Consider the following 60932-nt stretch of genomic DNA (forward strand, 5'->3'; position numbering starts at 1 on the left):
TTTTTTAAATATATATATATTATACCATTATCTTAATATCATAAATGATGTCTTAACAATATTACATTGTTTTAATAATGTTATTATTGATGTTTTCTTAGTAAAAAAAAATTATTTTTAAGAATATTATATTGTTAATACCAAAATTAATAATGTTAGTAAATAACACAATGATATTTTATTTCCAAGGAAAGGAAGAGATTTTGTGCTGTCTGAACTACAAATTCTTGGTGCTGTTCTTTTTAAAGCTATACTGATTAAAGGGTTATCAGAAAAGAAAATCTATCCATTGGATGATTTAGTTCAGGAGACTAGATTGGAAGTTGTTACAAAAAGCAAACTCTGACTCTCATCTCCAGTAATTTTAAAAATAGATAAATCCATTTGAAGAAAGATCAAAAAAAGCGTATGATCATAAAATCACATCCCCTGAGTTTTTTTCTTTGAGCTCGTGGCTCGAACTTTTTGCAGGAAATTTGCAGAAAAAGGTTAATCAAAAAGGAAGAAGTTGACGGCATAATAAAATCTGTCAAAACTGTTTGATATAAGTGCAAATGCTCTATTCTTTTCTGTAAAGAATCAAAAATTCTGGGATATGAAAGAAAGGTTCACATCAACTGTACATGTGAAAAACCAGCAAGGACTCCCTTGATGGAGTTAGAATTTATCCAAGCTCAGAAAACAAAAGAGGGGGAGAGAGCTCAAATTGTGATAGAATCGAAAGATTATGAAGAGGTTATAAGGATACAAAAGGCAATAGAGCGAAGTAGTAAGAAAGAACAGAAGGTCAAATAAAAGGAGATGTTAAATTGGAGCCATTTAAAAAGAAGATGTGAGTTTTTGGAAAAATGTAACAACAGGGAAGGGTATTCTAATAGTGACTTAAAATGTTCTAATTGCATAGAAAATATTGATGTATTAAACAAAAGTAAGGATTTTAAAGTAAAGTGAAATTTTATGAAGATTCAAAATACAGCTTATGCTGCAATTAGATAATAAGTTTCTAACACTGCTACTGCTGCTGCAATTGCTTCAGGGTATTTGAAGAATTTGGTGGAGCCTGAAGCTGTTCCAGAATTAGCTCTTTTTTTATTGCTGGACAAAAAAAAAGTGCATAAAGCCAAAGATAAGGTTATCACAGTGTCAGTTTCTTGGTGAGAATAGATTTGAGTCTAAAGATGTTTCTTGTATTCTCTTCGATGGAAGAAGTGACAAAACCAATGTATTTGCATTTAATGAGGAAACTAAAAAATTTTATCTTTAAGTTAAAAAGGAAAATCACAACACTTTGACTGATGAGTACAGTAAATATCTTCATCATTTAACCAAAGAAGAAATACCTAAAAAATCAAAGATTAAATCTGCTGAACATATTGCAAATGAAATATTTCACTGGTCTACTTTGAACGGTGTTAAAGATACATTAAAGTTCTTTGGTTGTAATAGCACAACTACAAATACAGGTCATAATGGAGGTCTTCTCCATTGTTTAGAGGTTAAATTGTAAAGTTTAGATGACTAATATGTTTACTTCACACAAATGAACTTTGCCTTTGACATTTAATAGAAGAACTTGATAGTAAGACAACCTCAAAGACAGGGTTTTCTGGACTTCTGGGAAGTTGCTTCCCAAGGTGACTGAAATGGAAAGAAATTACAATTTCAAGCCAATATCCGGAGGTCCTGGCTTAATTGAACTTTAAGAAGAAATAGTAAATGATGTATCTTCAGATCAGAAATATGCTTATAAAATATGCCAGACAGTAATTTCAAGAACTCTTACTGATAGTTTTGCAAAACAAAAATCAGGCACTATAGTCCATTTAAAGTGGCTCAACACAGGTTCTTCCTTACTTTTATTGTGGATATGCAAAAATGGATTAGAGGGAGATGAGCTAAAATCTTAGAATTAATTGTTAAGTTTCTTGTATCAGCTTACTTTCCTATGTGGTTCTAAATCAAAATGAAGCATAGTTGGATAGAAGGACCATGACACATCTTGAACCAACTCACTCTTATCAAACTTCAAGATAAAAATATACATAAGATTACTGAAAAATATGTGAGATCTTCAGCATGGTATTCTCATTCTGAAATGTTATTGCAAACATTACTTTGCAGCCAAAACAAGATTGAAAGGGAATTTGCTACTAACAAAATTCTGGAAATTTGAAAACATTAAAGTATGGGAAGCCTAGCTCCCAGAGAATACAAGATTCCTAATTTAAACTTGCATGCAACCACATTGACTGACCTTATAACATGGAAAGAAGCTTGTGAACCTGTCTTAACCTGTCAAATGAACAATAATGACCTTGAAAAACTCCTAGAGTGTCCTATGGTAAATCAGTATTTCTCTGTTTGCACAAAAGGAGTTGAAAGGGCAGCTAAGGAGGTAAAATTAATTTTCCATATACTTAATAATACAATTTAATTGATAAAAATTTAAGAGAGACTTACTGTCATGAAAAAAGTTTGCAAGCTATGCATCTCCCAAACAATTAGTTTTTTTTAGGTAACTGCAGCTTCTGAAACAGTTTCGGTTTTAAGAGGAGATGGTATTATCCAAGCAAAAGCAGAAAATAGAGCAATAATACCTCTTTTTAATAGCAAGAAGGATCTCTATTCATTTTAGGATTAATTTAGTCAATTTTAGTGCCAATAACAGATTAAATTAAGGAAAAACGAGTTTAATTTTTGTTTGTTAAATTTTATGACCTTTATATTATATTGTAGAATAAGCATTTTTGAAAACTAGCACCTATAAATGGGGTATGAAGTGGAACAGACTTACACTTAACTACAAATTTTCTGAAAAAGTTCATTATTGACATTAAATCTGGTGAAAAAAATCATTTTTTAAAACATCTGCATGGGACACTCCTACACATTTTAAATTTTGCTTCCCCATCCATATTTCAGTAAATATTTGAAAAATTTAAAGTATATTTTGGCAAATGTTGATTTTATTTTGATAACATTTTATATACCCATCCTTAATGTGTGTACCTAAAGGCAGAAAAAAAAAGCCTTGGGACCAACCTAATGTCGAAAAGTACAGGATACACTAATATACCGCTTCATATATTTAACATAATACCTTTGCTTACTTTTGATGTACACAGACCAATCGCCTGAGAAAAAAAAAAAACTTTGTTGAAAAAAACAAATCAACCAATTACTTTCATACCTTACCAAGTTGGGTTATTTGAAATACCACTTTGGGAAATAGAGACAAAAGGTGTCACCTCTGCTGCTGGACAGGCAGATCAACATTGTGACTTTCATTTACTAACCTTGCAAATGCCATTAGGATCAGAGAGACCTTCTACAATCAAATCAACAATTGCACCACTGTAGGTATCAACTAACTGATTGCACTGTGTAAAAACACAAACAACATCATGTTAAAATAACTGCTGCATAATTAAAAGTAGCAGATGTTGGGTTAAGTTTTAACTCCTTCCAATAAAGAAAAAAAAAAATGTTTAGATAAAGGCATTAAAAGAAATCAAGAATATTGAAAAACAAGTTTTTATTTAGTGTGCAGCTAGCTTGGACATACCTCTGATTGGACTGATGATGGCAGAAAACTGCAAGCTTCCTCTAAAAGTTGTGCAACTTCAGCCTTTGTTTCATTTCCTTTTAAGACACTTGCCAAATAACTCATGGCTAATGTGCACACCTCACATGATGCACTCTGCTTGACAGTCTTGGATTTCACTACAACTGTAACGATATGAGATATTTTCAACATGGTTATTATGTGATTAGTCAATGGTTTTATTTATTAGCATTTGTTTTGAGTTAGACAATTTCTTTCTTTTTTTTTTACACTGTTGCATGTAAAACAAAGCACATATAATACAGGAATATACAACTTTATATTTAACACAATACCTTCGCTTACTTTTGATGAACACAGACCAATCGCCTAAGAAAAAAAAAAAATTTGTCAAAAAGACAAATCAACCAATTACTTTCATACCTTACCAAGTTAAGAGCACAGGATACTTGAAATATCACTTTGGGAAGTAGGAAAAAAAAGGTGTCACCCCTGCTACTGGACAAGCAGATCAACATTGTGACTTTCATTTACTAACCTTGCAAATGGCACCAGGATCAGAGAGACCTTCTACAATCAAATCAACAATTGCACCACTGTAGGTATCAACTAACTGATTGCACTGTGTAAAAACACAAACAACATCACATTTAAATAACTGCTACCTAATTTAAAGTAGTAGATGTTTGGTTAAGTTTTAACTCCTTCCAATAAAGAAAAAAAAATGTTTAGATAAAGGCAATAAAAAAAATCAAGGATATTGAAAAACAAGTCTTTATTTAGTGTGCAGCTAGCTTGGACATACCTCTGATTGGACTGATGATGGCAGAAAACTGCAAGCTTCCTCTAAAAGTTGTGCAACTTCAGCCTTTGTTTCATTTCCTTTTAAGGCACTTGCCAAGTAACTCACAGCTAATGTGCACACCTCACATGATGCACCCTGCTTGACAGTTTTGGGTTTCATTTCAACTGTAACAACATGAGACAGTCATTATGTTATCAAATGAAGGTTTCATTTATTAGCAATGATTGTGAGTTAGACAATGCCTTTTTCTTACAAAGTTGCATATAATACACAACATATACAATACAAGAGTATACAAATTTAAACATTTAACATAACAAAATATGCAAGAATACCTTTTTGTGCTTTGATCATAACATCTGCAATCTAAAAAAAGTTAAATTAACTATAAATTGACATTCAATTGACAATCTGAGTAGATCAAGCTGTTGTGTCATATATTTTCAATAAGTAATGGAAATAAAGGTATTACAAATCACTCTTTCAATTATAATGACAAGGTATAAAAAGTAATAAAACTACAAGTTTAACAGTGGATGGAGGTGTTATATTTCAATATTTTTCATCGCAAACATACTTTAACCCCAGATTTTATGAGTTAATTATTTTTGCCACATAATACCTTCACCCACTTGCAGTAATTGCCACAATTGTAGTAATCAATTGTGCAATACTTTTGACACATCAACATATACAGATCACACAATTCTTCATGTTACACATAATTATAAGGTATTGTAGATTGCCTTTAGGAATAAAAAGATTCTTAATTATTTGTTGACTAATTAATAAAAAAGTAACAAAACTGAAAAGAGTAAAAATAGAAGTTAATAATATGCCATACTTTGTCATTCCTTAAAGTTGTCTTTGTAATGTGTAAGGTCAACCTCAATAAATTGCTCATAGACATATCTCTCACAAGAGGAATAAATGTTTTTTTGCAAAGATAAAGATGAGTGCAAAATTTTAATGGCTCTTGAGTATGGTTGTACAACCAAACAATAACACCAGGAGCAAGTTCATTAACCAATGAAACACACTGTTAAAACACAATATTTTATAAATCAATCAACATAATTAATAACAATTAGTAACAATAACAATTAATAACAACAACTATCTCAATAAGAATAACCTTTTAAAATCTTCATTACTTACAACATTACGGCAAATATCAGTTTTACCAAGATGGTTACATAAAAACACCAAAATTTTAATTATTTCACTTTTTGTTTCATTTGTTTCAAGGTTCTTGTGCAGTGTGCCAACATATGACTGGCAATCTTCACAGAGAGTATTTCCCTAAATCAAAAAAAAAAAAAAAAAAATTTTTTTCAAATTATCTTTTTTGCCTTTGTTTAAATCTTTAGAAGTTCTTTAAAAACCTCTTTTAGATTCCCATTTTATGCTAGAAAAATTAGCCAAAAGTATTTCTATCTCATAGTTCTGCCCATTGACAGAAGAATTAGCTATTTAAAAGAGTAAAGAATGTGAAAAAAGTACATTGCTTTTGGCATCAACAGAAGGTATATCATTAGTGCACATTCCATATTGGCTGCAAGATAATTGAACATCTGATGTAGCTTTTCTTACAAACTCAATAAGCTTAGCAGTATATACACCTGCAATGAAATTGCACTAAAAGATAAAAAAAAATAAAAAAATGTCAATATGCTATATTCTTTACTTTAAACACAAGAACATCTTCTAAAATTATACTTACTGAATCTTTGGCTGAATCAGGAAACAGTACACATTGCTGCTTTAAATATGCCTCTGTCATTGATTCTGCTTCATTATTATTATTATCAACAAATGCATGGAACATATTCAAAGCTTGCTTACATTCTGCACACAAATCTTTTGCCTTAATTTTGTAAATAAAAAAGATCAACATAGTGCTTTACAACTTTTGGCTAATCTAGAATATTAAAACCATAGAAAATAAAATTAAAAAATGACTAGATTAAAGCTTTCTTCCAAAGATTGCTAAGATGAAATATTTAATTTTATAAATTTTAAGGAACAGAAATAGTTTATCTTAAAGGTTTCATACAATTTCTTCTTTCGGCCAAACATGATTTTCACAATAGTTGGTTGCTTGACATTTGATGGCAGTGACCTTGCTTTCACACCAATAAGATGGTCCTCTTAATGAACAATCATTCTCCACAGTAATGGCATATACTAGATTATGAAAATGATAAAAAAAATGTATAAAGAAAAAATTACAATTATTTTGGTTTCCATTCTTATTATTGTAAATAAGGTGCAGACAACTTGAATTAAGGTTTGATACTATTAATTTTTTCTGCAATCTTTTAAGCACTGAGAGAATGGCACATTAAAAATAATAAGGTTGAATTTATTTTGTTTGAGGAAAAGTCTTACTATTTATATATTATGGTATTGCCTCAAGATTACTCTCATTTAAAAAATTGCCACGAGCATCTAGTTCAACTTTGATAGACCAGATATTTTCTGCAAAAATACAGTGCACAGTGAACCCAGAGGTTTAGGATTATGGATATTATTTTCTAACTGCAAACATGTAATTTTGAAGCAAATTTCAGAAAATTTTATCTAACACTAGAATGCGACTGTTATATGTGAATAATAGTTACTATGTATGTGTACACACACACACACACACACACACACACACACACACACACACACACACACACACACACACACACACACACACACACACACACACACAAAATCAAACTCAGTAACTTTTACAGCCATAAAAATTTTCAACAAGTTTAGGGGTAACATTTATTCCACAAGAACTTAAAAATAGGAGTGATAAGATGTTTAGAAACTTTAGAATAGTTTTTAAGATAATAAAAATTAACTAGCAAGGAGTTTTTCTTTCACAAACAACAAAAGACATTTTTATTCTGTAATGTTTCACACTTTGTAAAGTTCTTGTCTAGAAGTTGTAATCAACTTTTTTTTCTTTTACTTTACCTTTCAATCTTTATCTACTATGAATGAATTAACAACCATGATGAATTATCAAACATTCAAAAGTGTGATTTTTTAACTGAAACATTTTTACCAAGTGCAATGCTTTCCATTTTAAAACTAAGTTTTAAGTTTTTCAGAAAAAAAAAGGTATTATTTACAAAAACTACTTGAAAATTAACTAAATTAATATATGACAAGACACAATTTTTTTTAGTTAACAAGAATAATCCATGTGGATATGGTACTGCTATTTTTTTGAAAACTCAAAAATGTTAAATTAAGTATGTAAAGTTTCAGTTTTTGAAAATAAGTTGTTTAATTGTTGCTACAAATAACTATTCTTCTGTAAATAATACTTTCTCAGTTTCTTTGTAAAATTTAGTGAAAAACTAAAATGTATGGATTTTTTCAATAAATACTTTTGAACTAGTGAATCAAAACTTTCAGCTTCAGTATCAATTTTCGCCAAAACTGAAACCAAAAATTCTGTTTCTGCAACATTCTGCTTGTTTGGTTTCAGTCTCAGTTCAAACAATTATCATAATGAACCAAAATTTTGATAAAGAGATTTTTTTTAAGTTTAGATATTAGATTGTTTTTCATTTATTGTGGGATTATGATGGTTTTCTAATTAAATTGGTGTTTTAATTTTTGGGGGGCATTATCAGTTTTTAATTATAAGTTGTAGTTATTTTAATTAAAACTATGTTACATAATTCATTCAATTTATTACTCTCGAACCATTCTTTAGGTGAACTTTAAATTTTAAAATGACTTCACATATTCTACTTTTTCATTCAATTATGTTGCATACTGATCATTTAAATACCATGTGTCATTATTGTGTCATTATGTGTCATAAGTCACTACAAAAACAAATCTTTTTTTTTTTCCAAATATTTAATCAAACAAATAAAAATGATAAATAAAGATAATAAGAATGGTGTTTATCAATATCATTCAATTTGACTGGCATCACTTTCCTGTATTATTTGAAGGCGATCAATAAAAGACAGAAACATTGGTCCAATAATGTCAGTAGTTAGTTGCTAGGCAACATCTGATATTTGAACATTTAAATTTTCAAGTGTGAAAGGTGGTATGGGTGCATAGACCAACTGTTTTAGATTGTCCCAGTACCAGAAATTGCAAGGCAATAAATCTGGTGAACACAGTGGCCAGAACTACAGGAATAAATGGCTAATAACATGATTATTTGTGAAGGTCTCTGTTAGAAATGGGCACACACTTCTCTTTACATGCAGTGGAGCGCCATCTTGTAGGTATATTGCTGATGTACATCTCCGAAGGGCTTTCATACATGAAACCACATTCTACATCAGATACTCAAGTACTGCAACATGGGCAGATAGCTGTCACCATAAATAGTCCTGGTTTCAATGAAAAATGGTGGAAAAATAATTGGGTAAGAAAAACCAATCCACATCCGCAACTTTAGTGAATTGAGTGACTTTTTGGCACAACTGTATGGATTTGTGTCACTACAAATGAAGGTGATCTTGGTATAAACAGTTCTGTTTAGATAGAAATACACCTCATCTATCCACAGAAATTTGTCTAAATTATCCATCAGGTTTTTCAAAAAATCATTTAGCGAATTCCTTCTATTTTGCACAACCTTTTAGTTCCTAATTGATAGTGCACTGATCTGCAAAATTTAGTAGCTCACATAAAAACCCCAACTAATAATAAAGATAAAATATGATTGATTCACCAGAAATATATATTTTTGCATATTACATAAGTTTAGTTTTTGTAGTGACTTATGACACTACAAAAACTAAACCTATGTAATATGCAAAAATATATATTTCTGGTGACATGACACATTGTATATGTAAAATAGCTATTTCATGCTATTTTAGCACCAATTTGGTTTTCAAGTTTCAGCCTGTTTTGGTTTCAGCTATGGCTTTAGTTACACTTAAATTTCATTTACAAAGTTTTCCAATTTTTTTTTTTTTTTAATGAACCAAAACTTTGGTACTTTTTATTTTCATTTTCAGTTCATAATTTTGAACACTGCTGTATATAAATAATTTCATTAATAATGAATAGAGCTAAATGTTAACCACACTAATGTTAGTTGATATAAGAGGTAACCAATAAGTTGCTTCTAATTTTTAGTTAATGTACAAGCTAATAAGAGTATTGCTCATGTCAGAAATAAATGTTTTACAAACAGTATCAAAAAAAGATAACTTTATAGTTTTAATGCACACCCTTACACTTAGCAGGGGAAGAATGAGAAACTTACAACTTCTTCTTCTTTGAAAAGATATTCATTTTCCAACAATCAATAAATTACTTGCAACTAGCAAAAGAACAATTAATTCTACCATATTAATGACTAAAGATTCTTTAAGTTGGTGATTAAATATTTTTTAAGGTTATTGGTTATAAAGCAGGACAGCAAACGATGAAGCTCAAGTAAATAATTGAGAGCAAAGCAAGTATTACACCATTATATGAGAGTGAGCCCATATTTTTCAATATGGACTCATATAATAGTGTAAAAATTGACGTTATGACAAAATCATTCCCAAAATTAGAGATCATAATATCTTATGTTTTTGATAAGAGAAACAAATCCGATTGGCTAGATATCGCTTTTCCAGTTAATTCCAGTTAATGCACAAAAAAGAAGTATTAGTATCAAAAAAATATAGTTTTTAAAAAATTGTAAATATTTTAAGAATAAGTCTATTGTTTGGCATTAATTACATCTTTCTCAATCCTTTATTCAAAATAAAATGAAGGATTTAAAATTTAAATTACTTATCAATGGATTTGTGCACAAATTACATATTTTAAAAAAACAAATCTATAGATTTAATGAATATATTGAAAGAGTGTGCCAATGATTTATTTAATTAATGAACAGAAGAAACCTGGAAGTTGTACAAAGAACAAGGATTGGTATTACTTCTACTAAAGCTGTAGATTTTTACCACATAAAAAAACTGATAAAAATGTTACAAACCAAATGTGATTTAAAATGCTAATGTATCATGCATTCATACATAAATGGAACAACAAAATGTTTTTTAAAACTTCTTTATTGTTGCCTCAGATTATAGATTATGGATTGAAAAAGCAGGACCACTTAGTAAACCGAGTAGTTCTGCTTTTTTAATCAGAGACTCTTCTTACAATAATAAGAACACTGGATTAGAATTAGATGTATGCTGTAATCCTGGTGAGAAGAGTTTACAAGTGGGTCACAAGGTTGTTTCTAACCACTTCTGTATACAAAGAAAACTTGTTAATTTTACATTTTCAGATTAGTATTTACATTAGTAAAAAACTAATTAAAGGATTCATAGGGAATTCTTTTTCAAATGAGTTATTTATATTTATTCTATCTCTCCCTTACAAGAAAAATTATTCTCAATTGAAACAATGCTTGTATTCTAAAACATAATCCATCATTTAATTAGTATAATAATGTATAAATATAATATTACCACTTAATTACAACCAGAAGACAAAAATATTAGTAAAAGCCATACTATAAAGTAGTAAAAACATCTTTTCAGTTTATTTAAAGAATAAAGTAAACAATATTTGGTTATATGCTTTAAGCTATAACTTTCATTCTATATTACATATGGAAAAAAATTGTTTATCATTAGTAAAGTATTGAATTAAGCTTTATTTTATGCAGAAAACAAAAGAACTAGTGTTTGTAATTTTCCAAATGCTCTTACTTTTCTTTTGATAGTGCTCAGTTTTTGGAGTTACTACAGCAACTTAGTTAATTTCATACAGCTCCAAGTTTGATTTAACACAAACAGAACATTCTAGATCTGGCCAGAATCTAAAATAATTACTATGGTTTCGAACAATCCAGGCATTTTTTGTAGTACAAATCAGAATTCAAAGTTGATGAAATCACAAATGGCCTAATCTTTATACTGCAAGTGCAAACATCCTCTAAGATGAGTGCTTTTTATGAACCTTTTTTTTTCAATATGTATTTGTACTTTGAGGGCACTTTTCCACAGATATTGAAACATAAAACTGATACCCTAGAATCTGTTTGAATCATTTAAGTAAATTTACTTATCTATTAGTTTGCAGCCACCATTATCTTACAATATTAAGGACCGATTCTCTCTTAGTTGACATATGATTACCACCACAGTCAAGTTTTCTGCTAATGCATATTCTGCTTGTATTGTTTTAAAATACTTTAATGCATTTTTATTCAACTTCATATAAACATACTTTAAATGTATTTGTCCAAAATGTTTTCTTAATTCAATCTCTGCATCTCAAGAATCACTTAATCAGGCTTGCTAAAACTTATAACAATTAATCATTGGAATGTTTACTTATAAAAAATGTAACTTAAAATCAATCAAATTAATCAATAATTTAAAAGATTTTTTCTTTCAAACTTATTAATATTCATAGTTTGAACAAGTATTTTAAAAGAATACTATGACAAACAAAATGTGTGATGTTGTAAAGTTTAACTGATATTCAAAACGTTAATAGCTCACCATATTACTTATAAAAAATAAAAAAAAGTGAAATCTAACTTTATGTATGATAAAAAAGCCATTCCTTAAGAAAATCTACATTGCAGTCATATTGCTTGACTTTTTATAAGACCAAAGCAACATCTTTTTTGTTTTTAATTTCAAAGTTATAAATATTTGAAAACCCACAATCTCTTTGTTTAATACTTTAGGTTTTTTCAAAATCACAGGATTCATAATTTTTTTTCTGCTGGTAAAAACCTTAAGGTACATAATACAAGTGCTTAACAAGATAAAATGTTTTTTGAACTGTTGAAGATGCTAGTTTCAAAAGTAAATGCTTGTATGTAAGTGTAAATGTAAAAATATTGTAAATGTAGTACATGTAGAAATATTGTATATATATACAATATACATTTAATACAAATAATATATGTAACATAATTTTTTATATATTAACTGTATTATATATATATTAAACTCAAGAGGTTTGAGAATTATTGTTTCGTTATTGTTGTGTTTTTTTTTTGTTGTTGTTGTTTTTTTGTTTTTTTCTTTCTTTTTAATAATCTTTACAACTTTCTCAGAAACATCTTATCCCGGCTTAGGTGCAATCAAAAAAAAGCTATAGCAATATAATCGTTTTCACAGATTAAGTAGTGGTTTAGAACTACATACATACCAATAGACGTTAGTGTCAGTACGATAGGCAACTTCATTTTCGCATCAAGATTGCTGTCAGAAAAGCGAAAGTTGCTGTTTGGAGCTGAATTCTAATTTATATTTTGAAAATCATATGACTGATGACATCATTGTTTAAAATCACATGACATGTTTTGAAATATATTTCATAAAAACAAAAATCAACTCAAGATTTCTCAGGTTACTTACTAATGCTTAACATGGCCTTAAAATATATAAACTATTAATTTTTGAATTTTAGAATAGATTGCAAGAACATTAATTTAGGCACTTTGGATTCAATTTTAATACTTTTTATTAAAATATTTCACTTATTCTTTGATTTGTTTATCTTTTGTTTTAGGGTTGATAAACATGATAATTTTGAAAACAAGGTGTGTAGTGGGTTGGAGAAAAAAGAAAAGAAATATTTTGTCAGAAGCACAAATTGCTTTTTAGAGAACGTCTTCATTAATTCGACAATGTTACACATATCTTAGAATGTCAGTTTATTCAGAAATTTAAAATGTCTTGAAAAGTTCTACCAGAACTTATCTTTTGAGGACCTTTAAAAAAAAGTTCGTATATAAAATATCTATTTAACGTATGATTCGCTAAAGACCGGTGATTGGGACATTCTTGAATATCTACATATGTCACCAATTAAAAAACTTATGAGTTGCTGTTTGACACCTTGGGTCGATTCTATAAACATATTTTATCGTAAGTTTATGCTGAAATCAAAACTTTTTAACATTTTTTTGTAAATTGAAAAAAAAAAAAATAGATCCTATCAAAAATTTACTCCAAACTTTTTACGATGGTTATCACTTTTTAGGGGAAAGGAGGGGGGGGGGGGGGATTAGAAAGCCAAGAAGATCAAACTGAAATGTGCAGCAGGTAAGGGTCTGCGTCTCGCAGTGGCGTATCTAGGGTATGGCAGGCAGGGCACGTGCCATGGGCGCCAACCTGAAAAGGGCGCAAAAGAGGCTTAGTTGCGATACAATAAGCGAGAATTATATAAAATAAATTAAGAAATAATATATTATATAAAATAAATATATTATATAAAACAAAGTTTGTGCCATCATTTATTAAAAAATTGTAATTAAGCACTTTATGTGGGGGAGGAGGGGCGCGAGATCGGTGTTTGCCCTAGGCGCTATTTACCCTAGGTACGCCACTGGCGTCTCGGAATCGTTTTCTCGAAATGAACCGGAACAAGTTGCGTGTTTGAAATCTTATATATACATTTACATATTTCAATAAAATTTCATAAAGTCGCAAAAATTTTTAATTTGTAATGTTTTATAATAATATAATATGTTTTTTAAACTATTTCCACAAACTATTTAACCCTTTAGCGCCCGTGTAGCAGATCTGCTACATAACTTCAGAAACCTTTTATGGCCATCCTGTCAACACAGTGATCTCAAAAACACCTTTTGTAGCATATTTACAACATATTTTTGTTGATCTGATTTAGCTAGGTTAATATAATTAGATAATCAAGACTTAAAAACACATCAAAATTGTCTTTTTAAAAATCGGATGATTGCTGTCAGACAAGGTATTTTCAAAGAGAGTTTTTTCCTGTTTTTTTACGAATATTAAAGCTTATTTGTTTATTTTATTTTAAATTAATAACACATGTAAGTTTTAGAAGTATTTAAGAGAGTTTCCTCTTTTTGAAACTATCACAAAATGCTATCTGAATTTATATGTATCACATATGCTACAATGACAAAATTGGGTTTGCTAGTGAAATTTTAAAATTTTATTTTTTAATTCATAATCTAGGCCCTAAAACAATTGTTTTTTGAAGTTTTTGGAGTTTTTTGAAAATTTTAAGCTCTGGTGGGCGCTAAAGGGTTAAATTTATTTTATTTATCAATAATTGAAGGTTATCATATTCTGGTTTACTTCTTCATTGTCACTTTATTCAGAACCACTTGACTGTATTGGTTCTATAAAGTTCTACCTCTTTTAACGATGAAAGAAGAGGTGGAGTTTTACCAATACAGTCATCACTTTTACACTATCAAATTCCGCAATATCGAAATGACATTAAATTTGCGGAAAATTATCTGCGTTAACTATCACAATCAAAAGCCATTATTTTTGTAATAAAAAAATAATTAAAAAAAAAAAAAATGTTCAACCGTCACACAGTGGAGTATTTCACTTGAAAAGTTGAACAAAGTTATTTTATGTTTATTATCGATGTAATATGTAGTAAAAAGAAGTTTAGGGTCATTATATTGTATTAAAAACGATTGGTCACACATGAAGTGTAAAAAATTTATATATTAAAACAAAAAATACATATTTTTATACATCTTACATACTTTACAAATATCTACAACTTTACAACTATTTAACATAATGACAAATAACTAAATTTATAATACTAAAAAGGATAATCACACTTGAAAGATGCATCTAAACCTATACTGGGTTTCTCAATCACTGAACTTAATCCTTAGGTTATATCTGTTGTTAATTATTATTTTTCGTTAAAGGATTAAATCCTATGGTTAATCCGCTACAAGGGGCTAATGATTTGACAACCAAACGTTTGAAATTAACAATCTAAATTTATTATTATAGCCCTACATTTAATCCAAAATAAAATAAAATATTTTTGTAAATGTCAATGCAATCATTTTCAATCAGAATCAATATCTGATATGTCGTCAATCGTCATCGCTTGTGAGTCTTCTAATGTTTCCGGCATCAAGAGTCCTATTGTCTCACTGGAGAACGGTTTTCTTTTTGTCTGGGGCCTTTTTCTCATACTGCTTAGCAAAGGATCCGAAGTTAGCAGAAGTCTGTTTAAAATATCTCTATTACAGTTTTCTCGCGAAGACTTCCTCGCATAATTCTGTCGATAAAGATGGAAATGTTTGTTTCTGGCTTCGGCTGCTTCTTCTGATAGCTGGCCAATAGGCAGTATAGCCTGTTCAATTATTGTGGTGCCATGTCTTAAAACTTTATGTATAGTTGGCGTCATTGGGTGCCATGCATATAAATCAACATAAAGTTTAGCCGTCTCATTTGCAAAATTTTCAAATTTTTTTACATTAATTTGATGCCCACTCGAAATTGCTTCCAAAATGACATTACATTTTTTTATAAGAGTTATATCAACCCCTGTGATGCGGGAAGCGGTTAAGGGATCGGCGAAAAATCTTCTTGATGTATTACCATCATTAGGAATATCAACCAACAGCCCTAATTCATCTTTAAAGGCATTTTGAATTTTTTTTGAGTTTTGTTTCCGCTACTATTTTTTTATCTTCTTCTGTTCTTGCTTGCCATTTTTTTATTGGTATTTTATACGACATATGCAGCAAGGATTCAAAAAATCTGATTCTTGCGTGCAGTATTGATAGCCCAAATTTCAGTGTTTCACGGCTTTCTGTCGTTTTGTTATTCAAGTCATTAAAATCTTTTGAAGTTTGCCCACACATATAGCATCTCATTGTTGATGTCGTATTTGTAGCAGCATTGCAAACTTTTCCATCAATCATAGTAAAAAGAAATACATGCTTTATTTGCAAATTACCACCAAAAGCGTTTATTATTTCACTTTTTCTCAAGCCTTTTATTTGGTTCTCTATGTATTCGATTTCATCATTCGTTACGTCTTTGCTCTCCCGAATAAAACGGATTCTTATTGGTCGGCAATACCTTGTAGATGATGGTGCTGGGTTTTGCCAAAGCACCTTCTTTTGGTTACCAATATGGCAAATGAGCCGTAGGGGCACAAAAGAACTTTGAAATATGTTAGCGTCGCTATCATCGCTGTTTTGAAATTTTTGTTTAAACGTTTGTTGTTGCGAGCCATCACAACCCCATTTCGAAATCAATTTTAAATTATTTCTTTCTTTTTCATTTAAATTTTCAATAATTTCATTCATATAACAACATAATCGCCTAGATCTTGTAATTTAATTTCTGAACAAGTTTCTGTAACTGTTATCGATGCTTCTGGTGGATAACATTCTTTTTTGGCTTTTTTTATAAGTGAATAACATGGATAGATATTCTTGTTGGCTGCATGAATAATTTCATATTGTTTTTTAGTCATATCAGCTTCCACAAAAATTGACAACGCTTCTGATGGTGTGTGCTTTTTAATGATATCTTCAGTAGTTGTGTCACTTTTTCTATATTGTTTGGCTTTTGTTGGTGTAAATAAAATTTCCTTTATAACGTTAGACGCGTCACTGTTCCCTGCAGCACGTTGACTCATTTGAGCAGCATACATCAACTGCTCACAAGGTATATGTTCCCTTAAAACCCTTGTTTTTCGCCTTCTCGTTGGTGAACTCGATTCACAAAATTCTTTTGACGGTCGGCCGGGTTTTGCTACCGTCCAAGTTGGTAGAGCTATGGTGGTATTGAGCGATTGTTTGTTATTTTTTAAAAAACGCTCTCTTATACGGCTAGCGTTTTCCCATTTTTGTTTAAATTGGAACTTAAAAGGTGAAAAAATGGTTTTTAGTGCACTTTCTTCCTTTGCAGGGCATTTAGTTATGTTTTTAAGGTGTTCTAATAAAAACACGAATTTGTCGTCAATTTTTTTCCTCGGAACTTTGCTCCAAGACTTCATAAAGTGATTGTCTAGTCATCTTTATTGTGATAGCTTGAGATTCTACAATAAAAATAAGAATTAAATTAAATAAAATTTTTAATCACGAAAAAAATGTATTTGCCTTATTGACTAAAAAAATTAAAAAAATCATAGGGAGCGTACATGTGCAACTTTTTTTTTTTAAAATGGTAAATAGAATATCTAAGGTTTACGTGAAGCACAAGCTCGTAGCTTAATAAGGCTTAATTGATATTCAAAGACACTTTTTAATATCGTGTATATAAAAAAAAACGTTAAATTTTTTACATCAAATATAATTGATGAGAAATATGACAGTAACATATAAAATAGAGAAAATAAATATACCAAAAGTATGAGCTTACCTTCTTTTTCAATATCCATTATGATTTTTAAAATTTGTCACTAACCACAAACTCAAAAAACGATTTGTAATAATGCTCGTCAACAGGAACGTTGAAAAACAATTGAATTCATTACCACAATTACTCGACTTTTAAAGCTGCCCCAATAAGGTGGGAGGGAGATGGGTAACCGAAATGACCATTTAGGAATGTAACCTTTATTAAGCTTTACCAATGCACCAACAAAAACAGATTTTGACAAAATTTTGAAAATTGACTTTTGATCAACTTTTTCGTATAAATACTCCACTGTGCGTCAACAGCTGACTAAAAATTGAATTGTTTAAAAAATATACAACACTGGCTAAAAGAATTTATCCACTCGACATTTGTTATAAATAGTAAAAACAATTCTATGAAAAGATTAACCATGAGGTGGTTTTTTAAAAGATAAAAATCCTATCAGTTTATTTTGCCCTTAAGTAAATCGTATGTTCTCCCAACATTCAACAAGTAAGTTCTCCCAACATTCAACATTCAAAAAATTTATGGCTCCTTATTTTTTTTTTTTTTTTATGTTAACAAAAGTTGGAAGAAAAAAAGTTGTTGAATCTAAACAAAAAGTATCAGCAAAAACTCTTTCAGTTTCGTATGTAAACTGAGTAAAAGTACCTTGCCCCGCTTTTCAAGTAAGGAAACTCAAATAGGTAAAAATACCAGCCCGCTAATAGACAACTGTTCTCGAAACGGGTATTTTTACCCGTTTAATGCCAATTATGTATTAATAAAATATTTTCAAGATTTATTGTTTACACTGTTGATTGATTCCCTGCTTTTTATATAAATTTATTTGTGGTATTAAGATTATATGAAGATTTCTTGTGATGGTGTGCACGCCATAATTTAAAAAATGATTCTAGTGACGTTCGTAAATTTAAAATGTTGGTATTTTGATGATGGCTAGAAAAACGCAAGTTTGTTGAAATTTCTTTGATTACGTAATACAATATTAAACTTTTGAACCTCTCTTAGATGTCATACAGTTATTTCTCTAATCTTCTAACATCATAAAATCTTCCTAAAAACCAGTAACAATATTAGTCTTGTTTAAAATCAATAACAAAGAAGATTTTTGTTATTTCTTAATTAAAAAGCGGTTTTACAAATTAATCTTGATTGATTCAAGCCTTTACAAGGCAAGATCAATATGGTCTTGTGTCGTTATGTCTTGTTTTGTTTTGCAAAGTTTTGCTAAAAAATGCTATAAGAATACAATACAAATATTTTTTTATTCAAAGCCCTTAAGAACTAATTTGCTGCAAAATATTTCATTCAGAAATCTGTTACCCCTCAGTTTTCACATATTTATAAAGATGTTTTTTAAATCTATGCTTATAGAAACTATAGTTGGGTTAACTGTGATGTCCATGCCTACACCACTTTTAGAATTTTTTATAGAAACACATTTTGAGATTTTACGCTAAATTTTTGGAGTAGTTTCTTATATACGTTACTCCGAAATTATAAATTTTTTATAGGATCAACCTTCTGTCGTAAGAGAATCTGGAAAAGTTACACCTTGAGAAAAAAACTTCCTTTTTAAAAATCTAAGAATATCTTTGAGAAAAAAGTATCAACGAATGTTAAGAATGATGAATTTTTTAAATGTATGACACAAAATGAGTTAAAAAGTTTATTTAATATGCATTGTTTGCTGTTAGAAAGAGTAAAGTAAACATCTGATAATTGAAGTATTCCTTGACTGTTTTTGTTAGTATGTATGTTTGTTGAGTTTCTTTAATTTACAATAATTCAGAAAATGTTCTTTCAGAATCCTCTGTAAGCTTTTGATTTCTTGCTTTAGCAACCACAAAAAAAAAAAAAAAAAGCAAAGATAAACAAGTAAATTAACAATAAATCACATGAGATAATCTTCTGAACCGCTCAGTACCAATTTTCGCTTTGATCACATCTTATTTCTCATCTTTGTTCTGATTATTTTATTTTTTATTAATTGAAGTAGGAATTTATCTGGCTTGTGACGAAAAATCAGGCCCTTTAAGCTGAAGATAGTTGGTTTTCTAATTTAGGTATTTTAATAGGGATTGCGGTAGGATTTAAGGAACCTGAACCTTAAGTTACCGTAATTTTTAGCGTAAGGAAAATTACCTTTAATTTTATATACCCACTGTCCCGTACTTTGTCCCCCAAAGCTTTTAAGTACTTAACAGTAGAATGAATTTTAAAAAAACAAAAACAATCTACAGAATCAGACGAACAAAAACTTCCATTTAGTTATAGCGTGTTCTAATAAGCCCTTCATCCCATAACAAACTTTGACGACAAACCTTAAAATAACAATTCAATAATATCTTGCTCATTCATTTGTCTTTTCATGTCTTTGAAACTGCAGTATATAAGTGTTTAGGAATATACTTAAAGTACAATTTATCACGAGAATTTTTTGAAAGCACCCCAAATAACACATGGACGTCGGCCCGATGTCTTGCCGACATGTTTTATATCAGCTTTAGATTGGTATCGTTTTACTTCCGACAAATAAAATGAATTAACTTGTGTTCCATCAGAAAACATAATCGGGTTGATGTCTGCGAACGCACCATAAAACGTCTTGTTCTGTGAATGTTTACAATTCGCAAGCTTAATGATACTAAGCGTGCGCAAATTAACGCATTACTTAAGTAATGCGTCCATTTGCGAAAACTTTATTAAAGTTTTCATTACAAATATTTTGAAATTTTCAGCTGAAGTAAACTTTATCTTTAGTAAACTTAGTATTTGAGACTTGAGTTCTCGATCAAAATTTATCTTTATAATAAATTGAAAGGCAAGTTTTTTTAACTGTTAAATTTATTTTGCAGACTTACTTTTTAATACCAAAAATAAAATAAAACTATTACTAGAAATTTATAGAGCGTGTATTTTATTTTATTACATATATATATATATATATATATATATATATATATATATATATATATATATATATATATATATATATATATATATATATATATATATATATATATATATATATATGCAGGCGCGGATCTAATGGGTGGCCATTGTGGCAATGGCCACATAGCTTAAATTTAACGGCAGCCAAGATAGTTTTCGGTTTTTTTTTCTTACGGAATATCCCTAAAAATTTAAATTTGTCTGCCGTAATTTACGGATTTTGGCTATAGAGATTCCTGCCATGGCCAAAACGGTTCTTATTATACGTTACCGATGTTTTATTCAATCAATAAATGCCGCGATAAAATATTAAAACATTGATCTTTTATCAAAATTTTAACCGTGAAAATAAAATTTGGCCACACAGTTACGAACTCCTGGATCCGCGCCTGTATATATGTATATATATATATATATAAAATACACGCTTTGTAAAATAAAGTATATATATAAAATAAAATATTATAACTATCATCTTTAAATAGAGGCCAGAGATGCAGCGGCTTAACTTATTCCTTTTTTTTTTTTTTTTTTCAATTCTCTGATCATTTCAATCTGCTTACTCTTTTTTTCTTATTATGGTTGGAAAGTAATACAGGATATTACAGGTCAAAGACAGGGCAAAACTGTTTCGTCATTCATAGAGCATATTCTCTTCAAATAGAATTATAAGGTTAGAATAAGATTATTTTATATCCATATCAAGTAAATTATGTTGACATTTTTAAAACTATTCTATGTTCAAATAAAAAATTTTGAACAAAATTTTCTTAAGCGTTTTTAACAATTTCATATAATGAACGCCAAGAGACAAAAAAGTTTGTATTCTTAATTCAGTAAAAGTTGGAATGCGGTATAATTCTAACCTATTACAATATGGCTGAAAAACTATTCTCTTTCTTAACCTGGTACTGATTTTTTAGGAAAAAATAAAAAACTCTATTTATAAAAATGAAGATTCTACTCACTGTAACTGTACAATAGTATCCTCTTTCATCCCAATAGTTTCTGTAAGTAAACTTTTTGTGCTAACGCTTGTTGAGATGAAGTTTAGACTTTGAAGTTCAGGTTTTTAATGATTAAAAGACCAAGTTTTTACAATTTTAACCTTATATAAGGTCGAACAAAATGTTGCAATATACCAATCCTCTTCAAAAAATAAAGTCACATACATCAATAGTGCTGCAATTTTTACAAAAGATAAAAATACTATAAAAATAACGCATTCCTTGATTTCAAATAACAACCGTGATTCTATCAGAGTAATTTAATTCCTTTTATTGAAGAATCTCTAGTGGAAAACGATCTTTGTTATGTTTTTTGCATTCAAGTAAAAAGCGAAATAATTAAAAGAAATTAAAAACTAGTTCTTTAAGATTTTTTTTTTTTATTGCTAATCTAAAAAATAAAAAAAAATAAAAAAAAAGGAAATGATAAGTTCAAAGATTCTAAATATGTTATCCTTCTTTCACAGTCTCCAAAAAAACGCAGTAACAAATGATGTGAGAAAGAGATATCTTCTTCAAATAAGTGTTTTTAACTTTTTAGGTTATTCATGAGTTAGCCAAGTTTCAGATCAACCACTTATCAATTCTGCAATACTGGAAATTAAATTTTTAATTAAAAATTCAAATAATTAGTCTAACCTAATAAGAAGCCGTTTAAGAAGAAGCCCTTTTTTAAATGCAAAAGTATAGGAGAGAACTTATTGTCACATTGTTGTTTATTTCTAATGAAAATTATTAAAATTTCCATTCGTCAAAACAAATCCAGTTATAGAAGCAAGTCCCTGAAGTAAGCTACGCGAATCATCTTCTGAATGCTGGATAACACAGGGCTGCGTTTGAAAAAAAAATTTCTGTTCCTGGAGGTTTCTTAGGTAATTTCTAATGAAATTGGCCTCCTAAACCCGAATATGACTTTTTTTTTTCTCAATCAGGTCAGGTTATTGAAATACTGCACACCTATTTTTTTTGGAGAAAAACATAATTTTCAAGAAATCTCCCACTTTCATCCTAGTAATGTAATACATTGTAATAATTATTTGTGAACTGAAAAAAGGCTCCTTTATTAACTTTAAACTTAAAAATATCTTGTGAAGTAATCGAATACTGTAAAGAAAAAATCTGTTTTCCGAGTGAAGAAGTCCTTGATGCCTTCCGTTTTTGAAGAGTTATTGGTTCGACACTAACAATAGTCAGCTAACATGTTTATGTCCCAACGTCCTTGATATTTGGTCTCCATCGTTTTTATATTCTGGTGGAATCTTTTACCCTGTTCCTCGCTGTAATCTCCACAATTTTCAGGAAAATAGTCAAGATGTGACTGGAGAAAATGCATTTTTATTGACATGCGTGCTCCCAGTTTTTCAAAGCCTTTCATAAGCTCATTGACATGTGAAAAATTTTCAGAGCTTCTTTTATTTCCCAGATATCCTTCAATTACTGTGCTGAACGTTCGCCATTCATCTCGTTCAATGCATACCATTTTGATATCAAAATCTTAGTCCTTTAACAGAGTTCAAACTTTGGGTCCGTAAAATATACCTGTATGTAGCTTGGCATCACTTATCTCTGGTAACTTTTGCAATAGATACTTAAAAGCTTGCCTTCTTTATTCAGTGATTTTGCAAAATTTTTCATCGGACCAAGTTTAATATGGAGAGAAAGAAGTAAAACCTTTTCTGAAGGGACTAGTGGTTCAGCTATCTCGTTGTAGCTGCCAATTGTGAATGCCTCCCGAGATGGCCAGTCTTTCTGCTTATAGTGAAGACTATCTGCCCTATTATCCCATAGGCATAAGAAGCAAGGGAATTTTATGTACCCCCCTTGAATTTTCTTTTCAGGTTGTGTGCAAGCAGAAAGCACATAACCTGAAAAAAAAAGATTTTTTCATAAAAAATCAAGTCTTAGTAAGTTAAAATATATTTCTATTTCTTTCTAAAAAATTACCCACAGGTGCTAAAGTATTTTTAAAAGAAAGTTTTATATTGACAAGAAAACTTAATAAGTATTTCACCTAAAGGTCACCACATATTAGCCAATTGTGGTCGATGTACTTGATTGCATCAATCAATATTTATCTGGCTTTAGGCTTTTGCTAGAGGAATCAATAAAGAGCCTCCATTTTCTTGGTTGGTATGGAATGCCAAGTGCCTCTGTTAAGCCTTTTACATCATTGCAATATGCCAACGAGCTAGAAGAATCAGCTTCAAAGAGTCTTCGAAACCTTTCCTACTCTGTTTCTATACCAATAGAAGGTAGTTTCTTTGGACAAGAGATTGCTCTTACTAAGATGGGAACCAAGAAGTTGTGCATTCTCTTTAGAAAGAACAAGAACTCTGGTCAATTCATTTAATTGACTTTGAGTGAGTGGTCTTGGCAAAGTCATGCGAGACGTTGGCTCATAAGCCACAGATATGTCAGTGTCTTCAACTTTTACACCTTCCATATCCTCTTCTTGTTCGCTTTTCTCAAGTGGAGAAAGAACTGGAACTCCTGGACCATGTGGTACTGGCTTAATGGCAGAAGGAATATCAGGATAGATCACCATGTGTTTGATTTTCTTATTGACACCTGAAAAAATTCACATATTTATTTTCAGATTTTTATCCCCTTTTCTATACAATTTAAAGAATTTTTTTGTTGAATTTCAGCACAACTTTTATAAAAAATTCAAACGTCATTAGACAATTAAAAAAACAAATATGTTTGGATTAGTTAAATAATGTTCTTATAAGAAATTATCTTACCTTGAAGATTGGTCATACAAAAATAGCAGTCTGTAGCATGGTCCTTGCGTTCTCTCCATACCATCGATACACCAAAAGACATACAGTTTGCTGTGCTCTTATTCCAGCGCCTTACGGCTACGACATATATGTGGGGCGAAACTTTTGTCTTGATTGCCAAGTCTTATTCTGAATTATGCAATGTAAAGGGATTTTACTAACGTAGTTATGGTGCATTGCTGATCACTAAAAGTTACCTTTCCACACACATAGCAGAATCTGTCGGAACTTTTTTTACATTTTCTATTCATTTTTATGAAATATATTTTATCTCATGTATTAACCTGTAAAAAAATTGACAATGATAAATAAAACTTTATAAATATACTTTGGATACTGTTTATAGATATATTAATACACAACTGTCACCTGGGAATTGCAATAAAATGGACACTCAGCTGTTATATGCGGTAAATGAGCCCTAAGTCTGTATCTTAAAAACTAGACCTGATTGACAAATTTGAATCCTCGATTCGGATTTAGAAGACAAATTTCATTGAGAATCACCTAAGAAAACCCTGGAAACATTTTTGACGCAGACCAGTGTAATTGATCATTAAGATTAACTGCACAATTAAAAATTTCTATAAATGTTCCCAGTTTTCTTGTTCGCCATTGAATGATTTTCAATCATTGATGTTTTATTGAATTTCCGAAGTTTTTTTAAACTTTATCATATAACTTATTATTTATACTTCCAAGCCTACGATTAAATTGTAGACTTGAGAAGGAATAGCATAAGCATTAAGAATAGTAAGAATAGTATTAAGAATAGTAAGAATAGTATTAAGAATAGTAAGAATAGCATTAAGAATAGTAAGAATAGCATTAAGAATAGTAAGAATAGTATTAAGAATAGTAAGAATAGCATTAAGAATAGTAAGAATAGTATTAAGAATAGTAAGAATAGCATTAAGAATAGTAAGAATAGCATTAAGAATAGTAAGAATAGCGTTATTAATTAATTTAACCAGTTGGTGAATAGCACTAAAAAAAAGGGGTATTACAAACCATATTAAAGTAAAAAAGTATATTTGAGGAACTTAGTAAGTGTTTATTCTTCCTAGATTTCAGCCACTAGATATTTTCTTTCCAATCTTGTTTCAAAATACTTGACAAAACATAAGCCTATTTCAAAGCAACAAGAACAAACGTGTTTTGTTTGAATCGAAGGTTATTTACCATTTATATTCAACATTTTAAGATTATAGTCGGGATAAGCAAAAGAACAACCAAGTAGAATATCAGGCAATTTCATTGAAATGCATGGGGCCCACAATTGAGTATTTGCTTAAAAATACGAGCTTGCAATGCTGGTGTACAAATGAAATAAAAAATTTAAGAACAATGAGATTGAATTTTTTAATGAAATCATTGAAATGAAAGGTTCAAATTTTAAGACCGTAAAAGTAAAAATAAAGTTAACTCAAGGAATAAATTATTATTTTTTGTGGCTTTCGATTCTTTTAATCCTAAATACTAATATCAAATCATGTTCAAATTGACGCCATGGTCATGAAATTGACTTCAAAATCAAATCATCTTCAAATTGACACAACTCTTTTATTATAAAAAAAAATTTTTTTGAGGTAATTGAAGTTTGATATTCTCTTAAATTTACAAAAGAGTGGTTAAAGAAAAATACTGTGACCCACAAAATTGACTATTAAAAAGTACACGGGTCCGACAATTAAAAATTGAACACCTTCCTCTTTTTACAATTGCATAAACGCATTTTCTTTTTAAATAGGCGTCCACACGTCTTCGCTTGAGGTAACTTAAAAATATATCAAGCGTATGTGTAATTAACTTGAATGCTGCTTTCAATTATTTCTGAGCGATTGATGCAGTACATTTAAATACATAAAAGTCGGAGGGGCCCATGTAGTTACAACTTTTGCACAATTTACACTATCAGCTTTTGGATGAATAAAAAAGAGATTCTAAGTTTAAAGGTTCCTGTCAGTCCGTTAGTTTTACTTGTAAATCAATATTACGAAGTGAGAATTATTAAAAAAACTCTTCAGTGATATTTAATAATTAATTTAAATACACCTCTAGCACATATCTTAAATAAACCGTTTTAATTAACAGACATTTCAAAAAACAAAATTTTGGAATAATTTTGAAATAAAACTTTCTTCATGATCAAACTTCTAATTAAACGTACTCAGTGACGATTATATTTTTTGTTAATAAAAAGTTGCGCTGTGTAAATAAGACTTTTAAACTAGAAAAAAAAAAAAAAAAAAATTACACAAGTTATTTTTTTTTTTTTTTCTTTAAAACACTTTTTTTTTTCTTTTTTTTTTTTTTTTTTTTTTTGTATTTAATGTTATAAATGTTCGAATTTTGATTTTTTACGCGTTTTTACGATAGATGAAAAAAAAAAAAAAAAAAATTGTGTGCCCCAAACTCTTAGTCTAAAAAGAAAAGTAATGGAGACGTAAATAGCATATCATTTTTATTAAGATCCGACAACCTCATTGTCATATTAGCTACTAGTAAGTCAAAAAAAGAGCATACATTATTCGATGTATTAAATAGCATTAAATATAGAAAATTATTTGCGTTAATCATTTTGTAGAACAGCGTTTCGTTCTTATTTGCTTTAATCGAGAAAAATCATATGCTTTTTATGAACTATGTTTTTATGTAAACGTTTTAATAAACCTTATGTTCTTATTCACGGAAAATAATGAAAATGTGAATCGCACAAACATGAGATGGATTCTAGAAGTAAGTGAATGTCTTAGGCATTTTTTTCAGACAATATTTTATTAGAATATGGAAGCTTAGTAAGAAGACGATAAATTGTAAGCATAGTTTAAATAGACAAGAACAATTCAAAAGATTCTATAAGTTTAAGAGTGGATTCGCTCAAAAACAACTAATCAACGAATGAGAGGGATTGTGAAACAATTGAATTAACTTAATAAATTCTGATGAAGCAAATTTAAACTCACAGAGGCTTTTGAACAAAAAAAAATGTTAGTAACTCAAACATTGACAACGAAATTTTTACGTTTGACGTAAGAATGTTCTGCTAAAGAAAAAAAGACGTTTTATTTTTTATCAAGCAGAAGGATGTTTAGAGTGACTCACAATTTTCTTGCTCAAAGTTGAAATTAAATTCAGCAAAAAAATTTAAAAAAATAAAAATAAAAACATCTAAATAATTCTTAACGTTTTAACAATCACTTTGCAGTCATCGCCCTTGCAATCGTTGTAAAAACGATGTTTTTCCCTTAAGTGAACTCTATTTCAATTTGAAAACATTAACGTGGGAGGAGCAACTTTTTTTACACCTATTACAAACTTTGAGTGTGTATATATGCGCATTTATCTATAGGCGTGGCAGTGAAGACTTCTAGAATATTATTGGCTTCTTAGACACATGTATATATTTACGCACAAGTGGGTCATATCAGTTAATTCGCTTTTCTATATCATGTTTTGAGGTAAACACACTTATAATAACAAAATTAATATAATAACCGTAACAATAAAACCGGGCTGGCTTTGGCGTAGATGTGCCAACCAAAATAATTTTAAACAAAATCAATAAAGAAAAGAAACTCAGTGTTAGAACCAAGTGTTACTTTGATACATAATAAAGTGATGAGGCTTTTTAATCTGAAAATGATCGTTCTTTTCTGTTAAAAAAAAAACAAAAAAACATTTACAAATAAATAAAAATCACCAAAAAAAACAGCTGTTCTCGACTTCTTGTTTACTAAAACATTTGCGTTCTTTTAAAGATTTAAAACTCCAGTGTCTTCCATCCAGTTAGACATTAAGCATTAAAGTTCAATTATAAAATTTGTATGAATGTTATCATCAAGCTTTACAAGATCACGTCCGCAATATGGTAAGATTCGATATCTAAAATGCACTGATAAAGTTTTCATTTAAATATATCATTTTAACTTATCTAATATCAACGTTAATGCCTGTTCGATTAAAGAAGTGATACTATTACATTTTTTCTGAAATAGTTGCAAGATTGTTATAAATGATCATAAAGACATTTCCATATCGACTTTTTTGTTTCGCAAAACTTGATCGAGCGATAAAGATTATAAGCGATAGTTTTTATCGCGTAGAATAACCTAACACTTATGCCTTACAGCTATTTCAGAACAAAAGCTTTAAGAACTACTTTTTTTTTTTCAGAAAACTTCTATAACAATATTTTGTAATTATATACACAAAACGATGTTTCATAAAAAAAATATCAATGGTAGAAAAATTGTTTTTTCTTTTTTTTTTTTTTTTTTCTTTTCTGCCCATTGGAAATAGATCGTTTTTCTTATGAACCGATGCTCACTTTAAATGCTCATCAGTGGCCTAAAACCGCTTTTATGTAAATTTAGATTCTTTAAGCCAATTACTTCTATTTGCATGAATTTTCCAACTGACTAGCTTCTTTATATATAATACATATTATACACAAACTTGTTTTCTATTTCCGCTGAGGTTTTTAATTTTCTTAAAACAAAGTTCATCATCTCGCATCAATCAAATACTTAGAAAAGTTGCTTAACTTAAACTTTTTGTTTCCATGAGGATTCTCAAAAAAAAAAAAAAAAGAAGAAGAAAGAGGCTAGGCTCTTGGCACACCATGAGTCATGTTATATTTTTTGTTTTGAGGCATTTTTAGCAAAGTTTCTTGGTTGGAAAAAGATTTTTTCATCTGTTTTTTTTTTTTTTTTTTTTCTGCAAACTTTTCTTCTTTTTGCATTTTTTGTTTATTCCAAGAAATTTGAATTTTGTTTTGCCTAAAAAAAATAAAATGGTTGTATTAAACTATTTTAAACAAATATCTTTTAAAAAAAACTACTTCACTCTAAATATTTATACATTTCTACCATCATTTAGCCTTCTTGGTTTATCGATCATCTTGATTCCCATCTTCTAACTAAAAGTTACTTAAGTATCAAATAGTCTGACTGTCATTTCTTAAAATTTTCTCAGTTGAAAAGAAGAATCGTATCTGTTAAGTATGACGTGTTGTTTACAAAAAAAACGGACTTTTTTGTATTTTTTAGTTTTGTTTTTTTTTTTGGTTGTTTTACATGCTACCTTCACAAAGACGTTTTCCTTTTTTTTTTTAAATATAATTAATATATAATAAAATTGTATAACAAAGTCTTGAAATCAAATCCATTCTCCACAAATTTATTCAGAACAGTTTTAGCTTTTGTGTATTAATTATTTATTGCTTCTTTGGTATTTCTTTTTCCTCAAATTTCTCTATAAATAAAATATGTATGTATACTTATACATACATATATACGGCCTAAACAAACATTGAAATCTGTACAAAAATAAAATATTATCGAATTATTTTTAAAATAAAGACTTCACGTTTCGCCCTTCAATTTGAATGACAGAGATTGTGTCATTATAGATAATGTCATTTTCAGTATGATTATAGTGATGTGGTTTGCACAACGAAAAGCGAGGAAAGGTAGAGCTTTGAAAATTTTCTTTGTTACATCCTGGTGATTTAAGCGAAGTTTACAGCGAAGAACTATTTTTTTTTTTTTTGTCTCAAAATTCCATTCTTTGTTATTATCTGCTTTTTTTTTTTTTTGTTTTAATCTTTTTTTTTTTTTTCGACATTTGTTGAAAATTTTGTGGTTAAATTTTCCTTAAAAGTCTCAAACTAATATATAAAATAAAAATTGTTTTATTTTATTTTATATTTTATCAATTTTATTATTATTATTATTTTTTTCAATATAGAAATATAGAAATATAGAAATATAGAAATATAGGAATATAGGAATATTGAAATGTAGAGGTGGAAATATGAAAGTATAAAATCACAGATTTATCGATTCGCAGGTTAATTAGAATATAGTATTAAAAACTATACCATGAATGAAAAAAAAAAAAATAATAATACTATTATTCACTTAAATTAAAATACTTAAGCGAACAAAAAGAAGCCAGCAAAATAAATCAGTATATTTAAAACAGCTCAAAACAAAATGAAGATGACATGCTTACAGAAACACCATTTGCCCCTATTTGATCATCAGCTTTCACTTTAAACAACTTTTTTTTAGGATTTCCAAAATCCCGACAGCAATACAATTCAACGATTAAAAAGCTTGAGTCGGAATGTGGTCCTTTACAACCATCTCTTAAGATATTGATCATTCGGGGCATAGCTATAATATCGTATTTATTGCTCGGAGCATTAGTTTTTCAAGCGCTAGAAAAAAATGACAATAATTCAAGGTACTGGAATGATTTAGTAATTAAAAGCAAAAACGATCTAGTGAAAGATTACAATATTTCACTCAATATACTAAATGCGCTAGAAGATCAAATTCAACAGATGATTTTAGAAAAAAGAAATTTACAACGTGAATGGGACTACTACCAATCGCTTTACTTTGCTTCAACAGTTACAACGACAATTGGTAAAAATTCATTTTTTATGTGAAAAACTATAAAGATAAAGTATAAAAATTCCCTTGCTATTAAGTAATGAAAATGACAACAGTATATATATATATATATAAATATATATATATATATATATATATATATATATATATATATATATATATATATATATATATATATATATATATATATATATATATATATATATATATATATATATATACACACATATATATATTCATTTTTTATCTATACGCAGGTTATGGTCACATAACTCCCCAAACTCAAGCAGGTAGAGTCTTCTTAATTTTATTTGCTCTTATTGGAATACCACTAAATATTCTAGCATTGGCATCAGTTGGCGAGCACATAACTGTTGCAATATATTTTTTTCTACGCTATTGCACTCGTAGATTTACAAAAAAGCACAAGTTGAAAAATATAAACATCAAAGTCATGATTGTATCTATTGCTTTAATGATCTTCATGTTGTTTCTTGGTGGAATCTTGTATTCGAGTACTGAAAGTTGGACTTATATTGATAGCATATACTATTGTTTTATTGCCATGTCAACAATAGGTTTTGGGGATCTTGTACCGAACCGAGGAAGAGCACCTGACTCTAAAGAAGAAAAAGCTATTTGGTTTTTAAGAGCACTATATTTATCAGTGGGTTTAAGTCTAGTGTCAACAGTGTTTACGGCACTCTCAAACGCAATGGAAGAGATTAATAGCATTCTTTCAAGTTCAAAATGTGGTAATTATAATTTAGTATAGCAGTATAAAAATTTCATTAATGCTGATTCTATATTTAATTCAATAGCATTGAAGTCCCATCATGGTTATGATGATTATTGTGATCATGTTGATCATCATAATAGCAATCATCATGATCATTATAATCAGGATTATGATTATGATCATATTATCATCATAACTATAATCATCACCATAACCATAACTATAATGATCATCGTGATCATGATCATAAACATAGTAATTGTTATCATCATCATCATCATCATCATCATCATCATCATCATCATCATCATCATCATCATCATCATCATCATCATCATCATCATCATTATCTTCATCATCATCGTCTTTATCATTTTATCAAAATCCTCCTCATTCCCTTCCTTCTCTTCTATTTCTTCATTCTCCTCCTTCTCTTCTATTTCCTCCTTCTCCTCTCTCTCTTTTTTCTTTTCCTTCTTCAGCTTCTCTTCCTTCTTTTCCTTCTCTTCCTTCTCTTCCTTCTCCAATTTCTCCATAAATAAAAGTTAATTTTTGTATTAACATCTGTGAACCTCTTTTAAAGCAAACTCATTGAATCTGAGCTTACTTTGTTGCCACCATCAAGATACGTCATACTTTAGAAATAGCTTCCAAAGGAGAAGATTTCATAAACGAGAAATGAGAACGTTTGAAAAAATCAGTCGGGCAACAAATACTGATGATGAGAGCAGTAAGTCTTATTTATCAGCTTTAAAAAAATTTGCAATTGCATTTATGCAAGTTTTTATTACAAAGTTAATTGGATGAATTTCGAAACGCGGTGTTAAATTTCTTACTTATTTAGTTAATTGGGATGAACTTTTAAAAGAACATAAACGGAAAGAATATTGGATGAAATCAGTAAATCAGAACGGATGTGCGAGTAATGGTTTTCGCAACTCAAGAACCCAATATCAAAGTTATAATAGTAATTCAGAAGTTAATAACTTGTCGCACTTCAGTGACACAAACTTATCATTAAATTATAAAAGATATTGTGACTTGCTACGAATACCACATCAATCTTCAAACAGTAGACAATCTAACTTAAGAGAAGCATTAGCAAACCAATCGAATACTAGACACAAGACTTTATTTCCGAACCAATCAAATCCATTTGATAATTTTCGCTCACAAAACTCGTTAAAGAACTTTAATAGTCCTCCTATTCTAAAGTACAGGTCTAACGGTGTCTTAACATCTAAACAGGACATTTTAAAGTCACGTAGCAACTGTGGAATGAACTTGATTAACTTAAACTCATCTCCAGAAGATTATGACATCATGATAAACCAATGTTGATGAAAACTTAAATTCATCTCCAGAAGATTATGTTATCATGATAAACCAATGTGGATGAAAAAGAATATTTAGAAATAAGCTTCTAAAGATATTCATCATAGTGGTACTCTATAGTGGCTAAACACATTATAACATCGTGCTATGCACGGATTAATGGTTTATGCTGAAACGAGTCTTAACATAAATAAACAAGAACCGCATAGACAAGAAAGATTGCTTGATTAAGTATCTTATTAATCGTATAGACGCATCTTTCCTTAAAAGATTGCAAATTACAAACAAACAAAAAATTCAGCAGAATCTGAGAGTATAAAAAATGGAAAAATATTTTTGGATTGGCTGCAACTCATCTTTTTATAACTTTTATTTTCTTCTATTTACGGCAGCATGACGAGTGCTTTACATCCAGATAATTCTACAATAAGCACACGTTGTTCCCAATCTCTTTAAAAAAGTGAGAACTAAGTTGCCGAAAAATAGTCTTTCTCAATTGCATTGTGCAATAAACTTATGATAATTTTTAAAACTTCAGATAAAAATGTTTGTCAGTATTTTATTGGATTCATCGAGATAATTTGCATAAAATTAGACATTTGCCTGAACAATATAAATTAGCCACCCAAAGTACATAGTTACTAATAATAAAACTCAAATAGTTATTGTTTAGCGGATTTTTTTTTTTTAGCTTATTTTCGCCGTAAATAGATAGGGAAATAATCTGTATTACATAGTAAATAGTCAGTAAATAGATCAGCAGTTAAGCTGCCATCCAAAACTTCATACATGCTATAGCGGAAAGAATTTTCGATTGCCGATAATCAATAAAATTTGAACAAGAACGGAAAAAATTTTTTCTCGTGATTTCAGTATTTAAAATTTGATTTTAAAATGTTCTATTCATATGAAACATGTGTTTATGACAGTTTTCAACCAACGACAGTTCATATGAAACATGTGTTTATTACTGTTTTCGACCAACGACAATTTCTCGTAAACAAGTTTTATTGCTAATAAAGAAAAAAAAACTTTTAAAGAAATAAAGGTATAAAAATAAACAATTTAATCTTATTAAATTTCAATATGAAAATATTTGCGGAAAAATAACTAAAGAATAATTTTGTCTGTGCAAACGAAGTAAAATTCGTTATTTGAAATTATTATCATGTAGAAAAACACTTTTAACTAAAGAGATCGAAGACGATATTCAACATTCAGAAGTTTAAAGAAAATAAAAGTACATAGCGGGTCATCAATTAGTAGATATTTCAATTCCGTACAAAAGCTTTGCAGGTGAGATAGCTGTATTAAAATATTGATAGGCTTGTATTTACAAATAGGATCTACACATCTATAGCAATAGCATGGTTATTATTGCAAAAACTTCAACAACAATAATAATGATACATAAAACAGCACCAAAAAAAAAAAAAAAAAAATTACAAAATGTTTTTTAAAAATACAATGACTGAAGATCAGAAAATAAGATAATAAATACAAGAAAAACTTTCAGCACATAAAACAGAACGTCAATAAAACAGAACGTCAATAAATAGTATAACTAATAACACACACAAAGATAAAAAAAAAATAATAATAAAATAAAATTTTTGATGCGATGTTAAAAGTTAAGTTTTATTTTTCAAATAAATAACGCAGCGGCCAGCATATTCAACACACGAACATAATTCATGCGTTCAATTTAACATTGTAAGTTTTAAAGGGTGCAAGGCACAAAATTATGAAAATTTTCTTATAAGATTTTAGCCTATACTATGATTAAAATTTTATTCATAATCATTATTATCATTTAAACATGATCATAATGGTAATCATGAAGATAACGATTATTATCATAACCATACTGTGATGATCATGATCATCATTATTACCATCGTGATTACAATGAGATGCTGATCATGATCATGATAAAAAATAAAAAACTCTGATGATCAACAACTTCAAACTGTTATAAAGCCCACGTCACTCTATTGTTTCTTTCAAATTGTTTTCCATCGATCGGGAAAGCGTCCTTCGATGTTAATGTCCGTTTTTCATTGCTTTTGTTTTTAGTTTTAACTGATGTCCCAAAATTTTGAGCATCGACTTTTTCAGATATTTCCATTCTGCGTTTCTCTTCTGCGCAGTGCGACCTTAGATGTATGAATCTTTTTGCCAACTTCTTATCCGAATATTTCATTTCAGAAAGCTCGTCCTTTATCCAAAAAAAAGCTTTATTTATTCCATCAATGCGATTCTTTAACGGAGCTTGCGTACCTTGTAAGAACAAACATGGTGATACTTTAACCGTTTCCATTTCTAGTGAGGAGCTCGATAGTTTAGTAAATGACATGTCCGAATCAATACCGCTATCTGAAGCTGATTTGTGTAGAGATTCTAGTGCTGGTAAAGATTTCCATTGAAAATCAGTATATATTTTGTTAAGACTGAGCATGGTGACCATGTGGAGTTGAAGTTTTTTTTAGTCGAAAACTTTTAATGAAAAAATAATTACGTCAGAGAGATAATTATTCATGATTTTCGTATGGGTTAGCTATTCCTATATACGATTTCTGCCTATTTTTTAAAAGAATTATCATTACTTTTAAGTGTTGACTCATTGCTGGTATTATTAAAATAAATATACTAAACTTAACAGTTTTACTAACATAAAAAAAGGGATTAAAATTAAAGTTGACAAAACCGTAATGTTTGTTTAAAAAATCCAGTTTATTGTTATAATTACCGTTGCAGTGCGTCAACATATTAACGAAGAAATAGCGATACAAGTTTTAGCGAACAATCTGCTAAAACTGATTTAATAATCATTAAGCGAATAAATGTTGTTAGCAAGTCTAGACAATTTAGGCTACTCTTAAATTTAAGTACAACTTTGTTTGATATCGTATAAAGTAAATTTGTTTGATATAGTTCTGATAATACCTTTTCTTCTTTTAACAAACTGCAAAATATAAAATGAGTATCCGCCACCCTTCTTTATAAAAATACTCTTAGAGTCAGTTTAGAGAGTTATCGTGCATTTTTTTGGTAATAATTTACAATTTATATAAAGCAAATTTTTTAGTATTTGAAATATCTTTTAAAGAATTTTTTTTTTTTTTTTTTTAATATTTTGGTAATATTTAACACAATACTAGAACAGATTTATGTCTTTATGAAACATGAAATAATCAAAAAGAATACAAATTACCAACCTCTAAATTACCAATCTCTAAAGAGTTTATGAAAGTTAACTCCAATTAAGAAGAGCGCTTGTTATATTTTAAATAAATCTTATTTGTTCAAGAATTGTTAAGTATTTCATATTGAACAAACATTTCCCCTGCTAGTCCGTTAAAATCAACACTCAAAAGTTTTCAATAAATATTTAGCTTTGCGACTGAGGGAGATGAAGTTTGAAGATAAAGGTTTCACGGTATCAATACAAAAACACATTTTTTTTTATAAATTCAGTGAATAGTTTTGTTTATTTAAAAATTATCCTTTTGTAGAGGCAATAAGAGAAAACAAGCTGTGGAGTAATATAAAAAGAAAAAGAGTTTAAAAAATTTTCCATTGTTATCATGTTGCTCACCGCGTGTCTAAAGAGGCGATAGGAACATCTATACCCATTTTTTTTTTTTTTTAAATTTCATTATTATTAATCTAGTCGTTTTTGTTATATTTCTTGTTTCATATTGATTTATGGCTTTATTTTGAAAATCATTGTTTATCGTAATCTATACATTCGAAAATTTTCTTTACTTTAAATTAGTTGATTTCACTGGTGCACACAAAGATGGGGATGGGGAGCGGAAGAGGAAGGGATGGTGGGGGAATTTAGTGATTTGGAAACCTTCGCTCAGCTCTAAAATAAATAGAAAAAAGAAATATGTTTTTTCTAATTTGATTTATTCATTCAACTTTATTTCATTTTATGTTACGAATCTATAATTATCATTTATGATATCTATGATCATTACATGGGTATGATTACTTTGTGTATCTACGGTTGTGATATGGAACTATGATTATTAAATGTAACAATGATTAATTTATGCATCTATGGTTATTACAAATAAATATCAACCTATTATGGTGGTATTTTACTTATATATATATTTAATTTTTTATAAAAATTGACACCGGAAGATTAAGTCCTGCATGTGCCACTGGTTGACTTATTAAAATAATTTTCTTTCTCCAATATAATTTGCTGGAGACAAAGATAAAGCCCTTTTAAAATATTTTATTGTTGGCTCGTTTAAAAAGGGTTTAGGTCGTATCTAGAAAGTGCTGACAGAATCGAGTCCTATGTTAAAATTATTTAGAAGCAGCCTTTGTGCTACTTTTTTAAAAAATTATACTCAAAATACATTTTTTAAATTTCACTCCATGTGTCATGACTGACAGGTTTTATTTCACTCGTTATAAAATTTTTTTAACAAATGAATGAAAACAGTTAAATCAATAAAAGTAATATAAGAGAGAGAGAGAGAGAAAAAAAAAAAAAAATTTCAAGTAAAGAGAACTAAGTGAAAAACGAAATTTTTACCCAACGCTCTCACTTATACGTTTGAAACTTGTTTGAGATTTAAAACACCGAAAACGTATGGTACAAAATTCTTTGAATATTATTTACATACAAGTAAATTATTTATATATATTCGTACTTTCAAAACATCGCATCGATAAAAATATAAACAAACGCAGATCACACACGTAACACAAAGAAAAGAGTTCTCTTGTAATAGCAAAACAATCAAACAGTTGTAATACGATTTAGTAATAATATACTCATTTTTTCTCTGCAGAACCTTCTATTAGATTATTTAATTTTAGTTTTAAGCTCTGATTTAATTTTTTCTCTTTTATTAGAAAAGGCAGGTTGACAAACGGCTTCCTGTAAGTAATTAAGGATATTTGACCGAGTTTAATTAGCGTTTTGATGACATTATCTGAAGAAGATTGATTTGGTTGGAAGAAAATTGGATTTATTTATCTTAAGTGGAAAAAAAAAAGTAATTTTATTGATGGCAACGATTACACAAGTTGATTATAAAGATAATATAAATTGATTGCTGAGATGACACACTTAAATGTCACATACGTCAAAACAATTCAAATGCGCACGCCAATTCCGCAGACATTGTTATTTTAAACTCGATATGTCATTTTGAACTCGATATCCTATTAGCGTTCACGTCATTTCAGTGTCGTCAGAGCAGAAAATAAATTTTAATACCGAAAGGTTGAACCTAGAAATCTTGGTTCCATCAAAAAAAAAAAAAAAAAAAAAAATAGCTTTATTAATATTTAATAAAAATTTATTAAAGATTTAAAAAGTTTAAAAATTTTTTTACAAGTTGCTGCAAGCTGCATTGAGCTACAAAAAAGTTCTGCTCAGGTGAATTGGTAGATCAAAAGAAGTGTTCGCTATAATACAAACAATTTTTCAATTGTAAGCCCTCATCATATATTGATTTATTCTATTTTGAGATTTGCTGTACAATTTTGGCGCGTAGTCAAAAGAAAAATGACTTTTAATAGTTGCAAATCCTGAGGTTTTCCGGTCTCTTTTTAAACTAGTTTTTCAGGTGCATACACTTGTAAATATTAATGCATTTATACACCAATCATTCACTAAAATGCATAAATATTTCAAAATTAACATGTTATAAATATTTGGAAATATACATCTAAATATAAATATATCTAAATATAAATAGATATAGATAAATATAAATATAATCTAAAACTTTAGAAATCAGCTACAAAAGATTTTATTGCTGGAAAACTTTAGGAAGATTTTATGAATTTAAATTAATAGGAAGCACCTCGTTTTATTGTTTACATCATCTATAAAACTATTTTATTTGCAACTTAATTAGGTATCACAAGTGCTTTATTATCTGTTGCAGAATCTGAAAATAAATCAACCGACAATTAAACGATTTACACACTTCTTTTAACTTAAAGCGTCTCCTTGAGTTTACTAATTTAATTATGTGTTCAACCTAGTTATTTATTTCATGAAAATATGTTTAAGAAAGACTTATTAAACAAGATAATATATTATTTCATCATTATGCGTAGAATTACGATCAATATGGCCTGATTAAAGTTGATTTTTCTAGTTTTACGTAGTTTGACGACAAAACGATGTTAATCCGAAGCCGAAGCGAATGAAAAGGGTGGCGATGAAAGATATTTTAATAACTTGAAAACAGGCCAGTACATCCTGCATGCAAAAGTTTTTAGCTTCCTATTGCTTCATAAAAAATTGTTTCAAGGAACTAAAAACAAACAAGTTTACTTATTGATTTAAAAAGAAGCTTAATTGCTGGCAAGTGTACTTCGTGAGAAAGTTTGTATAAAACAATATAATTTGACGACGATTCAAACAAACATAACTAAATAAATATACGCGATCGTATAAATAAAGGCTGAAATTGCAGTTAAGCTTTAAAGAGAAATCCATTATTTAAACAATCGCGTGAATGATGAACAGTCAAGTCGTAGGGGGGTTGAAAGATATCGTTGAGGAGCTAGAGCAATGGTATGATGAGCAAGAAGTTCAAAGAACTCCCTTTCAGTTTCCGACCACGTCAACTCGAGAGCAAACAACGTTAAAAAATAAAACTGATGACGAACTTGTATTCCAAATTAAAGAGCGTCAAACTGGTGTGCTTCAGAGGCTGGAACCCAATTTATCAAAAGCCAGCAATGGTCTTCATTTTCAAGCGTCCAAACATTCTCAGAGAAGGATTCATAATGAGGACGGACTGAAAATTAAAAACACTTTTGGAAACCATCCAGTGAATAAAACCGAAATTTCTTTTTTAAAGAAAAACATTTACAATCGTGTAAAGAAATTTACAGATTCAAACAGCGTTTTCTATGAACTGACTAACTGGTACCAAGCTAACAAAGAAAACGCCCCTGCTGTATATAAATTCACAGATGTAAATTTTAATTCGTCGAATTGTTCGAAGTGTTCCGCCACAATTGACATTACCGTTGATAAGTTCGGTCAATATGACCTAAACTCTTTGAAAATGAAAATAGACAAATGTTCAGCGGAATTTATTAAAGTGAGGGTGCCCAGCAATACGGACATTGATTTAAGCGATTGTGGTCCTCTGAAAAGTCCTACTATTACAGAATATTTCGTGTAAAATATACATTGACAGATAGGTGAAGATCACTGTTAGAACTTTTGATAGGAAAAAAATTGTTTTCTCCGATTTCATTTGCTGCAGTCTTAAGCAAGTTTAACAAGTTCTTTTCACACAACAAAATGCAGACTCTTTTTTTAATGAAAAAAAAAATGTTTTGAAATTATCAATATTTTTGAGGAACATTTTAACATCTTGAATAAAGGGATTTTTTTATCCTTTGGCTGTAGGTCTTTTTCAAGAGGCTATTAAACACTTTTTTTGTGGAGATTTGAAGCTATAAAGAAAATTTTTTAGCAAAAAGTGATTTAGCCTACAGGAATTTTTAACTTGTTAAAAATACGCTCATACAAAAAACGACAAAACAAATTCTGGATAAATGCGCTCATAGAAGTCATAAAAACGACAAAACAAATTCTGGATAAATGCGCTCATAGAAGTCATAAAAACGACAAAACAATTCCTAGATAAATGCGCTCATAGAAGTCATAAAAACGACAAAACAATTCCTAGATAAATGCGCTCATAGAAGTCATAAAAACGACAAAACAAATTCTGGATAAGTTTGCATTTCAAAAAGAAAAATTCAAGGATTTTTAAAGATGACGAGATAACTTATTTTATTTTTCTTAAATTCCCCCTTAATTCTATTTATTCATACTTTTTAAATTTAAAATACATCAAACATAGAAAAATTAGAACATGCTGTTTAACCGCATTTCTATGGCAAAACGAAACTAGAAACAGAAACAGTAAAGAATTATAAATTCAATAGCCAGTCAGTCTTTCATGACAAAACATAAGTACCTGCCGCAGTTTATTTCCAAAATTTTTTCTGATAATGGAAATGAACTCATTCATGACATATTTATTAAAATGGGGAATAAAGTTCCCATATAAACTCCACAACTTAAGGAATATCATTTTTTAATTACGATAAAATAAACTAAAAGGTGAGACAACTTTTGTTCTTGCGAATAAATAACACATGGTAAAGTAAATACGGCGCGCCATTTAGTATACAAGCATAAATAAGAATACCAACTTTATTGACGAATTTGACATAGGCATATTTATTAAGCAAGCTTTTTAAAGTTTAATTTCTTTAAAAAATAGATCAAACTTGTGATTTTCATTAGCTAAACTCCTTGACAATATCAACAAGCTCCGTGTAATTGATAAAAGCCGCCTCAACACTCCGACTACGCTGCACAAACTCAGTTATGCGCAGAGTTGCTCTAAATTATCATAGAATTTTAGACAACTTCCTTCTAAATTTCACATTTTTGTCAAAAATGCAATTAAACCAAAGTAATTTTTATATACTCGTTTTCTATCTGTCTACAATTAAAAATACTTATAGTGACCGTATATTATAATCCAGAAAATAAAAACATCTTTTTTCTATTGCCTACCAAATGTTTTACAAATTAACTTAGACAATTGAAATTTCAGAGAATTTTTTTCTCAACACAAAATTTCAGATTGAAAAACAGTTGAACTGAATTTATTCAAAAAAAAAAATCAGAAATTTTGTAAAGGCTGAAAATAATGGTGCAGAATATTGATTGAAATTGGGTAAAATTATCATCAAAATAATTTTATATAGCAACCAACAATGCTGTTATAAGCCGGGATGTAGAATTTTTTTTTTTTTTTTTGAAAATCCATGTTCTTGAGGTTAAAACCTTAAAAACAGGTTTTTAGGAAATAAATACAATTTATAAAAAAGAATCAAAAATCTGCTTCCTACATCCCATGCTAAATATCGATATGGATGTATATTCAAAATTCTATCAAAAAGGGCAAGTACTTAAGTCTGGGTTACTACCCCACAAAATGCTTGAACTGAGAAAAACTGTGTTTTGCTTTTAGAAACTTGCGAAAACATCCCTCCCCTTGAGAAAATTTTTTAATTATTAAAAAATTTAAAAACAAAACAAATAAAAAAAGTTAAATTTTTTTTTTGGATCAAAAAATATTATACGGCCACCTCAAGTACGTTGCAAAATAAATCCTTTTAAAAAAATTTTCAAATACGGACTAAAAGTGTCTTCAAACTTCATTTTCTCTAAATATGGTTATTTGGTGAGAAAACTAACTTTTTTAATTTAAAAGAGAAAACTAACTTTTTTAATTTAAAAAGAAGGAAAAACTTTGTAAGACGCGATTGTTTTTTACGCGCTTTTTAAAATTTTTATCTTTAAAGATAACAAACCTTGAACTTCTCATGCGAATGCCCTTAGCTTCTTGTTATTCTACAAAAGTTTATACCCTAACTTTATATAAAAAAAAAAAGCAAATTACCTTATCAAGCTCTATGATGTTATTTTAATATTCGTTATTTAGCATTGAATCTTTTTAAAATGTGTTATTTTAAATGTCAATTTTTAGGATACACATTGTCATTGATATGACAGAGAGCGAGGATGAAAATCTTTATAAGGCAAAAAATCGCTTTTAAGTAAATCAATTACCATGTATATTTCCATAAAGTTACATACAAATTAAAACAGACTAAATAGTAAGAATTAAACTTTTACACTCTATGAAATATAAAAAACAGCCGTGCAAAAAATATATGACGTACGCTGTTGTTACATTTTGCAATTTCTGAGCAGATAAATTGTACCTTTCAAGTAAATTACATTTATAGGCTACAACCTCCAAGAGCAACTGTATAACCCGGACATAGGATTGTTTGCAATCATGACATCTTTAATTGAAAAACAAAATCTTCAATTGTGATAAATGACAATCGGAAAATCATAATGTAGCCGAGGGAACTCAAGCGCCACAAAACCCTAAAATTTGAGTAATTTAAGAGAGAAGTTTAAAACAAAATATAAATAACAGAAACAGTTTTGTGTTTGTAAAAGGACAATGTGTTTTAAAGTAATTGTTCCAATTGCGTTAATATAATGCGATTTATTGACTAAATATTCTTAACAAAACAGGACTTTTTCTTCAGAGGAAATAGGTACTGTTAATATAACAACCATCTTATTTATTCATATAACAATTATCTTATTAGCTTAAGAAAGGAATCTAAAATGGATGAACTTTTTATAAATGAAACTACTATAGTTTAAACCAATTTATTTCTTTTGAAATATGTCCTTAAATAGATTAAAAGTTAAATTTATCAAAAATATGTGTGTTTTATGATTTACATGATTTTAATTTTATTATAGAACACATATAGGTCACTTTTTTGAAGTTTATATTATATTTGAGAAATACATAGTTTTTGAGAAGTACATTTCCAAAAATTCTTTAAGAAAGAGATGTACAGTCAGTATTATTATGCAGGATTGTGCAGAATTTATCTTGTAAAGTGTAGAGTAAAAATATTTTTTTTATCTAGAAACCATAATGTGGATGATGCACTTTTCAAAAAGATTTTTGAAAAGCACATCATACATCTCATGAAAAAAAAAGTGATAAGTTAAAAAACATGTACCTGCCAACGAAGGTGTTCTGTAATTCTTTTCATCCACGGATATCCTTGACTTGAAATAACTTCTTCGTAGAATTCTTCAGCAACATCACCATCTTCATCAATATATTGATTACTAAATGATAATAATAGAAGTTCTAATAAGTCTTTTAATTATCAATCCTTTAAATTACCTTTCCCTTTCAAAATAAACTTAATTAAAATAATCTATTCTATATATATATGGTGACCAAAAGCCATTTAAAATGAAATTCTGAGTTTTGTCCCTGCAGAGGGTTTGGAACAAACCACACCTGTGAACACATACATCATCTGGTTAAAATGTGCAGTAACCTCCAAAAAACACACCACTGGAAGAATTTTTTATATACTTATGCAGGCTTGTTCGCACTCTAATCTTGACTACGCATAAAATATTTCGCACGCCTGACCAAGTCTGCTTATGATAGGATAGTTAACACTGCCTTACAGCATGACAATCTTTGTTGTTCTGTTGTGGCAGGCAACCAACCAAACTATTACTTTCTGTGGAACATGCCCCACTTGAATATTCTGCCTTTTAAATAAACTTCTGAAAAGACACCAAATAACCTCAGTCTTTCTGGGAAAAAACTTTTTCATACTCTTTGATTCAATTATATTCAGCAGTTCTGCAGTTTGCTCATATTGATGCTGTATGGTCTTCTCCAACTGTAATTTTCAATGTTTCACTGCTGTCAAACTAAGTGCAACTCAAAAATCTCAATAAATATTAATTAGTATTTCTCTGTCTTCCTGTTTAGACAACATCAGTTTTCAAACCCTCTTAGATATCATTGTCACTTTCAAAAATTTTGGAAAGATGGTTATGAAGAAAACTGTGAGCTTAGTTGTGGTATTTGGAAAAATGTTTGTACACAATAGTTAAAATACACAGTGCTTATTTAAACGAAGATTAAATCAGCATTTACTTAAAAATGTTGGATTTCAAGTAATGATTATATGTGCAAAATGATTTATTGGATTCTTTCACTACTTCAATATTGCTCATACTTGTTTTGGCAAGATATCTGTTCAAAATACTGCATATTCTTCTTCAAATTCTTGGCATGGTTGCTTTGGCAGCTATAATGTTATGTATAAAGCATTCCTACATAAAAAATCTAATGGCATTAAATCTGTTGAACATAACAGTGCCTTTTTGCCTAATCCATCTGTTTAAGAAAGATTCATCCAGTATAGTTCTAACATTCAAAAGGAGAAATTTTGAAAACAAAATTTCTTATTCTTCCACATCTTCAAATAGCTCAAAAATTTATTTTAATTTAGAAGTGAACAAAGAAGTAGAACCCTATTAATACCAAATTTTGAATAAAAACATAAAATTCATTAAGTTTTCTGAAAAAAATGTTGTCTTTTTTTCAATTTTTTATTGATCCTTTTATTTTGGTAATTTATTTTTTCAATTTTAAAAATTGAAAAAAAAATAAAAAAATAAAAAAATAAAGAAAATAAAAAAAATATGACTTAACAAAAAAGACCAATAAAAAATGAAAAAAATGATAACTTGTCAGTCTGTTTTCATTTTTTTACAGGTCTTTTTTTTGTTATATCATTTTTTTTTTCTTTTTCATTTTCTCAATTTTCAAGATTAAAAAAAATTAAAAAAGAAAAAAAATGACATAACAGAAAATACCAATAAAAAATTGAAAAAAGTGAAAAAAAATGACAACTTGACAGCCTGTTTCTGTACTTCCCAACCCAGCGCCTTGACATTCTTTTATATCCGTCTTTATGTTAGATAAAAATATTTTAAGTTAAAAAAATATTTTATTGCCATTTCAATTATTTTTATTACTTTAATGCATTTGATAACTAATATCAAACAGTTTATATATTTAACGATGAATGAAACAAAACAGCATATAATTAAGAGGGAAAAACCAGATATAAACTTAGTTCAACTAATTTTGAAACTATTTATGGCCCATATTAATTAAATATAATTGCTAAGTTTTGAATTAAAGATTATCTGAAATAGAATTTGATTCAAGTCTTTGCAAATTAACAAAATTTAAAAACTATAGAGCTTTAGATGTTCCTCTAATTTATAAACAATTTTAGGAAGTAAACGATGCTTCCTCTTTTAAAAAAAAATTATATGATTAACTAGCTAGAAATAATTTTGAGTTTTGCAACCAAATGGAAAAAACCATTAACCAAAATATTTCTTACTTAAAATAATTTCCCATCAGCTTTAAAATTTGATTTGTGCTTTTTTAATAATATTTAGTTATCAAATAACACTTTTGTAACATTACCTTGGTTTATGAGTCACAAATGGGGTAGCAGCAATCTGTTTTTTTTCTACAATTTCGTCATCATATCCAAGGATCCATTTGACACCGCGCAACGCTTTTTTCAACCATCCCATTTCAACATCTATGTAATTATCACCTAAAATATACCAAGTCAATTTCTTTGTCATTTATTTAGAAGTAAGTATATTAAATTTGCAGAAATAAATGTTAAATTTGTTATCTATCAAACAATCTTTTATATGCACAAATAGTAACGTAGATTGCAGCAATAACTTTGTCTCGATTTTGCACAAGCTTGTAACAATGCTTTAACAAGATGTAAAAGATTTAAGATAAATTAAGGAGTAGAGTAAATAAAAGTTTTCTTTTAATCGAAAAGGTTTTACGACTAAAAGTTTATAGTAGGCTTTGTTTTTTTTTCTCCTGCTTTGAAACACTTTTAAGAATAATTTTGTTATTTAGTTGGTTTCTATATGTAAAATAATTTAGCTTCAGTAATCACTGATATTTAGAAATTCTAAGCTCAATGCTAATAAAAACCGGGGATTTCTATAAACGAACTTAATGGCAAGAAGAAATAAAGGCTTGAAACATGCTTTTAGAAAAGGCGTTCTGAACACATTTTTACTTCACTCGAAGTTAAATCGAATGATTCAATAGTTAAACAAGCTTCTGTTTAAGAACACCGAGAGAGAACTTTAGTTAAAACTAGAAAAAAGTTTAGAGATCTTAAAATGAATTAAATGCATTAAATAAAAAAGAACGACTATTCATTAGGCTAACAAGGTTAAAGTCAAAAGTGAACCCAAGAGTTTATGAGGTCCAAAAAAATCAAAACTAATGATAGATGTTTTCTTTTCAAGAGTTTATGAGGTCCAAAAAAATCAAAACTAATGATAAATGTTTTCTTTTCAGGAATTTTGTACATTGAAGCAGTCCTTTGTTAAAGCATGCAGAGGGAAAGGGGAAACATTCCATTATAAAGTTTAATTTTGTTTCAAAATGTTTTCACTTAATCAGATACTTATTCCTAGAATTCCAAAAACAAAAACTTATCAAAATAAAAACTTTTTTATAAAGAATTTTGATAATCATGGCTGAGAGAAGCTGAGAATTCAGTAACAGGTTTGTTAAAAAATGAAAAAAAAAAAAAATTAATAAGTGTTAACTAAATTTAACGAAATGTTTAAAATGAAAACGATATTTTGTGATGCCGTGATAAATTTCTGCATCCTATAACTATGGTTGACCGCGGTTCCGTTTTTCAAGCTTTGAGTTGCATTGACGCGGTATCTCTTCTTCTTTTCCAAAAACATTTTTTTTGCATATCTTTAACTTTTAAGATTAAGTTTATACATGCTACTTCTTTGATATTTTAACATTAAAAGCACTTGATATTTACGTTTTATAGAACTTTCATGTAGTGGAATAAAAAAGTTTCTCTAAAACTCATAAATGTAACTATTTTCAGGGTAACGAAGTCCACGAGAAAAAAGATTGAACAAAATGGGAAACTAATATTCTAACTGAAAAAATCAACAGAAAGAGTTATAAATGGAATTAAAGCAGTAAAAGTCATCTATTAGGGCATTTCGGAAAACTTAAAAACCGCCTTAATTAAATCGAATGACTGTCTTTTTGTTATTGTGACTTTTGTCACAATAAAAAATTGTTTTGATAATTACGCGTGATATATTTGTATCGTGACTGTTCGGCTAAATAGACATACAGCTAAGAAAAAATATTTGTTTTTTGGCTCAATTTTGATATTTTTTTTTTAAGAGGAGGGAAGGGGAGGGAGAGGAGAAGAGAGGAGAGGCTACACGCGAATTTCTTTTAAGGAAGTTTATTTTTGAAAGAAACTATTTAGAGACACGTGGTGATTATTTAGAAACAGCTCATTTGTGTTTAACGACTTTGAACCGTCAACGAGGGCTTTGTGTCGAGTCTGAGTAGGCATTTTCTTTTGTCGGACTATTTAGTATAAATATTTGGAACTGTTTAGGTGATAAAGGTTTGAATATTTTGTGCTACTTGTTATTATAAAACACAACATCAGTAATATATAGCACAAAAATAACCTTTTTTTTCTTCTGTCTAAAATGAATATCATTACAGCAATATCATTTCATAAGTTTAATTGTTTTAATTAATTTTGTGTTTAATTGTTCTTATTAATTTTGCGTGATTATTATATATTAGAACAATCGCGGGAATTAAAATTTTCCCCAAATCCTGCAAGTGAGAAACAGAAAATGATTTAGGTTTTCGAGGGGAAGACGAGATTTTAGGTTCAGTAAGCATTTTTAAAGTTCTTACAAACTTTTTTCAGTTTAAAAGTTCATTTAGACAATATTGAATGAGGGCCAAACGATGCAGAAGATTGTTTATCTATAATAATTATACGGACATATATATACAATAAAGATCTTGGGGAAAGGTAGAGGAGCTATACAACTAAAAAAAATACCTTTTAACTGCTTTAAGAAGATTGCAAACCTTCAGTTCCTTTGCAAGTGTTTAAGCCCTTGGTGACTAATAAACTTAAAGATGTTTTCCCAAACTTTATTTTGCGTGTATCTCCAAATAAAGTGCGATATCTCGTTTTCTTTTCTAAACAGAGTTAAGAATTATCATAAATCAAGATAAATAAGTTTATATGACACCAGCATAAATAAAAGATCATCTCAAAAAATCAAAAATCAAAAAAATCATCTTAACATTGGTGATATAGTTGTTAAGATTTAATTTGTCGGCTTTTCTGCCAAAAGAATTTTTTTTCTCTTAACTCATAAAGTTTAATACGCTGCTCAAAACACAAGTCAGAAACTTTTTAACAGAAGAGGTCTGGTGACGAAGAAAAATACAAACTCTGTAAAGCGATTTTTTCTATCAAAGTCAATGTCAATTCAAATTTCAATTCAAATATTCGCAGATGATTAGCGGAAGCGCATTCGAAAATAAACTGCGTGTTGACCGTAGTTATCAAAGAAAAAATGGAATCTGCGAATTCCGCGTACGACAAAAGAAAAACGTGCTTAAAAAAATTGTACAAATCTGCATTGGATCGTGTTTGTTTATTCGAAAGAATTGAGAGAAAGCATGACAAAATTATAACAGCAATTTCTAAAGAAATTGTGAAGGAAATTCGTTCGATAGATAACAGAGTAGTTACAGAATATGATATCAAGAAAACAGGAAACAACAGCTACGAACTATATGCTAATATGCATGTTGGGTACAATAATCCTTCATTATATATTTGTAAAAGCGGTAAAGTAGATGCAAAGATAATCATTGAAGCAGAGACCAAAGAAATTTTGAAAAGCTTATCATCAAAACAAGAAAAAGATGGGTTACATTACTTAAATGTAGACTCTGTTATTACCAACTTTCATGCGACACTACAAAAAGCCGTCCAACTGTACACGCAAAATATTGAATGGAAAAATCATAAGTGCAAGTTCGGCTTGCACTCAGTTGGTCTTTCAAATATTAATACAACATTCTTCTGCCTCGCAAACAATGATGATTCCAAAAAGATAAACTTTCTAATGAAATGGATTCCGACAATCACTATTCCAAATTTCTGCATTCCATTTGTCAAGCAATGGCTCGGATCAAACATACCTTGCTTAGCCGCTGTCAAAAATGTTCATGCAGCTGAAGATTCGTCGCTGGAATGGAGCATTTCTTACCATCACAAAGAAACCGAATTAATGAAAGTCTTCCCGATTAATTTTTGCTTAGAAGTATTCTATTCAGTGTTAATTATTATACAAAGCGATCCTGTTTTAAAAACTGTCTCACGTGGTATGATAAAAAACGTATTTTTCGAAGTGATATACAACATGCAAAGATGGATTACTTTGAATTATTCTGAAGAAAGTAAGCTGAGAGATAAAGATAAGATAGCAATAATAGAGTGCGTCTTCACAACGTTGCTCCAAAAGTTAGAGTGTTTTTTCCTACCAAACTTCTTTAATGTAGAATTAAACGTTTTACAGAATGAGCAACTTTCGAGAATTAAAGTTCGTTTAATTTTAGAAAGATTAAAAGTGATGATTAGAGGAAACTGCGAATGCTGCAGTTCGCCAAATAAAATTGCAGCTGCTTAAATTTCCTCGAATGAATATTTCTTTGGGTGAATATACACAGATTATATATATATATATATATATATATATATATATATATATATATATATATATATATATATATATATATATATATATATATATACACTTTACCTTGAACAATAAAATATCGCAGAACTGAAAGTTATCATTCTTCCTATACTCAGCCGAAATTTTTCGGACCCGTTTGAACTATGTAGCTAAATAGAAGTCAACAAGACTTTACCTTCATAATGTTCCATTTGAATGATCAATTGCCTGTTTATAAAACTGCATGCATGGGCAGTAGCAGAATTGTGCTGAAAAGTCCGAGTTTAAAGAAAGGATATAAAACATTGGGTATTATAGCACATGCTTCTTCTTTCAGCAGAGAAAATGAATGCAATTAATTAAATAAAATTTTAATTAATTTAATATGCATTTTAGAGGCATCCTGTTAGAGAGGCATATCTAAAAAAATTAATAGTACAGAAATGGGGAAAGATTGGTGCTGTTTAGTACTTGTGATATTTACGTTAGGTAAGGTTCAAGTTTAAAAATTCAAATCTCATTGGCTCCTGCTGAACATCCAGAAGGATAAAAAGACGTGGATTGTGAACGTTTTCTTTAAAGGAAAGAAAGCGGGTCAAACCTTTAAAAATTTTCAAATCGTTTTTGTTGAACAGAGAAAGGATTTTCTCCTAATAGAACTTTTTAGCGGTGAAATAGAAATGACTCGAGATAAAAAAATCAAATTTCTAAAGAAAAGTTAAATTTCTAAACGAGTATAAAGTTATGTACGCTTTTATTTTCAGTTATACATTTCAGATTACCATGAACAAAAAATTTAAAGTTAGGTTTTGCAACATCATTAAATATTAGCCATCATTGAATCTCAATTTTACAAAAAAAAAAAAAAAAAATTCTGATTCCTTTTTTTTATAGCTGCTTGTTTTACCGGTCAACAAGAGCCAAATGAGAGTTCATCATTAGTAAAGCTCCTTTCTAAAGGACCTAAGCGCTCAAAGTTTTCTCAAAGACAGGATACAGACATTGTCGATGATACTGTTGAGGAGGTCCCTATCAGCTTACCCGAAAAATTAAATATCGAGCACCATCATTTTATACCCGTGGAACCAAATTCGAATTTCATTCGGACTCGAGCTACATTATTTACAGAACCTTATGAAAAAGCAAAAAAACGAGAAAGGTTCGAAGCAAGCATTTTGGGAAACCCTCGACCAACAAAAACTTTATTTAATGGTGGATTGTCGATGAACAAACAGTCGTTTGAAATGCAAAAAGGCGACTTTCAAAATTCGATTCCATCAGAAATAGAAAGCCATACTAACCAACAAGACGAAAACTTAAAACACGTTCTTGAAATTGCAAGCAACATAAACAGAGATGACACTTTGATTAAGTCTACCGGGATGCTACCTGTAACTAAAGAGGCTCACGTAGATAAACAAACACATTTAAAAGACGTTGATATTTATGAAAACTACCATAAATTAGAACCTGAATTTTCTGACGAACTCGTCGTTGATGAACAACTTTCAAATAACAAAATTCCTTTAAAGCTTAAAAGAAAAAATAAGTTTATTCGAAAAGACGATGAACCGTACGATAGAAATTCTTTCTCTGCGCAAGAAGATTCGCTTTATTATCGGCAACCTGAAGCTGAAATGTTTAAATCGTCAAAGTCAGATTTTATTGTAACACACGAGCAAAAAAAAGCAAATCAAAAAAAGCAAGCGCGACCGAAATATAAAATGCGAAGAATCGACACAGATAGATCTTCCGAAGATGAAATAGTTAACAGCCAGCGTCTAAATGACAACGACTCAGAAGTAATTATAAATAGCTCAGAACAACTGCTGCAAGTAAAAGACCTTTCAGACAGCAGTGATTCTGAATCAACGAACGCTACTAGTCGAAGACACGCAGACAAGTTGCCAGTACCACAAGTTCTACCCGAAACAAATAAAGCGTTCTTCTCATTTTCATATGACAAAGAGTCACCTTTTGGTATTTTACTCGTTTACACATTTTAATCGAAATTTTAAATTATTTAGTTATTTTAATTCCTGCTCGATTATTCAGATTTATATTAAACATGTTTACTTTTAAATTAAGGACCCCAAGCTTGGCAGCTTTTGAATGTTGATTGGACTTGTACTGCCAGAAAGCAATCTCCAATAGACATTGATACCAAATACTTAATAGACAATTTAGCAGTAAAAAACATTGTTGTTAAAGTAAGTCCTCCAAATGCACCATTAGTTGGTACTTTAAGAAATAACGGCCACGCTCCTACGCTGTCAATCTCCAACGAAATTTCGGTAAAATTGTTTGGAGGAAACCTTGCTAACGATTACTATTTCAAGCAACTTCATTTTCATTTTGGGTGCACTTCTGTAACAGGATCTGAACATCAAATCAATGGGGTTGCATTTCCTTTGGAGGTAAAAAAAACTTATCATTAGTTAACAACTCTTTAAAGTTTTTTTCTTAAATTAGGTTTTTTAAAAAGATCAACCTTTAAGCATACCGTGTTTTTATGCAGGTTCATTTAGTATTCTGGGACAACTCGACTTACAAGAGCTTTCCTGATGCAGCAAAAGCTGATCGTGGCATCGCAGTCTTAGCCGTTCTTTTCGAGGTATTGTTGATAAAACTAAAAGCTATTGCTTACTGCTGCATTTTTATTACATATTCAAAATTACGAAAAAAAATTTGTTCCACTTGCAGGTTCAGCCAAACAGCAACCAAACAGCAGACACTCCGCTTTCGCAGGTCATACAACTCTTGAGACATATAGAAGAAGAAGGTATTAACTCGTGCCTTGTGTTTAAGAAAAAGAAAATATGATAACACTTTCATTATATATTTTCATTTTTTATTTTTCATTGTTTGATCTTCTTAGATGATAGCGTGGCAGTTAAAGAAGAATTTAATTTTCGATTGGAAAATCTTGTACCCAACGTAATGAAATTACACAGCGCTGATAGGTTCTACACATACGAAGGCTCCTTATCAACACCAGGGTGCTACGAGTCTGTAACATGGATTGTTATGGCTACATATTTACCAGTTACTGAGTCAGAGGTGATAAACCCTGTTAATTGCTTTCCCCTTAAAAAAAGAATATTTCTCAATTAAATTGTTACCAAGTTACTAGTTGTTACCAAATTTACTTATTCTGTTTAGTTATCTATATTTCGAAAGCTTCGCTCATCTAAAGTCAACCATTATAGCGATGAAATGTGCAATAATTACAGACCAGTTCAAAGAAAAAATGGACGACGAATATACTCAAACATTATTTGACAAGAAAAATCTCTCGATAAAATGAATTCCGCAGGACATTGTAAACTGCAACCCGGCGGAATTTGCTGAAAGCGGCTGTATGATAAATCCTTGAAATTACATTGAAGATGATTATTTTTCGCTAAATAAGCTTACTAATTCAGAAATCATTTGACTTTTCCAGTAAGGCTCAGTTTTCAATTTGTAAAAGTTTAGCGAACGACTTTCGATTAAAGATGGCGTTAAAAACCATAAGCAGATAAAAAGAAGTGTTAAAAATTTACATTCATGACGTTTTCGGTGTCTAACCGGAAAGTAAATATGAAAATATATAGATAAAGTATAAAAGATAAAATTTTTATTATGCTAATATTGTTATATGCAAGTAACGTAGCAGACGCGAATTGTTTTAGTATACAAATAGACTATAGATAGAGGTTGTTAATGTAGAGCTGATGCGGAGAGTGGAAGTTGTGCAAAATTTTTCAAAGAAATGCATTATTTAAGATTGAGTCGTGTATTGACCTGGTTGAAAATTCAACGGAAAATAAATTTATGATCAGAAAAAATAGCATATATAAAGTCTATTACACTGATTTCGTATATCATTTAAATGATCTCCTTCAGTTGGCACGGTTTTTTAGTATATAAAATTTGTTTTACAGTACAAAAAATTCTATTGAAGTTACAGTATCGGACAAAACATGGTGGACAAACTCAAATTTAGAACAAAAGTTGATCAAAAACTAAAAAAAACTAGTAAAACAATTGAACATATTATTTTTTATGTAGTTTATTATGTTGTTAACAAAACTTAAAACTTTTGAATCATACTAAAAATCACTAAAAAAGTATTAAAACACATTTTCCCTAACAAACTACATTTTTCTTTGGACAAAACAAGGTGGACATTCAAAAAATCGACTGAAAATTCAAAAAAATTCAAAAATTAACTTATTATTTTTCAAAAAACTTCAAAAGTTGACTTAATATTTGGTAGGACCTCCTTTACTTTTAATTACTTCTTTCATTCTTCGGGGCATAGACGCAATTAATGAGTCAACAATTCTCATATCAATCTCTCGCCAGGCCTTCTCGATTTGTTCAAATAATTCCTCACTGGTCTTCACATTTGCACGCTCAATCTTATTGTCAATTATTTCCCACAAATTTTCTATGGGATTCAAGTCAGGGCTTTGTGCAGGCCACTCCATTATGGTGATATTCTTGTCCTTGAACCATTGTTTTACAATTTTTGACGTATGTTTGGGATCATTATCCTGTTGAAAAATCCATTTTAGGGGCATCTCCCATTCAGCATGTGGTAACATAACATCTTCCATTATATCTTTGTAAACAAAGCGGTCCATAATTCCATTAATTTTGTGAATAGGACCAGTTCCTAGTGCTGAGAAACATCCCCAAACCATAGCAGACGTTCCATGCTTAACACTCTTCTTGGTATATTTAGTATTGAATCTGGTGTTCTTTGGTCTCCAGACTCGCTTCTTGCCGTCGCTTCCAAAAAGGTTATATTTTGATTCATCACTAAAAAGTATGTTTTTCCACTGGTCTACAGTCCAATTTTGGTGTGCTTTGGCAAACGCAAGTCTTAGCTTTCTATTTTTAAAGGAAGTTAGCGGTTTCTTGGCAGGCATTCGAGAAAACAATTTTGCTTCGTTAGCTCTTCGTCGCACAGTGCGATTAGAGATTTGTAGTTCAAGTTTTTCGGTTAATTTTGTGGATGACAAAAATGGATCTTTTTTAAGCTCTTTAACAATTATTCGATCTAGTCTTTGTGTTGTTTTTCTTGGACGTCCGCCCCGATGGTTTGTTTTATAGCAGTCACGAGATCCAAATGATTTGACAGTTTTGCTTACAGTCGATTTAGCTATATTATATTTTCTACAAATTTCAGCTTGACGTTTTCCGCTTTTAAAATCTTTAATAATATTTTCACGTAAAACACTTCCTAATTTGTCGTAAGCCATTTTAAGTTGCAATTTTTGCAAAATTTACCCCATATATCACGAGTTAAATCTATTTTTAGTTTAATTGAAAAAATAATTGGCCAGACGTTCCAAAATCTATTTATTATTTTAGAGTAATGTTAGGATAAAAGTGAAAACAAAAGAATGCGGTAAATTGAATAAAGACAATGAAATCTTATAAAAAAAGCTTCGTTTTGATTTGTCCACCTTGTTTTGTCCAAGGAAAAATGTAGTTTGTTGAGAAAAATGTGTTATAAGTTTTTTTTGTGATTCTTAGTATGATTCAAACGTTTTAAATTTTGTTAAGAACATAATAAACTATTTAAAAATTAATATGTACAATTGTTTTACTAGTTCTTTTTAGTTTTTGATTAACTTTTGTTCTAAATTTGAGTTTGTCCACCATGTTTTGTCCGATACTGTATGTATACTTTTTCCATGAATTCCCTCATTTTGTCAAAATTAGAAGTTAACGTTTTAAAGCAAAACTGAATTTCTAAAAAATTTCCGTCATTTCCTAGGATTTCATTTCCTTAAACTCATGTCAAGCAACTGTAACAGGCTCTTAGGAATCTGGTTTTTCCTGTTCTTAACGCAGTTTGGTAGCTCTGCTTCACCCAGGTGTTTCATGATGGGAGGTTAATAGCGGATTCGTTGTTCCGGTTTACAAGATCAATGTATTCTATAACATCGAAGTTTAAACTTAGAACTTGAAATCGCAGTTATTCAAATGAGCTCTCCTTCCGTTAGGTAAGTATCCGACTTTATACCCACTCTCTTTCATCAGCTAGCATTGTCAACAGGATGTCTCAGAATGGCAAAAGTAACCGTTTCTGGCAATTACGGGATCAACAACTGGTTTGAGTTCCGGTTTCAGGTATTTGGAAAACTGTATTCGTCTCACTCATCTCGTCTCACATATGTTGTGATTCTTCCGTGCACGCCGACCTGGTTTGATATAAAACCATAGCGGCGCATTCAAAGTCTTGATCTACGTTACAAGCTCCACAAGATTCTTAAAAGGATTAGCGGCAGTCAACCATCTTGGAAGTACCTCCGGTCCGGATTTTTACAACTTAAGATCTTCAAAACATTGCTCAGTTTTTATTGCTTTACACATTTGTTCAAACATTTTTGATCCGTGCTCAAGGTATCCAAATCCACAGAAGGACAGTTGTCAAACTTTATAGCTACGAATGGTACAACAAGTAGATTTTCACATGTCGGCAGTAAACTTTCAATGGGTCCAGAAAATAATTTTGGACCTCTCGCAACTCTGTCAAGTTCAATAATCAGATGCCTTAGCAGTAAATTATTTGCATGCACTAAGCACACAAACCACTGCAGGGGTCTACCAAGGCGCTTTTCAAGCAAATGGCTCACACCTCGGCGTGTGTCGGTTAATACATTAGTACAATCGCTCTCAATAGTCATTAAATCCTTTATTTTTACTTTATTCTCTTTAAGAAAGTCCTAGATACCACTAGTTATGCTCACAGCTCTTCCACTGGAATGTGTAAAGTGGCCTAGTTACTCTGAATTTGGCAAACACATATTGTTCTGTAATAATCCTTCCGTGGTTTTTGTTACCTTTTCTAGTTTGCACTCTGGTCTTATCTTTGTAGCCATCAAAACAGATTTCATTCAGTTTTTGCTGGAACGTCTGTGTTTGTAATCGTTTTCTGACTTTTCGCCGTTCTCTGCCAAGTTTATTCTTATCTGTTATTTTTTTTGTGTCCCTCAATATAAGCATAGCCACCGAGAGAAATTTCGGGCCCTGGGGAAGTTTTCATAAGGAGCCCTCATTATGATCAATTATATACCCAGGACTAATAGAAGCGTGCTCTGGTCATTGGAAATTAATAATGAAAGTTGATTAAATCTTTTAAAAGCCAAAACCACTTAAATCTTTTAAAAATTAATTGTACACACACGGGGCCCCGGGAATCTTCCCCGTCCACCCCAACCCCCACTCCCTCTCAGCGGCCACGTATATACCAACCAACATCTTGCAATACTGCACTGACAATCGCTGTTGCACATATTTGCTAAATTTGATATATCTATCAGCATTTGTTGCTTGTGCTGCTTGTTATTGATATCCAATACTTTACTGTCAGTGGTAACAATAAAATCCGGATTACAGTCAACTTTTTCAACAACTTTGATAAATTTGCAATGTTTTTTGATGAAATTATCCCCTCATTTTTATGGTTTTTGTTGTAACACCAATTTATTCGTAGTCCCTACATAAATGCCGTCGATTAACATTTTTCTTTGATTTTGTTGATCCATCAAGTAGCTTCTCTCTGCAGACGACACTTCACGCTAAAACTTGCATTTGCAACTTTGAAAGTCGGTACATTTGCAGATCGCAATGTCAAATAGTTGAAATATCAAATAGTTGCAATATCAAATAGTTTAAATGTCAAATAGTTGCAATATCAAATAGTTTAAATTTCAAATAGTTGCAACACCAAATAGTTAAAATGTCAAATAGTTGCAATATTAAATAGCTGGAATGTCAAATAGCTGCAAATCTGCTTTGGTAGGAAATTTTTCAAGTCGCTCGTTTTTATGGGTTTAGCAAATTTCTGTAATTGCTCTACAGCATTCTGATTTTCTCCACAATTCTCTTATATGATATTAGCAGGATTGAGGTTTTGATCCAAATCGTCAGGTTAGAATTATTTTTTTCTATCTCCCATTTTAAACGTTGAAAGAAAGTTTTTGAATTTTTCTATAAGTAAAAATTACTTAAAACTTTACTTTTACTTTTTTAAAAAATAATAACTTATTCTTCAAAAAATTTATATCTAAAGAAACAATTTAGAAAAAAAAATTTAAAAATAAAATGTATTTCAAATGTTATCATTACTTAGTAAAATCAACAATTCATTTTCTCCCAACGTTTAAAATTGGAGATAGAACAAAATAATTCTAACCTGACGAAATATGTTCGATATGTTGCCATTTTTAAACCAAATTGGGCCATTTGGCAGTCATAAAGTTCAAAATATTTTGCACAATAACTAACAAGATCATGAAGCAACTATTGCACGTCCTTCTATTTTCTAATTTTCAAAACAATTTTTTTGACACTTGTTTTTCTGCTATATCAACTTGTTAAAAAAGAAACCAATTTTCTATAAATTTCAAACTAAAAACACATCGATCGGTATTCTTTCAAAAGCATTTTCACATATGCAAACTGAATGTTATTTTATAGATTATTTTTCTTAATACGGTTCAAATAAGTTCAGAGTTATGTTTTTGTGTTTGTAAATAATCAATATTTAATTTATTTAAGTGATTTAATGTTTTTTATTTTTGCAAAAAATTAGCTTCTTGAAAAATTACTATAGGGAAAAATGTTATTATTAAATTGGTAACAAAAATCAAAACTTCAAAGGGGCACAATTTATCTATTTTTCACCAAAAATAAAATAAAAAAACGGAAAGATAACCTTTTCAATAAACATGATTTCTTCTGAGCTTTCTAAATCAAAGAGTCTTAGGTGAAAGACATAATGTTTATATTTCAAAATTGTTTTCCAAGGTCAACCGAAGCTGTTTTACAAGGTGAAGATCGATATTTTTGAAGCAAAATTTCACCTTATTACAAAATTGACTGAGATTTTTTACTCGCCAGCCTTTCGCGTTGACTAGAATTTTTAAAATAAAACTCTTCAATTGGGTAATATTCAAGTAAGTTTACCAGATTTAAATTTTTGGGAAAAACTATTGCGTGTCTCGTCAAAGTACGTCAAAGTACGAAACGATTCTATTTAAGTAACTTAATGTTGTAAGATCGACCCAGAAGAGAAATTTGTTATCAAAGTGTTGCACAACTACGTAAGGAATGAATTTCTTATTGATCCACTTTTCTAAATAAACATAATGATTAATGACGAGGCCACTTAGAGCGAAAGACATTTTTAAGATAAGCTTCAAACTTTGCATTTGGTCAACATTTTCACCAACAAGTTTTTTAAATATCGCTCGAATTGAATGTGTCATTACCAGTGGTGTATGTTAAAGTAAAACGCAACTCATTGTCACGCATTGTGAAAAAAGAGTTCTTTTTTCACTGGTAATCTATGCGAAATTTTCTTCTTGTAGAGATGAATGTTAGTCTCTGTCAACGTTTTGGCAATGTGCAATGGGAGCAATTTAGGTTCAGAAAGATTTGCCTGATCAACACTGCTTAACTATGGTCGAGTATTTAAGGCACTTGACATTCTTTTTATTCATTGATTTGACTGCCCGACCACTAACTTTGGCACTCTGGTGTCAAGATTTGTTCTTAGCACGTTAATTTATGTGAGCAATGGTTTTTCGATAGACTTTTTCTGATTTATATGGTTGCTTAAGAACGATCTTCCAATTTTTACCACCTGTTTTGAGGACAACTTTTGAATGAGTTTGGTAAAAATAAAATGACATGTTTGGGAGAGGTTAATTTGCCACAAATATACAGTAAATACTTTTTAAACCGTTTGTTATTTTAATGCATTTTTGTATAAAAGACTTGCACAGTTTAATAATCACAATTTATTCAAAGAATAAAGGTTGGAGATTTAATAATCGAATAGTATTTTTCGGTTTTCACACAGTTGCTTTAAATACACGAAAAAGGGAGTATATATAAATTTGGAGTTTAACGAAGTTTTTTAAAATCTGATTTGCTAGCATCAAGTATTAGTTATAAAGAGAAACATTGTGACTGTACAAACGGAGGACTTTTTTGTTTACTTTTCGCAGTGGGAAATGGAACAATTTATTGGTGAGAGTTTAGTCAGAAAAACTGAAGCAATTTCCAAGAGAGAAGCAAAGTTGATAGCTTATTGGTTAAAGGAAAAATATGCTCTCACAGCTTTGGAAATGTTTCATAATTAGGAACTAGAGACCAGACCTCAGTTTACTCTTTTATTATTTTTATTTTTTTAAAAAAGAGTAAAGTATGGTCAAAACAAATAGTTTTTTTTTTTAAAAAAAAAACTATTTCCTTATGGCTATGAAATTTCTATTCTTGTTGACAGTTGGTCATAAGTCAGCAGAATGGTTAATGTTGCTAAAGAAAGTGATGAAAAGGACGCGCAAGATCTCTATATTAATAAGATCAAAAATGGTTAACAAAGTTAATAAAGAAAGGAACAACTTTTATTTAACGATGCTGACGTATGCATTTCCAATCAATTATTTCAGCCAGATTATTGTAAATGGATATTTTGTTGAGACATTCATTTTGAACAATTATAAATGCATCATGGCTCCTTTGGAGTTCCTTTAAAATTTTACAAATAACAGATCGTAAAGTGGTAAACAAATCAATTAGTTTACATACAGAGATAAGTGTTTGGCTGATTTACTATTTCATCAAGAAGCATCATTTAAGCAATTAAACAATTCGGCCGGACCTTGCGAACTCGAATTATACAGAGAGAGTGTATAGAATTTCACGATCGAGAGTTCAATAACTTAACGAAGGTAAAAAATAACTATTCAGTAAATCTTTTAGAAACCAGACATGTTGAAAACTTTTAGTGTAGATTAAAGGGAAATACGTGCGAGAATGATTGGGAAGCAAAGCAAAAACACTGCATCAACTTTGAATATTTAATACCTCTCAAAATTACATTAGCAGACTTGAGTGTTAAGAAAAGATATGATTTTGATAGACCAAATTAAACCATTAAAAAAAGAAAGTAGATTTGTATATTCTTAAAGAACGTGTAAAAATTTTTGAAAATGAGTAATGTCTTTATTAAGGGTCGGCGTATCATTTCATTTCTGTATTGCGTATTG

The 60932-nt window shown here is 29.6% G+C and overlaps 4 protein-coding genes, 2 long non-coding RNA genes and 1 pseudogene across 23 annotated transcripts in view; 4 read left to right on the plus strand and 3 right to left on the minus strand.

Moving 5' to 3' along the window:
* Positions 1-12675, minus strand: part of LOC145185289 (uncharacterized) — a 33459-nt gene extending 20784 nt beyond the window's left edge. For 12 of the 15 annotated variants that reach the window (XM_090077503.1, XM_090077514.1, XM_090077511.1 and 9 more), the window contains exons 1-13: positions 12537-12675; positions 6427-6557; positions 6094-6237; positions 5874-6008; positions 5529-5672; positions 5215-5409; positions 4706-4736; positions 4371-4534; positions 4104-4187; positions 3901-3934; positions 3566-3729; positions 3297-3380; positions 3101-3134 (exon numbers count right to left, since the gene is read on the minus strand). In XM_090077503.1, coding sequence (XP_089933629.1) covers positions 3101-3134; positions 3297-3380; positions 3566-3729; positions 3901-3934; positions 4104-4187; positions 4371-4534; positions 4706-4736; positions 5215-5409; positions 5529-5672; positions 5874-6008; positions 6094-6237; positions 6427-6557; positions 12537-12573 — 1381 coding nt within the window. In that variant the 5' untranslated portion in view covers positions 12574-12675. The remainder of the gene's footprint in view (positions 1-3100; positions 3135-3296; positions 3381-3565; positions 3730-3900; positions 3935-4103; positions 4188-4370; positions 4535-4705; positions 4737-5214; positions 5410-5528; positions 5673-5873; positions 6009-6093; positions 6238-6426; positions 6558-12536) is intronic. The other 3 variants (XM_090077505.1, XM_090077510.1, XM_090077509.1) reach the window with 3 other exon arrangements.
* Positions 958-2635, plus strand: LOC149891736 (uncharacterized; annotated as a pseudogene).
* Positions 12676-26723: 14048 nt separating the features above from the next.
* Positions 26724-33436, plus strand: LOC145189876 (two pore potassium channel protein sup-9-like). 4 transcript variants are annotated; one of them, XM_090077534.1, is made up of 5 exons: positions 26724-27005; positions 30344-30703; positions 30949-31446; positions 32072-32160; positions 32275-33436. In XM_090077534.1, exons 1-4 carry the CDS (start codon positions 26993-26995, stop codon positions 32110-32112), a joined length of 912 nt encoding a protein of 303 aa, XP_089933660.1. In that variant the 5' UTR covers positions 26724-26992; the 3' UTR covers positions 32113-32160; positions 32275-33436. The 4 variants fall into 4 exon arrangements, with proteins under 4 accessions (XP_089933660.1, XP_089933658.1, XP_089933657.1 ...); XM_090077532.1 differs by lacking the exon at positions 26724-27005 and adding an exon at positions 27988-28137 and having other exon boundaries at positions 32014-32160; XM_090077531.1 differs by lacking the exon at positions 26724-27005 and adding an exon at positions 29554-29739 and having other exon boundaries at positions 32014-32160.
* Positions 33437-33939: 503 nt separating this feature from the next.
* On the plus strand, positions 33940-40531 carry LOC149891737 (uncharacterized). Its single transcript, XR_016449554.1, has 3 exons — positions 33940-34061; positions 36161-36204; positions 38906-40531. It is a non-coding gene; the product is annotated as an uncharacterized LOC149891737 (long non-coding RNA).
* A 1873-nt stretch (positions 40532-42404) lies between these two features.
* LOC145188861 (tumor suppressor candidate 2-like) lies at positions 42405-48324 on the minus strand. The gene is made up of 4 exons (XM_090077567.1): positions 48177-48324; positions 45707-45842; positions 43410-43521; positions 42405-42750 (listed from the first exon to the last, which is right to left on the minus strand). Exons 2-4 carry the CDS (start codon positions 45817-45819, stop codon positions 42685-42687), a joined length of 291 nt encoding a protein of 96 aa, XP_089933693.1. The 5' UTR covers positions 45820-45842; positions 48177-48324; the 3' UTR covers positions 42405-42684.
* Positions 48325-50097: 1773 nt separating this feature from the next.
* On the plus strand, positions 50098-53639 carry LOC145189024 (uncharacterized). The gene is made up of 8 exons (XM_090077525.1): positions 50098-50361; positions 50767-51852; positions 51961-52289; positions 52391-52486; positions 52576-52654; positions 52751-52932; positions 53035-53523; positions 53565-53639. Exons 1-7 carry the CDS (start codon positions 50316-50318, stop codon positions 53152-53154), a joined length of 1938 nt encoding a protein of 645 aa, XP_089933651.1. The 5' UTR covers positions 50098-50315; the 3' UTR covers positions 53155-53523; positions 53565-53639.
* A 1640-nt stretch (positions 53640-55279) lies between these two features.
* LOC149891738 (uncharacterized) lies at positions 55280-58356 on the minus strand. The gene is made up of 2 exons (XR_016449555.1): positions 58070-58356; positions 55280-57864 (listed from the first exon to the last, which is right to left on the minus strand). It is a non-coding gene; the product is annotated as an uncharacterized LOC149891738 (long non-coding RNA).
* Between the last annotated feature and the right edge of the window lie 2576 nt (positions 58357-60932).

This window comes from Hydra viridissima, unplaced genomic scaffold, assembly GCF_058129835.1.
Source record: "Hydra viridissima isolate aposymbiotic clone 2 unplaced genomic scaffold, HvirCarnegie_v1 scaffold_2, whole genome shotgun sequence".
Classification (NCBI taxonomy): Eukaryota; Metazoa; Cnidaria; class Hydrozoa; order Anthoathecata; family Hydridae; genus Hydra; species Hydra viridissima.

Excerpts from the sequence above, each read along its gene's own strand:
- LOC145189876 (XM_090077531.1), top strand. The coding sequence starts at position 29,697 with ATGATTATAGTGATGTGGTTTGCACAACGAAAAGCGAGGAAAG. Across the intron at positions 29,740-30,343 it reads ACAACGAAAAGCGAGGAAAG|GATTTCCAAAATCCCGACAG; the intron begins GTAGAGCTTTGA and ends ACTTTTTTTTAG. Across the intron at positions 30,704-30,948 it reads AACAGTTACAACGACAATTG|GTTATGGTCACATAACTCCC; the intron begins GTAAAAATTCAT and ends ATCTATACGCAG.
- LOC145188861 (XM_090077567.1), bottom strand. The coding sequence starts at position 45,819 with ATGGGATGGTTGAAAAAAGCGTTGCGCGGTGTCAAATGGATCCTTGGA. Across the intron at positions 43,522-45,706 it reads TTTGTGACTCATAAACCAAG|TAATCAATATATTGATGAAG; the intron begins GTAATGTTACAA and ends ATTATCATTTAG. Across the intron at positions 42,751-43,409 it reads CAGAACACCTTCGTTGGCAG|GGTTTTGTGGCGCTTGAGTT; the intron begins GTACATGTTTTT and ends CTCAAATTTTAG.
- LOC145189024 (XM_090077525.1), top strand. The coding sequence starts at position 50,316 with ATGGGGAAAGATTGGTGCTGTTTAGTACTTGTGATATTTACGTTAG. Across the intron at positions 50,362-50,766 it reads ACTTGTGATATTTACGTTAG|CTGCTTGTTTTACCGGTCAA; the intron begins GTAAGGTTCAAG and ends TTTTTTTTATAG. Across the intron at positions 52,487-52,575 it reads TCTTAGCCGTTCTTTTCGAG|GTTCAGCCAAACAGCAACCA; the intron begins GTATTGTTGATA and ends TTCCACTTGCAG.